This window comes from Colossoma macropomum, unplaced genomic scaffold (genome assembly GCF_904425465.1).
Source record: "Colossoma macropomum unplaced genomic scaffold, Colossoma_macropomum, whole genome shotgun sequence".
Classification (NCBI taxonomy): Eukaryota; Metazoa; Chordata; class Actinopteri; order Characiformes; family Serrasalmidae; genus Colossoma; species Colossoma macropomum.
In genome coordinates this window covers 5,524,814-5,585,761 of record NW_023494790.1, presented here as the reverse complement: position 1 = coordinate 5,585,761, position 60,948 = coordinate 5,524,814, and the positions used below count along the sequence as shown (strand labels likewise).

Sequence of the window (60,948 nt, the reverse complement as noted above, 5' to 3'; positions counted from 1 at the left end):
CCCAGGACCACTAGCTTAAAGTATAAACACTGACTTTTTTGACACCGTTTCAGTTAATGGAGATTAAAAATGCTTGTTTATGAAAATACAGTAATGAGCTGATTGGCATTAGTGCGTTAGCGGTTTACTACAGCTTGACGGTGATGTAATTTAGTCCACTGTAAATGTGAAGGGGCAGCTATGTGACTGACATCCTCCATATCCAATGGTGAGCTTGTGACCCAATGTAGCCAACCAATCAGAATCAGCGGGCGGGGCTTTGGCGCTGGAGCGAATGCAGGAGTTGTGAACTCATTCAGCATCAACGTTAACAGGTAATAAAGACTTAAAAGACATTAATATTGTTTTAAATAGTGTTCGCTTGTAGCACGTGGTCTGTTTGTTAATACACCGATTGTATGTTCAGTTTATTGAGTTTCTGCCATTTAAACAGCAGCGTTAGATGGAGTAATGCAGCCTGTCGGACTCAGCTGTAGTTACTGAACTGGCATCAGTGTTTGAAGTCCTCCATTTGGACTGTACTATTTAGGAGAAGCCAGCTAATAGAGGCTGGACATACTGCTGTGTGCAGAGGTTTTCTTGAGAACCAGTACGATTTGGGCTTCTGCACTTAGCAAAGTGTTGCGAAACAGCGTTTAATATTCACACTTCAGCAAGTTCTGCACAGCTGATGTAGATCTTCCGTCCAAAACTACAGCAGAGTCTTCAAAACAGTCTACATTGACTGCTGAAGTAGCCTGTACTGCACTCTGGTGGTTCTTTAAGGGCTCCCTAGTAAAGAAAATGGTTCTATATAGAACCATGAACACTTAAAGAACCCTTTGTATGATTTAAGGGTTCTTTGCATTGTGAAAGGGTTCTTCAGATTGATGGAGGATGTGCTGTAGATGGTTCTACCGAATAGGGTTTCACTATTGTTACAAGCCAAAAAAACTCCTTTTGTGGTGCTGTATAGAACCTTTTTTTTGTTACGAGTCTACAATTAAAAAGATGTTCTTCAAGGGTTCTTTGGTAAAAAGAATGGTTCTGTTTAGAACCATTATATGCTTAAATGGTTCTTTGCATAGTGAAATGGTTCTATATGGCACCAAAAGGGTTCTCCTACTGTTACAAGCTGTTAAATAGAACCATTTTCAAAACATTCCTATATAGACCCATTTATAGGAACCATTTCACCCTGCAGAGAACCATTTAAGCATGCAATGGTTCTTTGAGTGTTCTTGGTTCTATATAGAACCATTGTCTTTGCTAAAGAACCCTTGAAGAACCATCTTTTTTAAGATTGTACAGTTCTTCTGGAGTATTGCTTTTGTGTTCTCATTAAAGGGGAATTGCGTTTTTTATACAGAATTTCAGTGTAGTTCAGTTGAGATGTAAACAGAGTCATTCAGAGTGGTTTGATGTGAAATGGCTCATTGTAGAGAAACTTACAGACTCAGATTTCTTTACAGTGGTGGTGATGGGAACCAGGAGTCACAATGACTACAACACAAATATAGCCATTGTATTTACTATCCAAAACCACCAGTGAACCTACAAGTGTCCTCTGAGCTTTTATATGTAATGTTGATGATGGTAAAATAGTGGGAAACATTATTATTAAAAAATAGCCCAAAACTTAATCTCAAAACTGTTGTAAAACAGTGCCAGACATCGTATTTGCAACCATGTTGTATAATAACTTTCTGTGATATAGCTTTTAAACTCTTGAGACGTCTGGTTCCTATCACCACCACTGTAAACAGTTCTGATTCTGCAGGTTTTTCAGGAAAGAAGCATTTCACACCACACCACACTGAGGATTTTTCACATCCTAAAGATTTAAACATGCAGAAATTTAGAATTTGCCCTTTATTGAGGATACAGAAGGAAATGTCTGTTTAATAAAGAGTTTAATATAACCCTTAAAGGAACGCTTCAGGCTGCTGAATCTGCTGTATGGTCAATCACCACAGACAATACCAATTCCCTGTCCTCGCAAAGCAAAGCAAAACCTTACCGACTCACAACTAACGCATAATAAAGATCAGTGGGCAGTTGATTCAGCCCCTAAATGACTGTCTCTGATAATTGACTGTATCATACAAACACAGCAGGTTTTAAAAAAAGGCTGGAATGTTCTTTTAAATTTAGTGTTGAATAATGAAATGATGTCATCTAATGTTGACTTGTCCTGTAGATGTTCTGCTGAATGGTGAAATGCAAATGAAAATACCTATAAAGACTTTTATTTTGTTTTTTTCTTTGCATTTCTAGAGAGAACGCATTACCTTTTTTTCATAAGAGACCCTCTGAATGGACAGCTTGATGGTATGAGTGGACTGGTCAGTTCGTCAGAGAGATTGTGGGCTGTTTGGAGGAGACGAGGAGTGAAGATGTAAGTGGGTTTGACCCACTCACCCCCCCCCCCACAAACACACACATGTCATGGGGACCCCACAGCGACAGGGGTCACCAACAACCCCTCGACTAGGTCGCCATAGAAAGAGATCACTCTCTCCAGCTGACCGGTCAGTACGTCGAAACTCCGTAATAGTGGGTGAGTTAAATGTGTGCCTTTTTCATGGCCCTGTCAACAGGAGATTGTGAGTTTGATCCTCGGTGATGCCACAGCCATCAATGGCCGCGCTCAGGTGAATAGGATGGACCCATCCTATCCCCCATCAATGAGGTGATAGCCAGCACAGGTGTATGCTGGACTTAGGGAAGAGAATTGGTAGTTAGTGTTCTCCACCAAGCATGCCGAACTGTCCAATTGGAATGTATTAGCAGCAGATGCAGTGGTGCTTCATGTGTCTTGGAAGAAGTATGTGCTAGACTTCATCCTCTCAGCTGTTAGCATGGTGTGATAGAGGGAGACATAACTGATGGGTTGAAAGAGTGAATTGGGAGTAAATTGGGTAAAAATACTAAAAGAAACGAAAGCTGTAAGCAATAGAAAAGTATTGATCCCACAGGAAAACATTAAGGATCCCACTGTCACAGTAACAGTAGGTCAGAGCTGTGATTTGGTGTGTGTGTGTGTGTGTTGTAGGTGACGATATGGAAGGTGAAAGGTTAACAATAACAGTAGATCAGACACAGCACGGCCGTTTGGGCTTCAGTGTTCGAGGAGGGGCAGAACACGGCCTAAATGTCTTCATCAGCAAAGTGGAGTCCAACAGTGCTGCAGGTGAGTGTGTGTGTGTGTGTGTGTGTGTGTGTGTGTGTGTGTGTGTGTGTGTGTGTCTAGCAGGGTTGTAATGATACCCAAAATTCCAAATTTGATTCCATCCAATATGTCTTGATATGATTTATTTTCTGATACAGCAAAATAAGGAGTGGCTGATTTTGTGCCTTGTGTTCATATTTCAATGCTAATGTGTGAACATGCACACAGCATACATGCAGAAGAATCCCAAAATCCCAAAAATTACAAGCACCTACAATTTTTAGTTTATTAAATAAAATGTAGGGCTGGGCAGTGTGACAGTATTAACCATTATCATGAACAGCTTGGTCTCATTATGCTTTTCTTAGCATATCATGGACCCTGTCAGTACTTTAAAAAACCCTCCCCAACTGCAGGCTTGATTACAAACAGGGCATAATTAGTCCTGTTTAACTGATTTAGTGCAGCACAGAATGTGAAATACTGAACACGAATAACGGTATTCATAGTTTTTAATAGTATTTTTAAAATAGAACACTACTTTATCTGTTCCAAGGTGTCAGAAAAAGTGAATATTGTTATGTATCGTTTGTTGTGAAAACTTTTGTTACATTTTTGCTGTATCACTAAGCTATAAGAAAAAGTAATTTGAGGTGCATGCATCAGTAGCTGCATACAATGAACAAAAAATATAACTACATTGTAAATTACATTTAATTTTTATAACTAGCTGACCTTTCATGATCATGACAGGCCTAGTGGTTCAGGTTCAGATAGATGGAGCACATCAGCGTTTAAACACACTGTAAAAACTTCACTGGACTTCTAAGTTGACAGAACAATAACCTGTGTTTTACATTCTGTTAACTTATTATGTAAATGAACTTAACGTTTGAAGGCAGCCAGCTTACTATTTTTTTTTTTGATTAAAGGTGCAGTGTGTAAGATTTAGGGGGATCTATCTCTTAGCAGAAATGGAATATAGTATATTAAACCATGTTTTCATGTAGTGTATAATCACCTGTAACATTTACATGCACTCAACAATCCGATCATAATCGGATTTCCCGCAGTTATCCCGTTATTCAAATGGTCACGTAAACACCATACTCTGATCTAGAAATCCAGAAATCCAGATAAAAAAATCTGATAAAGAGAGCTAGATTTTAGCTCAGTAGTCAGATTTCTCAGTGCATGTAAACTCTTACTCTGATTTCTTTCGGATTCCTCAGTCCGCGCATGTGCAAAACAGACTGCGTTGCCGCGAGATGCAGCAAAACTCTTTTGGAGCGATGCTGAAACCAACTACATTCTCTAAGAAATTAAGCATTTAAATATTCTTCATCTTCTAGATGATGTATGTCCATATTTTCAGGTAAAGTGGCTCAATGTTTTTTTAAAAAAAAAGCTGTGGCAAGAAGTTTTAAGTTACATTTACGTACACGTCTTCCGCAAGTTTATTGGCTGGTTGCAAAGCAGAAATCCAATTACTGCCTGACTCATGTAGACACAGTTTTCATATTGTCTGATTACTCAAGTGCATGTAAAGACGTTGATCGGATTACTGACAAAATCTGATTTTCTGCAGTTATCGGATTATTAAGTGCATGTAAACGCACTCATTGTGTTTTCATTAGCTTAGAATGAGCCCTTCATATCTACATAGGGAGCAGGTTCTTTTCCAACAGACGCCTCCATATTTTGGCACCATATTTCTGCAGTAGCCCAGAACAGACAAACCAAACATGTTGCGTGTTTTTACATTAAAGTGGCAGCTTGAATTTGGAGGTGCTTGCACCGGTTGGGAGTCGTAGAAAGAAGAAGAGTCAGTGGTTGCTGCCATTGCTGGCCATTTTGTCTTGTGAGAAGTTTGAGAGCCCATATTTAGGCAAATGGAGACTCATACTGATTATTTAGTGCAAGAAAAAGTGAGGCACGGTGAATCCTTGTCATCAAAGAAGCGAAAACATTAAAACACCACCACGTCAGTGTTACTGCAATGCTGAGAATGATCCACCACCCAAATAGTACCTGCTCTGTGAGGGTCCATGGCGGTCCTGACCACTGAAGAACGAGGTAAAAGGGGGCTAACAAAGTATGCAGAGAAACAGATGGACTACAGTCTGTAACTGTAGAACTACAAAGTGCACCTATATAGTAAGTGGAGCTGATAAAATGGACAATGAGCGTAGAAACAAGGAGGTGGTCATAATGTTATGCCTGATAGGTGTTATTTTCCTCCTTTTCAGAATAAAAGAGTTTGATGTGTTTTTGGAAGGTTCAAAACCTACCCATCATGTAATAGATTACTGTAATTCTAACAGTCTAAAATAAATGCAGGTGAAACACTACCTTCAGATCGATGCACCATGATGTATTTTTACACCCCTAGTGAACATACGAACATACATAGGTGTATATTTGGTTCTTTCTGCTTGTGTTTATACTGTATTACCGTGTGTGTAGAGCAGGCCGGTCTGTGTGTGGGTGATAAGCTGCTGGAGGTGAACGGTATCAGTCTGGAGAACATCAGCATGAGCAGTGCAGTAAAGGTTCTAACGGGTCACCGCCGTCTCCGATTGGTTCTCCAGAGAGTGGGCTGGGTCCCAGGGCTCCGATACTCCAACGAGAAAACCACCTGGTGAGCAACACATACTTACTATCATGAATTATTCATGAGTCAGGATTTAAGAGGAAGAAAGGCTGCAATGGGTCTCTCTTTATGTAGTGCAGCCTTAAAGCGTCCGTATCCTGTATTTTTCTTGCATTTTATTTTCCCTTCTGAGGTCTGCTTATAATGTTTGTGTGGCTTTATGTACCAGAAACTTTCAATTAATTTTTGCATGACTAATTTTCCAATGCCTGTGTAACCCGCATAAACAGGCTGCTGTTGTTACTGCCCCTTTAAGACTAATATATAAAAACATAAAATGACCAGTGTTCTGATTGCCTGCCATCAGCATGTATTGAGCCCCATTCAAAAAGCAGTCCAGGCTGAAACACTCCTAATAACTTTAACGTGAATGGGTGAAACTAAACTGCTATAGGCTGAACAGGCAGATATGTCAGTGAGTTCTTATGACATCAGAAAAACAATGAATTTAAAAGCGATTTTGCAGCGTAGTTTCCATATGTGGACCATACTGACTGGGAATATGTTTGGAAAAGTGTTTACATAATACTTGAAACTATTTTCTTCCAAAAATGTGAGGAAAATTTAGTTTTCCATGATATGAGGCCTTTAAATCAGTCAACGGGTTTGTATTTAAGAGTCCTTAGTAGTTAGTAAGTAATTCAAAGCATTTACTGAATAATAGGCTTTATTAATGAGCTTTCTACCTTGTAGCTCTACTGTGTAGGTGTACAGTTACATACTGTAGTCCATCTGTTTCACCATTCATCATTGGTCAGTTTCTGACCACAGGACTGCTGTTGTCTAGATAAAACTTAGGTGGTCCATATATTATTTGGGTGGTGGGTGATTCTCAGCACAACAGTGACACTGACATGGTAGTGTGTCTGGTGTTGATACGAGTGTATCACCAGTGTGTCCCTGCTGTGTTGAGAGTGGACTGTATGCTTGCAAGGTGGAGCTGCAAGAAAGGGGTTTCTGATAAAGTGGCCGATGAACGTATATCTGTGTGTAGGGTAGATTTGATCCACAGGAGGATGGTGGTGGACGAAGGGGGAGCCACTCTCCCAGACAGTCGCTCAGATGCAGCTCTGTGTCGGACAGTTCACCTACAGACATCCCTCTCTCAGCCGTATCTGGGGCTCAACATCCGCGGGGGCACCGAGTACGGCCTCGGCATCTACGTGTCAAAGTGAGTGCACCTCTGCAGTGCAGATGTGAGGGGAAAGCTTATGGCTTTTACTTATTCATGGTTTTGGTATCATATACAGTGCCGTGTCTCAGGCTCGGACAGAATTCAGACGCTGTCAGACCATGCTTAGGTAAAAAGGGTTTATTAACAAAGGGAGTATCCGTAATCCAAGTCAGCCGGTCCAAGGTAAAAAACCCATAAACCAAAACAGGAACCATGAGGACAGTCGAAAAAAAGCAGTGTCCACAAAACGGGAACAGGCTCAAAGCAGAAAGCACAACAATACTGAGAGGGCAAGGTGAAAAGGCAAGGTCGAAGAAAAACAAAGCAAGGTTCATACATGAAATGACAAACAGACAAAACTAAAGGCTCAGTAAGGCTCTGAATACAAAGGCTGAACTAAGCTAAAACCCAGGCCTATATACTAAACCAACAGGTAACCATAACAAGGAACAGGTGAGAGTGATCAGTAGTCAGGTGAGGCAGAACACTGGAGAGTCATGTGAGGAGGGTTGGTGGTCATGTGATCGGGGGTGGGGTTCTGGGAAATGGAGTTCGGAGGCTGGGTGGCAGAGACAGCGGGAACAGAGGGAAGTGTGACACTGTGCATAAGTCTTTGGTACCTTAAAAATGTTATTTGAAAAGCTATTTATCTGGGCAGCAAGTATTTATTTGCTTAGAAAAAAAACACTAATATTACAATTAATACAAATAATGCTAACACAGTAAGTAGTGATTTTATGTTGGTCAATGTGTTGGTTTATCCCTTTCCAAATCTCTCCTCATGGCAGTCCAGTATTCCGAGCAGTTATCATCCAATACCTGGTTTGGCTAATCAGTGGTTCATTAAGTTAAATCAGGTGTGCTGCTGATTGAACTTCAAATCCATGTGATGTGTGCAGTCAATGAGGAGAACATAATCAAACATCTGTCATGACAGTTAACGGCAGTGGTAGCCCGACTCTGGATAAGAGCGTCTGCCAAATGCCATGAATGTAACCGCATATGACATCTTCAATGACATTTATGGCATGATTATATTAATGTTATGCAGCAGAGTTCAAAATAAGGTGTTTTGACTAGCTCGCAAGATATCAGCTACTTTTTGAAAAGGAAGAAATTGTTCATTTTTACTGCATTAACAATCGTTTGTGTTCCTTCTAATGTTATAGAGCGTTTTATAAGGAAAACCACATTTAGTGCATCATTCACAAATGATTTGAAACAATGGCCGGGTTTCCATTCCAAGAGTTCGCAAAAGTTAAGCGCATTTAAAAGTTTCAGCAGAAAAAAGCGCATTAAGTCGTGTTTCAATCCTCTACAGTTATGTGAAGAAACTTTAGATGATGAAAGGTACTGTGATTGGGGCTGCATCAAAACCAGCAAGATGAAGGGATTTAACTCAGTTTTTGCTTTAAGTAAAATCATCTTTACAGGAATTTGCCATCTTTTTATGATTGTTTGCAGCTCGGAGATGCCAGGCAGGATAAGCAGTGGCTCACCTAATGAGGACTGAAATCTCTGTGCCGCCCCGATGATGCCTACCTTGCATCCGGGAACGCAGATGCACCAGACAGTTCTGGTTACACAGAGCAACTTTTCAAACAAGCTTTGGATTAAGGGCGTTTCAGATTGTCGAAAGCAGCCTTCAAAAAGCTGTAGGGCCAGTCGTTTCTCACTTATGGCTTGATATGTCATAGTGTATGGAAAAAATCCTTTTCCTTCACCCTTTTAACTTTAGCAATATTCTAACTTTTCCACCTCGTCCTAGCGTAAAACTCTTTTTGCGATATTTGCACGTTTTTTTATTGAATTCAGGTTTTTCTTTGCACATTTTTAAAAGTCACAAAAAACTGGTGGATGGAAAACCTGCTAAATTGCTGAGGAGCCAAAGACTTTTGCTCAGTACTGTAGTTCTGGGTTGCCCAGTCCTGGTCCTGGAGGTCTGCCACCCTGGACAGCTCAGATCCAACACAGCTGGCTCTATCATTCAAAAGCCCCTGAAGGCCTTCATTACCTGGACCAGGTGTGGTAGATTGATCTGTTGGTGTCAGTCTTCACACGGCTGATTAAGTGAGCTCCTGTTTTGTTGGAATGAAAACCTGCAGCCGCCGCGGCTCTGTGCAGAGAAGACTGGAAACACCTGTTGTAAGAGTTCATTTATAACCAGGACTGTGGTCACAAACGGGATGACTTGTTTTTCCCATTTGTGTTTATTTGTTTGTTTCTCTCCAGGTTGGATCCCGGAGGGCTGGCAGAGCAGGGTGGGATTAAGATGGGGGATCAGATCCTGTCCGCTAATGGAGTGAGCTTTGAGGATGTCACTCACGGCAGAGCGGTGGAAGTCCTGAAGAGCCAATCACACGTCACACTGATTATAAAGGTGTGTACCTCACTCACACACACACACACACACACACACACACACACACACACAAACATGCTACAGTTTAAAGGTTTGAAATCACTTTGGTATGTTAGATGTTTTGTTCACTATTTGTTCACTACTATACAGTCATTTTTCATCAATTTACCAGCCTCAAGAACACCATTTTCACCACAAACACTGAGTATTCATTTTATTAGAGCCTCTTTCTGGATATTAATTTTATTAGTACTACTCTTTGGGTATTGAATCCGTGTTGCTTCATTCTGCATATTAAGTTATTTATAAACTCGTTTGCATATTAAAGTTATTAGAACTTCATTCAGAATATTCAATTTATTAGAACTTCTTTCTAGATAGCAGTTTATTAGAACTACATTTTGGATATTAATGTGAGCATAACTAAATTAAAATCATTAGAACTTCATCCATCCATCCATCATCTAAACCGCTTATCCTTCTGGGTCACGGTGGGGTGCTGGAGCCTATCCCAGCTGTCATTGGGCGGAAGGCAGGATACACCCTGGACAGGTCGTCAGTCCATCGCAGGGCAGACAGACAGACACACATTCACTCACACACTCACACCTAGAGGCAATTTAGCACGTCCAATTAGCCTGACTGCATGTTTTTGGACTGTGGGAGGAAACCGGAGTACCCAGAGGAAACCCACGCAGACACAGGGAGAACATGCAAACTCCACACAGAAACGACCCTGGTCGCCCGGCCGGGAATCGAACCCAGGCCATTCTCGCTGTGAGGCAACAGCGCTACCCACTGCGCCGTGCTGCCCCTTAGAACTTCATTTGGATATTAATTAGAACTTCATTCTGGATATTAATTTCTTTATAACTTCATTCTAGATATTAGTTTATTAGAGCTACATATTGGATTTTAATGTTATTAGAACATAATTCTGCATATTAAAATTATTAGAACTACGTTCTGGATGTTACATTTATTAGAATTTCATTCTGTATATTAATTTTATTAGAAGGTAATTCTTGAAGTTTTACAGCTTTTTCAGTCATGTTAGAATCTTCTATGGCTCTGATTATTATTCAGGACACATCTAACATTTCTTCGTTTTTATTTACTTCCAAGTGATTGTATGAAATGAATGATGTTGCACAAAACTGAAATATTAGAGACACTTTGTGTTTATAATTTGCTGTAATTTGCTGGACTGTAGTAAAAGCATGTCCTCCACAGCCGAACACCAACCACAACAAACACACACACACACACACACACACACACACAGTGGTGATGAGGTAAGGCAGCAGCTGCTGTATGAGTGTAATGTTGTACTCTGCGTGAGGGACGAAGCCACTGTGTGCATTATTTACAGCGCTGTAGGATCAGGTGTGATATGGCCAGACTGCTTTAGCTTTGAACTCTGAACTCACTCCGCTCTGTCTGCCTTATGTTAACACGCTATTAAACTTTAATACTGCAGTGATAGTCTTGGTGTACACTGGGTGCTGATATGCGACGGCTGGTGGCCAATCAGGAACCAGAAAGACAAAACAATATACAAATAAAGAAATCAAGATTTTAGAAATGAATTTTATAAAATTACACTAGACCTGGATGATAAGGCGATGTAACCAGATATCGTCAATCATTGACAAGTAAACCATACATGCTTAAAAGGCGATGATTGGCATGTTGGGAAAGTGAATTGACAGAGAGCGAGAGAGGTCTTATTCCCCTTAAACATGTAAATAATATTAAATAATATATACACAAGGTGTGCCCTGTGATGGACTGGCGACCTCTCCAGGGTGTATCCTGCCTTCTGCCCAATGACAGCTGGGATAGGCTCTAGCACACCACCACGACCCAGAAGGATAAGCGGTTTAGATGATGTATGTATGTATGTATGTATGTATGTATGTACACAAAGTGTTTGGTTCACTTTTACTGTTAAAACATTGGGTTGTCCTGGAGTCTTAGTGAGTCTTTATGCGAAGGTAGAGTGAATTCCCCGCTGTCTCACCCCGCTGCAGATTTTTTTACGCTTTTTCTTTTTCTGAATTCCAGAGTGACTCTGCTGTAATGACAGAAAACACCTGTTTTTAATCAAGCCTGTAATCATGGCTTGGAAATCACTCATTTAGTGCACGTGTTGCAGTCTGAAGTTTATCCAGCGGGGCAAAGCGTCACAAACCTACACCTTCAAAAAATGTTGGTTGGCTGGGTGGAGGGGGGCAGTGTAATTGATAATTACACTAGAAAATACCGTGAAATTTTTTTAGACATTGCCCAGGCCTACATTACTCTGTATTTGGTACTTCAATGCTTAAAATATCATTTTACAAAGAAAATAAGACATTTAAAACAAATATTAATTAAATAAGTGTTTTTAGTTATATGTTTGTCCTCTCATTGGGTGTCGGGGTGGAGTTAAGGCAACTTAACTGAGCCAAATCAAACATCCTCATGGGCTGACTTGGCCTGTGGGCCTCACTTTGGGCAGCACTGATATTGAAAGACAGAAAATATTATGAATGGATTATGATTATTTAAGAAGTTTATATTTTATTTTCTAGATGTTGTACAAATACACTGTAACAGGACATTACGCAGTTTTTTGTCTTTGTTGTGGCAATGTTGGTGGAAAGATTTATTGACATCAGATGCTGACCAGACTAATGCACAGAATGCTTTATTAGCATTTTTATTAGTGTTTTTTTAACACTTTATTAAAATCTTTGGCATCTGAGAAAATGATCTGTAAAGCTGTTTATCTGGGATGTCAGCATTTGTTTGCGAGTTTCAAAAAGCACTAAGATTAGAGTTAATACAAATAAACCATCCATTGTGGCTGTTTTGTGTGTGTGTGTGTGTGTGTGTGTGTGTGTGTGTGTATATATGTGCGCGTTAGTTTAACCATTTCCAAATCTCCCCTCAAGCAAATCCAGTATTTACAGTTCCATCCAACACTTACTTTATCTAATCAGTCATTCATTAAATCCATGCGATGGCTGGAACCAAACCTGCAGTGAAAAGAAGGATTGCTGAATTTACTTAATTCAAATGTGTACATCTGTTCCGCATGAATACAATATTACATCAACTGAGTTTTTCCCAAATATGTGTAAACTGAAAGAAAAAATTGTGTTGATGTATCATATTTTATTCATGTGGAACTGATGTACAAGTTAAAATCAAGTAAAGTCAATATAGTTTTTTTTTTACTTTAACCTGCTAATTAAAACTTTCTTAAAGACAAGACGTACTAGTTGTGTTTTGCTGTATATATTTTATTTGTGTTAATGTCATATGGTGTCTTTTCTGGCTTCTTGGCTGTGTAAGACTTTTGCATGGTACTGAAAATGTCAGTACTGTTGGGATAAGACCTTGTATCTATTTTTTTTTTGTCATTTTTATATTTTTAACATAATTGAACAATTAAATATAATATGATTTGTTGCATCCAAAGTCTGAGTGCAGGTTAAGCTGAACACCAGCGTCTCTGCCGTTTCCCTCTAGGATCCCAAAGTCTGAAGTAGGCCTAATCTTGCCTAATCTGAACATGTTTGAGCAGAAAAAGCATGTTGGATTCGACTGAAGTCATAGCATAACATTAACACCTTCCTCTGAGTGAGAGCATTTGTTTTATTTGACCTGCAGGAGGCGGGGAGATACCCTGCGTATCAGGAGATGGTGGCCGAATACACCTGGATGGACAAACGTAAGACAAAACCTTTTGTTTGAGTCTTTGACCTCGAGCATTATTCCTTTCATTTTGCAGAGTCATTTGTATGTAATTGCATAACTAACTACATTCACGTTAAATTTACACCGTTTAAAAGTTTACAATCAATGTTTTCAGTATAATGAGTCCCCTTTGGTTGTAGACAAATTAATAGTATCATTCTAATATGATCGCTCTTTAACAGGTTTGATAGTAGGGCAGTAGGAAGCTGCAAATAACAATGATGAAATGTTAAATGTAGAACGATGAACAGATGAGTGATGACGTCTAAAATGGCTGAGAAAGCTGTAGAACATTAAGAATGTAGTTGTAATAAAATGAATATCCAGAATGCATCGTATTTCTAAAGTGGAGATCAAAGCTCAAGACAGATAACAATTCTAAATAGATGATTACATTTCACAAAATACTTGGAATATTGAGTAAAACATCTAAACATAGACTTTGGTGCATTGTTTATAATATTTAAATCTACATTATGTTATTGAACACAAATTTAAAAATATTTATGACGTTCTGTATTTAGGTTTAAGTCTGCGCTTTTGACTTTTTTCAGTTTGTTTTGATGCCAAAAAATGTCATAAACATGGCAAAAATGTATAGAATGGCTTTTCTTTCTGCAAAGCAAGACTTTCCGACAGCTTTTTATCAAATTCATATAATAAAAAATATGTCTTCTCCTACATTCAAACACAAGCGCTTTAAAGAGTATTCCAAGAGAACTCAGTCTAAACTTGGTGAAGGAGGCGTCTTCTGGGGATGTGTGAATGATTTACTATTGTCATCATATCTTTGTCAGGATAATGTTGATTTAGAATTTGAGACCTAAATATTGAGCTGGACCTTCTTTTTGAGGCTGCGCGTGTGACGTTAATAAATAAAGACCCATGACATGGTCCAAAAACTCCTGCTCGCCTCTGGCGTCTAATTGATTATTTCAAGCTCTTTACTGGGCGACTCACAGCAGCGCACACTGTTACGACCCGGTCTAGCGTCAGGGCATTAAAAATTGGTGTGGTGCGAAATGTATGCTTTGTGAATGTGTTTGTAGTGTTTAATAATGAGACCAAACACAGCAAATAGTTCTTAATAGCAAATTCATAGTTCATTCCCCCACAATGGGGAAATTTCACTTCCGCATTTAACCCATCTGTGCAGTGAAACACCACACACACACTAGGGGGCAGTGAGCACACTTGCTCGAGCAGTGGGTAGCCCTGTCCACGGCACCCGGGGAGCAGTTGGGGGTTAGGTGCCTTGCTCAAGGGCACTTCAGTCATGTGCTGTCAGCTCAGGGAATCGAACCGGCAACCTTCCGGTCACAAAGCTGGTTTTTCTTCGGGTTTGGCCAAAACAACACACAGAACCCACACTAACTCCAAGACAGATACTAAATAGCCTTAACCAAAACAAAAGAATAAACAAAAGACAAACAGCTTACCTAACTCCCTGACTGACGCAAAACATAGACAAAGCCCAAAACCCAAACAAAATGCTAGCCAAACCCCACACCTGGTGAAACTACTTACAAAATCTACAAAAAGGGAATCTATATACAAAATATACAACAAGCTAACAGGTTTAAATAGGGCGGGGCTAAATCAAGGTCAACAAAGCAGTCAACAGGCCAAACAGGCAAACAAACAAGTAACAGCATTCAAGTGAGCAAAAAGCTGTTGGTGGAGCCGAGGAGGCCTCTTTTGTTCTTCCTGCCTGATGACATCGTAACTTGAACTTGACTGGAGTATGGACTGGAGTATGGACTGGAGTATGGACTGGAGTATGGAGTGGAGTATGGAGTGGAGTATGGACTGGAGCGAGTGGTGATTAGTTGAAAACACAGACTGGTTAATGGAATAAGGCTGCAACTGGGAGGACAGAACAGAGGCACAGACAAACAACAACACTCACCAGTATTTTAGCCTGTTGTTTTCTCCTGACTCAGTAACGCTGCTTCTTTCAATTTTAAGAAAAACAATTACGCATTGCTGCTTTAACGTTATTATGAAATTACACTGTGCTTTTGTTATTTCTGTAATATTGGGCATTGGAACTATGGAACATTCTATCGCCCACTATTCGCCCAGCACCTTCAATCGCTGTTTTTAAAACAAGGCTAAAAACATACTTATACAAACTGGCATTTGAATAGTGAGGGGCTGTGGTAATTATACAGGTTAAAGTCTGTGTTTTAAGTCTTTTTTTTCTTCCCTATTTTATGTAACTGTACTTATTATTTTTATATTTTAATTTCCTTGAGAGTGCTTAATAAATAAAACTTACTTACATTGAGATGGACTTGTATTATAAATTCTTTGATGATGCTGTTTATCCTTTTCTTTCAGGGAGCAGTAAAATGTTCCATTCCTCCTCTCAGGGCTCAGACTCACACTCCTCCGCCTCCTCTCTGTCCTCTGGAACACCCCTAAGCTCCATCACTGGACTCTCACAGGCCACGCTGCCTCTGTGCCAGCCCTTTGGAGCCCAAATGGCCGACATGTCCAGCTTTATTGAGGGCCAGTTTTCCCTAGACGGCTCTGATGATGCTTTCCACACAGAGCAAATGGAAACGAGCTTGAGCCGAGGCCCCACTGAGCTACTGCAGGACTCAGCCATTCGTAATGAGGGAGGAAAGGAGAACAGAAGAGGAGGAGAGGAGGAGAAGAAAGAGGGGAGAAAGACGTCTCTTCTGATGGCTCTAAGCAGGCCTAGTCCACCCATCCGCAGGACACAGAGCCACATGACTGTGTCAGGTCAGTGATGTTTCAGGAGCACTTCTTATACTAAAGCAAGACAGCCTTTCTAAGTGAATTCAGGAACTTTAATCTCCATAGAAAAGCACTGACCAATAGAGTGGGACGGGGAAGCAACACACGAGCCTAAGGTCGACATGCCCAGTGCCATGCATCAGCTAGATGTTTATAAAGCCCCCCCCCCTAGTGATGGAGCTCCATCTATTACCTTTGGGATGAGTTGGAGTGGCATTTCCATAACTGACCATCCAACATCAGTACCTGACCTCACAAATGCTTTTGTGGCTGAATGCCATCAAATCCTCACAGCAATCTTCCATCAGCTAGTGTAAAGCTTTCCCAGAATAGTAGAGGCTGTTACTATAGCAAAAGGGGACAAACTCTCTATTAATACCCTTCATTGCTGCCATCTCGCGACATCCACTGTCTGATTTCACGCATTTGCAGACTGAGATATCCAGTAGAAATTGGAGTAAGAGTTTACAGGCACTGAGAAATCTGATTACTGAGCTAAAATCCAGCTCTCTTTATCAAATTTCTTAATCAGATTTCTAGATCGGAGTATGGTGTTTACATGACCATTTGATTATGATCGGATTATTGAGTGCATGTATATGCACTCAATGATAAACAGTTCCTGTCCCATCACCTTTCCTTTTAACAGCACTTCCAGAGATTTAGATTGGGCATTGGTTTGCTCGTAATCCAATCACAATCTGATCTCAGTGTTTATACCTGGCTTTTCATTTGGTAAAGTTGTGGTAAAAATCCAAACATGATCAGATCACCGAAAGCACATGCTGTTGCCAGGCCTAAGCGGTCTCTTTGATACTTTCCTAAAGCCACTCTTGAATTCATCCTTCTCCCTTCCACAGAAGACGAACAGAGGAAAAAGAAGAGGAAGCAGAGGGAAAGCAGAGAGGAAGGCACGAGTCCACTGCAGCGCTCCAGAACTTTATTTGGCCTGCGCTGGAAGAGGAACTCCTCCAAATCCCCGTCCAGATCCGAGCCTGGCTGTGGTAATAGAGTCTACTTAAGCAATAGAACACGAGAGGGAGTGTGATTTGACTGTGATTTGGTTGCAGGCACGAGCCGAAGGTGAATAACATCACAGCCGTGATATTATTCGCAATAACACACGACCTCAAGTGTTCTGTTGCTTTTTTTGCACAACAGTTCAATGAATAAAGTAAGAAATTAATAAATTGGGCTGTGAACGTGGCGATTAATATGTTTTAATGTGTTTCCACCAAATTATAGTTCCTTAACAAGCAACTTGTTGCTACGTCAGAGTAACAAACCCCGCTCACTCGCTGCTCAGTCTGCTGTAAGCCTCGTCTTTCGAAGTACGGACTGAGCCATAAAACTGCCGCAATATCAAGTTTAGCTCAGTTTTGTCAGTTTTTGCCAGATCAGTATTAATGTTGTTTTGTTCCAGCCAGTCTGTAAAGCATCTTACAGCCCATTTAGTTTGGCGAATGGTGTTGGGTTCATTTCTGGCTGATTCCAGGTTGTTCAGCTGTTCTTCTGTCTCAGCTGCCGACTGAAAAGCTGCTCAGTGGTGATGACAGTTTGGGAATTTAGTGTCGTCTCATCTTCAGAGTCTGACCAAATCGGCTGTCGGTCAAATCTAATCTTAAAAGTGTCCATTTTCTGTTTGTGGCAAAGTAAGAAGTAAAAACGTTCAAATGGCTTGAGCGTCTCCTACAGCTGTCAAAGTCCTTGCTTAGCAACGGCGTCTTAGCAGAGTGAGGCAGTGTTTGTGAAAAAACCGTGATGTTATGGCGAAATGGCGTGATGTTATGGCGAAATGGCGTGATGTTATGAGTGGCCGGAACTAACTGTTGTGAACGATAATGAGGAAGTGTAGAGCAGAGTGTAAAACCACATGATCTCGAAATACAAGGTAGAACTGTCCAGTTAAGGACAACACATTTTCTATTACGTTTAACACAAACAGCATATTAACACAAGGAGTGCAGTTTTCAAAAGGGAATTTCTGCACAATTAAATTGTTAAAATAATAATTTAGAGTGATTTGTTGTGAAATGTGAACTTTTTCACTAAATTGTTCACAGTGGTGCTGATAGAAACCAGACGTTCAATGTGTTTAATGCCCCTGGAAGCTACATCACAAGAAAAGATTATGAATACACTGCCTGATGCCTGAGACTTTTTATGTCATCATATCATTTCTGATAGTTTTGGGAAGGTTTTGGCTTAAAACATATTTTTAAAAGCCATTCATGGTGGAGAGATACATGCAGGGTGTTGTCCTCGGTCCTCAGAGAAAATGTACCACTAGTTTACCATCATAAACACTGCATACAGAAAAGACGTGTAGGTTCACTTGGTGGTAAATAAAATGGCTATATTTGTGTTGTTGACATAATGACCCCTCTAGTTCTTGTCACCACCACTATAAACTCCGTAAAGAGTCTCTACAATGAACCGTTTTACATCAAACCACTCTGAATGGCTTATCATCTACTAAATTATACGAAATGTTGGAAAAAATCAGTGTAATTCTCCTTAACTCAAATATCTTGTGTTCTGATTACACATTGTGTGACACAGATATGCTGTGTTTTTGGATTGTTATTAATCACTCATTTTCAGAGTGTGGGACTGTATTTACAGGACTCGTTAGAAATACAAGAATACCCTGTGCATGCATTACGTTTGGGGAATTTTTTTGGACAGCTCAGTGGCCAATTCTCAGTGGGGCTACATCATTAAATATTTGTGTTTCTTGAAAATGCTAGGTGTCACTGTCATGGCCACATGCAACAAAGAGAGATACAGTAGCAGTGGGTCTTCTGTTGGAAGTTATATAGAGTTTGTTTTGGTAAAACCAGGAGTACTGCAGTATGTTCACTCCTGCTTAAGTCAGAGCAAGTTGGCTGGTCTCCAAAACTCCACAAGCACATCCTATTGAAAGTGTCTCTGGCTTTAATAGGCCTTTATGAACTCTCACTAGGCATGATGTGGATGAGACTATAAGAAACTATAAGAAAGAAATTACACTGCTCTTGTTTTAATGTAACATTATGGCTTTTCATCTGTTTTATTGACCTGTTGGGAAGTGAGTAGATTGGGTGCTCAGTCTTTCCTGTGCTTGTCTCTGACCACAGTTAGAAATTTGGCAGGAAGAGTCAGGAGACTGGAGTTTATTTACACATACAGAGTGTGGGTACAGCGTGGTCAGTCAACATTCATGTGCATGCAGACAGTCACACGCGGGCATAGCTTGGTCATCAGTGTGTCACCAGTCCAGTTCAGTCACCAGTCTAAAGAATACGTGGTCTGACATGGTTTAAGTAGAGATACTTGGGGTTGGCAGAGAAAGCAAAGAGGTAGGGGAAGTAGGTGACAATCAAAAAGTTGGGGAAAAAGGGGAAGGGGGTCTGGGGTCAGGGGAGACCCCAGGGGATAAGGTGAGGTTGTTGTTGGCACACAACTGTAAGACAAAAAGACTACCTATGGTAGAGCATAGAAGAAAGCAAATGTGAAAAGACCTGTACTTTCTCTCACCAGGGACTAAGAATCATGGATTGTCAGACTTGGACTTGCTTACTCAGGTAGAGGAGATGGCCACCAAACTGCTGGAAGAGGAAGATGTGGCTGTGGTCATGGAGATTTGCAGGCGGGTAATGGAAACAGTATAATATAGTGTTACTGCCTAAACAGCTGACTGACAGAACTACCCAATTAGTCTATATCCTTACATATTCACGATGTTATATGTTGTAAAAATGATGCTGCTGTTTTTTTGCAGTACACAAGGGAGCAGGAGCTGAAAACTCTAGTGCTCCCCTTGCTGGCCATCCTGGACAGGCCAGAGAAGCTCCTGCTATTGAGGGAGATCAGGTGGGAAAAACTGGAGAGGAAACAGAATTGAATTTAGTGAATAAGGTTCTCTTTAAATCTGGACAAAACTGGGACATCCCTCATAAGAAATCTAGTCTGCTTCTGTCCCTATTCTGTGACCAGAATAGCTGAACTGGGCTTGAATTTTCCTCTTTTTCCTTTTTCAGAATGCTTGTCATTAAGGATGACCTCCAACAGTTTAACAGTATGGTGGCTCCCTTTGAAGAAGAGGCCTATGACATACTGAAAAGACGTTCTCGTAAGTTTAACATACAGGATATATTTGTAAAGCATTAAAACGAAAGTTCTAATTTAAAGTATCTAATTATCTATTATCTAATTTAAACCGTTTTTCTCTCACTCCAAATGCAGTCTCTCAGCCCAGGCATGTTTGGTGTCTGAAAAGAGCAGTAAACTTCAAGATACTAAACATGTTTTGGCTGATTGACAATTTTTAAGGTTAGAATAAAAGTGTGTAAATTTGATTTTGAATATGCTACTTAAAGGAATGGTTTGGCTATAAAGCTAATTTTTACAGTTTTCCACTTAGCAGAGATAAAGTCCATCAGCCAGGACATGTTTGGTGTCCAGATTTTGCTTCTTTAGTTTAGCACTGGAGCTGCAAGGCTAATAAACACAAGAACTCAAGTCACCCAGATCTCATTTTTTAAAATATATTCCCAAAACTTCACTCAGACTGCATCAACAATACAGTACAATAAATATGAAAGACTTACAATAAATACAAAACAGAACCCAGGCAGTACACGGTACTGAGAGTATGTGGAGCTGTGCAAAGGAGGATGTAACATACTGTGACATATTAGCAGATAGTCTAGCATATATGAGCATAGCAGTCACTGAGAAACCAGAACAACAGCAACGAAATACAGTATATGGTTGATACAATATTCTAGCAGCTGACTGGGGGCAGTCGTGGGCTGGAGGTTAAGAAAACCAGCCTTGTGACCGGAAGGTTTGCTCCCCTGAGCCGACAGTACATGACTGAAGTGCCCTTGAGCAAGGCACCTAACCCGCAACTGCTCCCCGGGCACTGCTGATAGGGCTGCCCACTGCTCCGCGCAAGTGTGCTCACTGCCCCCTAGTGTGTGTGCTCACTAGTGTGTATGTGGTGTTTCACTGCATGGAGGGGTTAAATGTGCAGGTGAAATTTCCCCGTTGTGGGACTAATAAGGGTCACTTAATGTTGGTACCGTCAGTGTGATTTAGAAAATATGTGTATAAATAGAAACAACAGAAATTGCAAATGTGATCTAGCAGATGCCTGTGAGCTGTGTGTACAAAGAAGCGGTGTAATTCGGCACATGTTGTCTTAATCCTTGTGTGGTGTTTGTATGTGTGTGTGTGTGTGTATGTGTGTGTGTGTGAGGGTGGACAACATGGACAGGCTGCTGACTGGCTACAGCTGCTAAAGGAGAACCCTACACTGGCCACTTGTGATATTTTAAACATCTGGTATTTTAATATAAATTGTTGTGGCTGTATTGATTTAAAGAACAATAATGTGGTGGGTCCACCAGACCACTGAGTAACAAACACAGCAACAACACACAAGGGTTAAGTGGCTGACCACAGCGTTTAGTTATACAGTTTTGTCCATTTTATATCTTACAGTAAGTCATACTTTGTCCTAAACCACATTTGATAAGTCTGTGTGACCTTAATGAAGAGCTGGATGTGATTTAAAGGGGGTTGAGAGAAGTTTTGAGGGATGGATTTAAAGAACAGATTTGGGTGACTATAGACTTCTAGTGTTAGCGGTTAGCCTTGTTGCTCCAGTGCTAACCTACAGAAGCAGAATTTGAATACTGTGTCCTGGGTGATTCACTACGTCTGAGGTAAGTGGGAAATTTGTGTAAATTGGATTTTTCAAACCATTCCATTAAAGGGAAATTCCACCTATTTTTTTAAATTTAAGCACAGTTCAGTTGACCGAGTGTTTCAGAGTGGTCTGATGTGAAATGCTGTGTTCGAGAGAAACTTGCAGAGTCAGAGTTGTTCACAGTGGTGATAAGAACAAGACATTCGTAGAGTTCAATTCTTTTAAAAATGACATAATAGCTTTTACATGAAATGGTTATAAATACACTGCCTGATGCTTGAGACATTGTTTTACGACAGTTTTGAAAAGGTTTGGCCTAAATTTTTTCAATCCATTTGTGGCAGAGTGGTATATGCAGGGCGTTGTGAGGAAAACTAGTCCCCAAAGACAAACTTCATGATCCACAATGTTAAACTGGCCAGTCTATGATAAGACGGGATGTAATTTAAAGGAGGTGTCAACAAAATATCTTACATGTAACTATGGTATTACTCTGTTTGGTGCATGATAAGTTTTCAGAATTACCACTATTTTACCTCAACGTTACATATAACAGCTCAGAAGACTGATGTAGGTTCACCGGTGGTTTTGGATAGTAAATAAAGCGGCTACATTTGTGTTGTAGACATGGTGACCCCTGGTTCCTTTCACCACCACTGTAAAGAAATCTGAGTTAGTAAGTATCTCCATACTTAACCATTTCACACCAAACCACTGCGAATGTCTTTGTTTACATCTCAGCAACTGAACTAGGCAGAAACTTTGATTGGTGGAATTCCCTTTTAATGTGTAACTCTCTCTCTTTCTCTCTGTTGTAGGAAGGTCTTCCCCTCTCCGTTCCCCAAAGGCTGGCCACGCCCCCAAACGCCACCTTATTACACCTGTACCTGGTGAGGCAACGTCCAAATCAACCTTGGTCCTGGAGGTCCACTCCCCTGCATTGTTTAGTAGTTTTTAGTGATCCAACTAATCGGCTTGTTAACAGATCACTATCTAGTTAAAGTGGCTGTGTTAAAGCAGGAGAGGCTGTACAATGTGCAGGGCAGTGTGTCTCCAGGATCAGGGTTGAGAAACACTGGTCTATATTACATCACACATGGTTTAGGATTGAGGTTAAGGTTAGGATTATTACTTAAGTGATGGTTCAGGCTTAAGCCAAATGTACACAATTGTCCCTTCTGCCCAAATGAAGTCACTCAGCCAAGACAGGTTTGGTGTCTGCAAGCTTGTTTCATTTTAGCACTGAAGCTACAAAGCTATTTATTTTGTTGATTAATATGGTTCCAGTTTCGTTCCAGTAATATACTTGGCTTTCTATATTTAACCCATTTATGCCCAAAGACAAGCCTAATGTTTTATATCTCTAATATTAATCAATGTTAGGATTTTGGACAGCAAGAAAAAAAATGCAAAAATAACTATGGACAATAATTTCGCTCAGAATCTCACATATATTCATAATTTACCAATTCATTATTGTGATTTCACGTTATGAGAATCTTTTTAAATCAAACTCCTTGGTAGTTTTCATGTGTGAGCCATTTTTGTGTTGTACCTTCTTAGACTTTGCTCCAAAAAGGGTTATTTATTTATTTCTTTAAAAGGGTCAGTCTCCATTTGGATGGGAAACCTTGCCAGAAACTTTTCAGGGCTTAAAAATATGCTTATAAATGTCAGGCACAGCTCCAAAGGTCAGTATTTACACAGTGGAACTAAGATTAAATAACACTTTTCTCTTATGATTTCTCTCATTTTTATCCTGCTTCATAGCTGCTCTGCATCTGTAAAACAGCTTGTCACAAACAATTTTCAGCATTTGAGAAAACATTTTTAAGATAAAACAATATTTTTAAGAGGTTTAAGTCAGGAATTTGTATAAAACAGATTCATGTTTACTTTTTATATCATGAACTTTATACTACATTTAAAAATTATGTATTTTTTTACGAATTCATTTGTCAGAGATTTTGGTCACTGGAGTTATCAGGACTCTTATTTTACATTTTAACAGTATTTTCAGATCTATTAAACTGCTTCTTTGGGTCGAAGCTCATCAGAGAGGCATATGAGAAGGCGAGTCACACTCGCTCACTGTATTTCATTAATTTATTAATAATTTTGTTTATCAGGCAGTTCATAACTTCTATGTGTCACCGGTGTTATGTGCTTTAATGGCTGGGTAATTAAAATAATGCCATATATCATTTTATTACTGATTTTAAATAGTTGCACAAGGACGGCCAGTGAGTCAGCCAATTTACAAAATCCTCAGATTTAACCAGAATGTCACTGGGGTCACAGTCACTGGTGTTATATCATATTCATCCAACACCAGTGACTGTAAAATATCTTTGGAATTAAGCTCTCCTTTCTGCATATATGATAATAGGAGATGTTATTAGACATATTAAGATTATTCATTTTTGGGTTGAAAGAAATTGATTTTTTTAAAAATATATCCACCTGAATTCCCACTCCAGATGGAGAAAGACTCATTTATTTATTTAATAAAAGAGAATTCTGTTCATTTCAATGTGATCATTTCTCATGAGCTAATAAAATGAGCCAATATCTCAGTAAATCATTTTAATATTCACTTTATATGCACACTAAAACCCTGCAGAGTCAATGCTGTGCTCAATGCATTTCAATAGGAGCCTCTCTCCTTCATGTATACACAGTGCATTTATACACATGCTTCATGTACAAACCATATTACGGAGACTTATGATGTCTTGTGATGCCAGTGTGTGATAATTCTGCATTCTGTTTGCATGTTGCTAATTGCCGACCATAAGCTTCCATTAATTGTTAGCTACATTAGCTCCAGTGCAAAACTAAAGAGGCAAACTTCAGACACCAAAATGTCTTGGTTGATCGACTGGAAATTGGAATGTTTTTGGCCGAACCTTTTCTTTTAGTGGTTTCCTCACAGCCTGTTATGTGTGTGTATATGTTTCAGACCAGCAAGGTGGTTTTGAGCTTCAGGATGCTGAGGATGTGGACAGACAGAACCGGCTGCTGGAGGAATTAAAGCATCTTCATGTGACTCGGCAGCAGGGCGAGATGTCAGAGGCCTCCAGAGCTTTCTCCCCTCTGCTGGACATCCCTGTTGACAGCTATTCTCCCTCAGATGCCCTCAAACCCTCAAGAAAGTCTCCCGTGCTCCCCAACTGGCTGCTGACAGAGAACACGTCTCCTGCCACAGACGATGGCCTGGTCATCTCAGATGAAGATCAGTGTCATTTGGAAAATTCCAGCTCAAAAAAGTGGAGGTTCCCCTTTAGAAATGGACATTCAGAGAATAAAGCTAACAGGCGAGAAAATGAGGAACAGGATGTTTTTTTCACTGTAGTGGACACTCCTCGCCCCAAGAGGCCGCTGTTGTCCCAGGTCTTTGGTCCACTCAAGAGGTCACAGAGCTCCACAGTGCCCTCTACAGGACACGGTGGACAAAAGCAGAAGAGTAAACATGGTCTGGTGCGTTCTGGTTCCGAGGGCAGTCACCATGATGGCTATACTGACCAGGAGTATGAACTCAAAACTGTCAGCATCAGCAAGACCAAACAGTCACTTGGTGAGCATCACCATCACTCTGAACTTTCTTAACTTTATAATTATTTCTATCTTCAACAAAGGGCTTCACCAAACCCTTCCAAAGCATGTATTACTGTTAGTGCTAAAACGGTTTTCTCTGTTCTACTCTTGAATGTTCTGTTTTGCTAAAGTTAACCCCTTAATTCCTACCCAGTTAGCAAAATGTGTCTGGCCCACTGGTGGGCCACATCCTTTATTTGTTCTGGCCCAAAAAACGGCTGGGTCCTCGGTCCAGATCTGGCCCACACACTGTGAAGTGAATAAAACTAAAGGATATGGCCCAAATCTGGCCCAACTATATTATTGATCCACAACAATCATGCCAGAATTGTCCCACAAATGTAGACATAAGGCAGAACTGTATGAAGTTGTCCAGGATCTGGCCTTATTCTGGCCCACATGCCTAACGTCTACCCGGTAGCCAACCAACACTCATATAGGACAATCAGAATTGGCCCAAACCTGTCTGCTATCTGGGTATTTTTTAAACTTATTTTTCAGTAACTTAGCAATAAAGATGCCAAAAAGGAGTTCTTTGCATAATTCCATTGCAGAACCACTTGTGGTTCCCTAATAAACCTTTCAATGGACTGTTCTTTAGAGAAATGTGATGTGCAAAGTAATATAGAACCTTTACAATTTGTCAAGGTTCTTTAAACCTTTAAAGGTTTCTTCTCTCTTTCTTTAGAGAGAAAGTGGCTGTTCTATGGCATCGCTTAAATAAACTTCTGTGGCACCTTTTTTTAGGCGTGTACAGTGAAACTAATTATAATTGATGCAGTTCTGAAAGGGAGGAACTGGAGCGTCAGCCCCAGATCATTGGGGTTTAAGGGGTTAAATTATGAGTAAATGTAAAAGATGTGCTGTTTTTATTTTTGGGATGATGAAGGGATCAGCATTTCCGGCGGCGTGGAGTCCAGGGTGCAGCCTATGGTCAAAATAGAGAAGATTTTTCCAGGAGGAGCTGCATCTTCTAATGACATACTGAAGGTAACATCCATCCACTACTACAAACCTCAAACTCTGGCTCTCTATCCTGGTCACACCTGACTCAGCTCATGAAAAATCCAAAAACTACTACAACTGTGCAGTGCATGGATGAGTCTGAGAACTGTGTTTTGTCTTTGAGCTTTAATCGAGCCTGAAACTTCGGTCCAAACCTGAACACAGCCCAAAGACTTTCCGTCTGAGCTTGACCTGAAGCCCCCCAGAGCAACTGCAGGTTTTCAAAAGTTCCTTCCACTTTCTAGAAAGGGGCTTTCCTAATCTGACTGGAGTTTCCCTTATCATGGAATACCGAACTTTACTCACCATTTTAGAATAGAAGAGTTTGAAGTAGTATGTAAACATACAAACAGTCTATATATGGAAACCAAGATGCAAAAATAAATTCACTGTTTTCGTGATGTCACGAAATTAAACACATTTACATATATCTGACTATTCGGCCTACAGTTTAGCCAAGTTTAGCCCGCCCGTTCATTGCGACGTTATAAGGAGTGTCATAAGGACTGCTTTTGGAATGAAGTGCAGTACAGGACAGCCAATCGGAACAGAGCTCATTTGCATATATCTGATGTAAAGGCACAGTAACAGAACAGCCAGTTTAAGTCAGATGAATAAAGAGAGGTTGGAAAATGGTCATGCAATGGATTATGACTTTTTGGTGCATAAAGCCACACAAAAGAGAATATCATGGAAAACAAGATACAAAAAATGTAAACAAGATATGGGACTTTAAATTTCATCAGATACTGTGATATATGCTGGAAATACAAGGATCAGGCATAACATTATGACCACCTCCTTGTTTCTACACTCATTGTCCATTTTATCAGCTCCACTTACTGTATAGGTGCACTTTGTAGTTCTACAGTTACAGACTGTAGTCCATCTGTTTCTCTGCATACTTTGTTAGCCCCCTTTTACCCTGTTCTGTAGTGGTCTGGACCCCATGGACCCTCACAGTGCAGGTACTGTTTGGGTGGTGGATGATTCCCAGCACTGCAGTAACACTGCGTGGTGGTGGTGTGTTAGTGTGTGTTGTGCTGGTCTGAGTGGATCAGACACAGCAGTGCTGAGTCAAACTATTTCGAAATGTTTACAGATTTGCAAATGCCAGTACTCTTGTCTGATTGCAGGCTGCCACTCTTCTATCTAGTCATTTCCTTTGATTTCTGATTCCATTTCCTTTTTCTCATCTCATCTCATCTCATCTCATCTCAGGCTGGGTTTGAGCTGGTATCAGTAGATGGGGTTTCCCTGCAAGGCATCACTCATCAAGACGCTGTGGAAATCATCCGGCAAGCTTTCAGCAACAAACTTGTGGACCCCATGGAGCTGGTGGTGAAGGTCCCCAAACACTCCTTAGTCGACTGAGTGATGGACAACAATGTGCCTTAAACCAGAACACTGAGAGAAAAAGAGACCCAAGTGATGGTGTCTCCAAAGTCATCCTCCGTTCAGACTTTATTTGTAACATGCATTCTGTATCACTGTCTTTTATGGATCGTGGACACATCAATTCATTCTGTGCACTGCCACTACTATCATGAGCAAAATATGAATGTATGAGTCAATGACATATAAGGCTTTCAAAACGATATTAAAAAAAATTGTCTTAAAACTTTAAATATAATGCACATTTTTGCATCTGAAGAATCTGTTCAGTGTGTTGATATTTGTTTAATACCTTTTAAAATCGTACAAATTCAGGGGAGACTCAGTTTTACCACCTGGCAAATTTCAGGTGATGCAACCACACATTTAATAAAAAAAATATATATATATCTAAGATATTTACCAGTACTGAAAACATATATACTTGTATTTGTACTTGGACACCTGTGGTTTCAAACAAGGGTAAACAAGTGTTTCTTACCAATTTGCTAAGATGCTAAGATGGATTTGAGTTGTACTGAGATTGAATGTGTTTAATACTAAAATGGGATCTGGGTCTGGTACAGAGATTGGATTTTGGTCTGGTTCTGACATGGATATGGGACTGGTACTAAGACTGAATTTGGCTCTGGTTCTGTGAGGGTATTTGGGCCTAGGTCTTTCTTATACCAATGCTTGTAGACCCAGTTCTGAGATAAATTTGGGTCTGATACTCGCATTGAATGCGAGACGTTGAATTCCATTGTGGTATTAAAAAGGGATCTGGGCCTGGTACTAAGATTGGATTTGGGTTCTGAGATGAATATGAGTCTGGTGCTGAGAATGAATTTGGGTTTGGGACTAAAATGGGATTTGAGTCTGGTACTAAGATTTGATTTGGGTCTGGGACTAAAATGAGATTTGGGTCTGGTGTTGATATTTGATTTATATCTGGTACTAAAATGGGATTTAAGTCTGGTACTCAGATGGATTTTGAGTCTGGTACTGGGATTGGATTTGGGACTGGTATAGGGATTTTGCCACGAAGTACTAATGCTATTAGTTTGTGATGTCTGAATACTTTTGCCCCATCATTGCTTTTGTTTAAAAAATAAAAGTATACATTTGTTTATGCTTACAAATACATACATTTTTGTTCAAGTAAAAAATTTTTGTTCAAGCAAAAAATCATTCAATCAATCTACTTATCTATCCATCCACCCATTTTATAGTCCGCAGAATTGAACTGTCATTGAATGCGTACACATGCACTCAATAATCCGATCATAATCGGATTTCCGCAGTTATCCGATTATTCAAATAGACATGTAAACACCATACTCTGATCTAGAAATCCGATAAAGAGAGCTGGATTTTAGCTCAGTAATCAGATTTCTCAGTGCCTGTAAACTCTAACTCTGATTTCTTTTGGATTTCTCAGTCTGCGCATGCGCGAGAACAGACGTTGGATGTCAGCAGAACACTGTTGGAGCGGCGCTGAAACCAAACACGAAATAAAGGATTTGAATATTCTTCATCTTCTAGATGATATATGTTCATATTTTCAAGTGGTTTGAGTTTTAAATTACGTTTACGTCGCGTCTTCTTCTGTGAGTCTATCGGCTCACAGTGTTGATCAGATTACTGACAATATCTGATTTTCTGCAATTCTGCATTCTCAGCACTGCAATAACACTGATGTGGTGGTGGTGTGTTAGTGTGTGTTGTCAGTGTTACTACAGTGCTGAGAATCATCCACGACCCAAATAGTACCTGCTCTGTGAGGGTCCATGGTGGTCCTGACCACTGAAGAACAGGGTAAAAGGGGGCTAACAAAGTATGCAGAGAAACAGATGGACTACAGTCTGTAATTGTAGAACTACAAAGTGCACCTATATAGTAATCTATCTATATAGATAGATACCTATCTGCCAAGCACAGCACCAACACCATCATCAAGTTTGCTGACGACACTACAGTCATCGGCAACATCACCAACGATGATGAGGGAGCATACAGGGAAGAAGTGAAGCTCCTCGCTGAATGGTGCACTGCCAACAACCTCTCCCTCAACGTCAGCAAAACCAAGGAGCTGATTGTTGACTTCAGGCGGGGGAGCAGAGTGCATGCACCGCTGAGCATCGAGGGGACGACGGTGGAGAGAGTGAGCAGCTTCAAGTTCCTCGGGGTCCACATTTCTGAGGATCTCACCTGGTCACTGAACACATCCCACATCATCAGGAAAGCACAGCAACGGCTCCACTTCCTCCGACGGCTGAAGAGAGTCAACCTGCCATAACAGCTTCTCTGCAACTTCTACAGATCCACTGTGGAGAGCATTCTGAGCAGCTGCATCACAGTCTGCCACTGCTGCTGAACACAAGGCCCTGCAGAGAGTGGTGAAAACTGCCCAGCGCATCACCGCGGCTGCCCTCCCACCCATGCAGGACCTTTACAGCAAGAGATGTCTGAGGAAGGCCCTCTGCATCTCCTCCGACCCCACACACCCCAGCCATCCGCTGTTCCAGCCTCTGCCATCTGGAAGGAGGTACAGGAACATCAGAGCCAGAACCACCAGACTCAGAAACAGCTTTTTCCCCCGTGCTGTTAAACTGGTGTCACCAGCTACACTACCCTCAACCTGAACTCATACAGACTGACCTCTGTTCACACTACTTCACACCAACCTCAACCTGATTAACAGACTGACCTCTGTCCTCCCCCTACTATCCCTCAGATCGCCATCAGCTCAGAGACTGTATGCACCATGCACTTTAACCCATAGTTTGTTGCTCCCTGCCCTCTACATACCCTATTGCACCTACTGTTATATTAACAGTGTTAAAGTACCAGCACACCTACTGCAGTGTATATACTTGTATTTATTTTCTGTATTTATTGTTCTATGTCCCTGCACTATATCCTGTCTTGCACTATGTCCTGTCTTGCACTATGTCCTGTCTTGCACTATGTTGTCTGTAATTGCACTGGAGATCTAGCCTAAAAGTGTTTCGTTGTACTGTACAACCCTGTTTCAGTATAATGACAATAAAGTTGAATGAATTGAATTGAATTGAATTAAGTGGAGCTGATAAAATGGACAATGAGCGCAGAAACAAGGAGGTGGTCATAATGTTGCGCCTGATCGGTGCATACGCACTCGTTGAGTGCAGGGAAGAAAGATAAGGTGTAATATGATAATTTTTTCTAGTTATACTGAGCACTTCGGCTGCTGCATTCTGGACCAATTGAAGCTTGTTTAAAGATTTACAAGGGCCAGAAAGGCCTTACAATAGTCCATCCTCAAGGTAATAAAGAAAGTCACCAGCTTCTTGCTGTCTTTTAAAGAATATATTTCACAGAGTAAGAATATTATTTCGTAAACACGAAAATGAAATTCTGACAATATTGCATATATGCGCATCTAATGCCATTATTTATTTAGTGCACCCGCAGAATAAGTCTGTATTCACTCGTAATAGGCAGCGTTTTAATGTTGTGCACTGAGTGAAACTGCAGTGTAATCGTAATGTTGCTCAGTTTAACCACAGTCAGTTTTTTTCTTTGACTGCAGAAACCCTGAGGCACCAGTTTCTGCTGAAGCAGTTTTGAAAGTGTCACCACAGACTGAACATTTCCTAACATGCTTTTCTGATGCAAAGATGTAAGATCTGTGTGAAATTGTGAACGGGTCGTTGCAGTTATCAAATGGTCCGAGCTGGTTTAGGGGGGTGCAAGTTGCAGGTGTGATAACAGTGAAAATATGATGTTATCATATTATGGCGGTGATACATCAAAAGAAGATAAACCTTAAATGAGCTTTTTGACAGATCAGAGGATGTAGTTCACACGGTAGAACGGTGCATGCTAATTTTTAGAGATGTACATTTAAAAAGCCGGAAAGGACTGTGGTTGGTTTGAAATCATACATTAACGCAAGTGTTAAAATGATAAGTTCATCAGAGTGTTTAATACAATCGGAAAAAAAAAGAAAAAGTTTATTACTTGCAGCGTTCACCTTCCCACACATCCTGGAAAACCTGGGAATGTACAGATGAGTTTTCCAGTCATGGAAAATAAGAAACTTGATATAATGTCCTGGGAATATGAGTGAAGTTTGGAAAAGTGTACATTTGTGCTATAACGCCACACAGTTGGCATATTTAAACATATAAAGTAAAAAAAAAAAAATGGTATCTTGTCAAGTAAAATTATCTCAATTATAGTCAATAAATCTAATATTTGTCATGTTGATATTTTTGTAAGGATAATTTAAAATTATTACCTTATTTCAAGATATTTTTTTTACTTGTTTTAAGTCATTTTAAAGCAAAATTATCCCATTCTATTGGCAGACAATTTTGTTGAAGCCAGCAAAATTATCTGCCAGTATAATGAGATAATTTTACTTGATAAAATGACCTAAAACAAGTAAAAAAATGTCTAGATAAGTAATGTTATAATAAGTGCACAGTCGTCTTAAAATGGGAACAGTTAGACATATCAACTAGATTTAAGATCATTTCGCTTGACAAGATACCATTTTTTTTGGCATTGTAATGCCTAGTTTGAGTGTCCATTCATACTCATTTTAGTTTGGAAAGCCACAGTATCGTACATGGACAGATATGTGGACGCTGTATTGTAAAGCCTGGTATATTATCATAGCAGCTTCGTGCAGAGTGCAGTATTAGTTTCAAATATTTTAGTAGAACTTGTGATCAAATTATGACTGGTTTGTGTCAGTAGATGGGTCAGTCAGTAAGGGGTCATTAGGGGTTATATTGTTGACTTTAAAGGGCCCAAATACTAAATGTTTCTGTTCATTTTTCCTCTGAGGTCCAATTATAATATTCATGTTGTGTTATGTACCAAAAACAGCCATGAATAATTTTTACATGACCATGTTTCAACCTCTCTTTATCACTGAGAATAGACAGTTACAGCTTAAAGTCCTTCTGCACAAATCTCTACCAGTGTTGCCCAATGACTTCCTAATATTACAAGAAAATCGGTTTAGTCTGCTGAAGAACTAAAACCAGGTGGGTGTTTGTGCCCAGCAGTGACCTGAAGCAAAATGCAAAAGGTAGCCTGCAGTGACTTCAGTGAATATTTTTGTGTGAGCCAGTCAAAGCCCTGATCTAAATCCCACACTTATATATCCAGTTGTTGGCCAAAGAACTTGATCCATGCCTGAATTTCACAAACCTGAGCATCGTTGGCAGTGTCTAAACACATTTGCAGATCATTAAAACATTAGGACATTAAGTTAGTTGAACCTCAGATTGAGGAGGAACAATGCGGATTCCGTCCTGGCCGTGGGACAATGGACCAGCTTTTCACCCTTCTCACGGATTGTTGAGGGGGCATGGGAGTTTGCCAACCCAGTCTACATGTGTTTTGTGGATTTTGAGACGGCTTACGACCGTGTTGCCCCGAGATATCTTGTGGGAGGTCCTCCGGGAGTATGGGGTGCCAGGGTTACTATTCCGGGCCATTCAATCTCTGTACGCCCGGAGTGAGAGATGTGTTCGTATACTCGGCATTAAGTTGGACTCTTTCAGTGTTAGCGTTGGACTCCGCCAGGGTTGTGCCCTGTCTCCACTCCTGTTCGTGATATTCATGGTCAGGGTGTCAAGGCGTAGCCGGGGTCAGGAGGGCATTATGTGTGGAGGCCGGAGGGTGGCGTCTCTGCTATTTGCAGATGATGTTGTTCTTTTGGCTGGATCACATGGATGCCTCCAGCGCGCACTGGAGCGGTTTGCAGCTGAGTGTGAAGTGGTTGGTATGCGGATCAGCACCTCCAAGTCTGAGTCCATGGTCTTAGCCCGGAAATGGATGGCATGCCCACACCAGGGGAAAGGACTTGCCCCAGGTGGAGGAGTTTAAGTATCTCGGGGTCTTGTTCACGAGTGATGGGAAGAAGGATCGTGAGATCGACCGCAGGCTGGGACAAGCGGCAGCAGTAATGCAGTCGCTGTACCGGACTGTAGTGGTGAAGAGGGAGCTGAGCCGTAAGGCCGATCGGTCTACATCCCGACCCTCACCTATGGTCATGAGCTGTGGGTAATGACTGAAAGAATGAGATCACGAATACAAGCGGCGGAAATGAGCTTTCTTCGCAGGGTGGCGGGCTATACTCTATTTGATAGGGTGAGGAGCTCGGCCATCCGGGAGGAGCTCGGAGTAGAGCCGCAACTCCTCCGCATTGAGAGGAGCCAGCTGAGGTGGTTCGGGCATCTGATCCGGATGCCCCTGGACGCCTCCCGGTGGGGGTGTACCAGGCACGGCCTACCGGAATAAGACCCCGGGGTCGTCCTAGGACCCACTGGAGGGATTATATCTCCAAACTGGCCTGGGAGCGGCTTGGGGTCCCCGGGAATGAGCTGGAGGAAGTTGCGGGGGACAGGGTCATCTGGGATTCTCTGCTCTCCCAACTGCTACCGCGACCCTATCTGGACTAAGCGGTTAACGATGATGATGATGATGATGATGATATTAAGTTAATGTACAAACAGTGCAAAAAAATTGTGATGTAAATTCTAGCTGGGTCTAAAAGGGCATTTATGATACATAACAAGTGCTATTTTGGGATCACACATTGTGCTTATCTCACTCAGAGTAATTAATCTTGTACCCTGTACAAGTCAAGACCGTTGAAATGTGAGTTCTGTTTCATATTTTGCATATACAAATATATTTGTAGTTTTATTTCTTTTTGCCGGAGGGCAGGGATGTGTTCAAACACGGCTTTCAGTCTGACGCTCCTCTAAAAACCTGTGAAGCAAACAGTTGATGTTATGTAATATCAGACAGACCGGTTATCCATAAACTCATGGGTAGAGCAAAACATCACTCCAGCGATTCGCACCTGGATACAATGAAGAAAGGTAACCAGCACCTTTAATCTGATTATATTCATTCCTTAAACTGGTTATTTTCTGTAAACAGCAAAATTCTCAGTGTTGAATGACCTCTTAGAATGTTCATTTGGGTCCAGCTGGTCTTGAATGAACACTACAGGTGTTAAATTAGCACTTGAGTACGGCAGGTGTTAATTCAGTACTGAAGGTGTTATTTTAGTACTGAAGGTGTTATTTTAGTACTGAAGGTGTTACAGTAGCATTTGAGTACTGTGTTATTTCAGCACTGAGGGTGTTAAATTAGCACTTGAGTACTGAAGGTGGTTAATTCAGTACTGAAGGTGTTACATTAGCATTTGAGTACTGAAGGTGTTATTTCAGTACTGAAGGTGTTATTTCAGTACTGAAGGTGTTACAGTAGCATTTGAGTACTGTGTTAATTCAGTACTGAAGGTGTTAAATTAGCACTTGAGTACTGTAGGTGTTATTAGCATTTGGGTACTGTAGGTGTTAATTCAGTACTAAAGGTGTTACATTAGCATTTGAGTACTGTAGGTGTTATTTCAGTACTGAACGTATTATTTCAGTAGTGAAGGTGTTAAATTAGCACTTGAGTACTGTAGGTGTTAATTCAGTACTGAAGGTGTTAAGTCAGTACTGAAGGTGTTAAATTAGCACTTGAGCATTGCAGGTTTTAATTCAGAACTGAAGGTGTTAAATTAGCACTTGAGTACTGAAGGTGTTACATTAGCATTTAAGTACTGTAGGTGTCATTTCAGTACTGAAGGTGTTACATTAGCATTTAAGTACTGTAGGTGTTATTTCAGTACTAAAGGTGTTATTTCAGTACTGAAGGTGTTAAATTAGCATTTGAGTACTGTAGGTGTTAATTCAACATTGAAGGTGTTAAATTAGCTCTTGTGTTCTGTAGGTGTTAATTCAGTAGTGAAGGTGTTGAATTAGCATTTGAGTACTGCAGGTGTTAATTCAGTACTGCAGGTATTAAATTAGCATTTGAGTACTGCAGGAGTTAATTCATTACTGAAGGTGTTAAATTAGGACTTGAGTAATGAAGGTGTTAATTCAGTACTTTAGGTGTTAATTCAGTACTGAAGGTGTTAAATTAGCACTTGAGTACTGCAGGTGTTAATTAATTACTGAAGGTGTTAAATTAGCACTTGAGTAATGCAGGTGTTAATTCAGTACTGAAGGTGTTAATTCAGTACTGAAGGTGTTAAATTAGCATATGAGTACTGCAGGTGTTAATTCAGTACTGCAGGTGTTTATTCAGTACTGAAGGTGTTAAATTAGCACTTGGGTACTGCATGTGTTCACTGAGTATTGAAGGTGTTAATTAAACACTGTTAATTCAGTACTGTATGTGTTAATTCAGCACTGTAGGTGTTAATTCAATACAATAGATGGTAATTCAATACTGTATATTGTTACTGTCACGCAAAATCATTGTATCTCCATTTTCCGTCTTTTTTTTTTTTACTTTTTTGCAAAATTTGAAAAGTCCAGTTACCCTTTGCGTTGGGTTAAAACATCTGTTTACTTTAACTTCCATTACAAGTAAAGAATGTTTGTCTTCTCTTTTTTTTCTGTAAAGTTAGTATTTAAGATACGAAGTTTTGTTCTAACAGTGACAATGTGTTGGTTCAGTACTGTAGGTGTTAATTCAACAGTGTTGCTGTTAATTCAGTCCTGTAGGTGTTATTTAATGATTGTATGAGTTAATTAAACACTGCAGGAGTAAAACACTGTGGGTGTTAATATCGCAGGTCTCAGTTAAACACTGTAGGTGTAAATTCAACTCTGGAGTCTTTGCTCTGTAGCCAAACCCTAAGCTGTAACGGAGAACAGTCTGCTAGACAGAAATGTCTAGAGAGGAAGTTGCTTGGTGTTTTATAAATGTGTTCATGTGGGTGTTGCAATCCAGTTCTCAAATACAGCAGCATCGCACACACACAGCACACATGTACATGTGTTGTCGTTCAGGTTGGTACCACAATGTTTGCTTTTTTAGAGACAGTTCAATTAGATTATGCATTTCAAGTGACAGATCTAACTGATAAAGAATGCATTTAGGTTTGGCATGATAGTTTTGTGGCTCCTTTGGTGTCACATTTTGATATAATAAGTTATGTAACCTCCGTAGGATGTCTGCCGTGTTGTTTGGAAAACTGAGGGACCTGCTGTATCCGCTCCTGTCCGGATGCTCCGTCTTCCATGTGCTCGGACTGTCTGCGCTCACACTCTCTCTGCTTTTCGCTGGCCGTCTGGCATGGCTGCTGTGGAAGCGCAGAGAGTTCCGCTGCTTTCCCTGCCCGCCCCAGCGCAACTGGCTCCTCGGACATATGGGAATGGTGAGTCCATAAAATGGGGCTGTTTGGTTGACGATCACAATCTATTAACCTTCACAATCCTCGGGAATGTCTTCTTTTCTTTATTGAATGGGCGCCAACCTCAAAATCTAGAGGGCTTTTGTCCAGCATAGTTTTTCCTGCTCAACTAATTGGTTCGCTAACAGGTTCAGAAGACATTCTTTATCAGTGCTGCCCAAAGTGTAGCCTGCAGGCCAAAAGTGACCTGTGAGGACATTGAATTTATCATATATCATATACTATATGTATTATATATATACTATATATAACTTACTGCATTCACATTGTCCATTTAAATTTCTATTTTTTTTGCCTTGAGGTTGAGATAAGAGTTAGGTTTAGGGTTAGGAACAGATTTAATAAACTCTTTCACACTAAACTTGAAGTTCAGTTGCATTTAATGGAGATTTAGTTGAATGTTACTTCTAGACAGACTGAGCATTTATAAAGCATCTACAGTGGACCCTCCAAATAAAGTGTTACTGAACCATTTCAGTAAATGAGATGTGAAAGTGTAAAGAACCTCCGCATAATATAAAGGTTCTATGTCAATTAAGTTTTTTTTTTTCTTTTTTCCAAAAACAATACATACAAGTTAAGAACCATTTAGGGACCTTTATTTCCAAAACTGTGGACTGTCGTGGTTGACCAGATAAAATATATGATCAATGCGTTGGTGCGGTGTTGTACGTCTTGCCTGTTCGCGGTAGTGTTGGTCTTGTTCTCATCATTATACCAGCACAATGAAAAAAGAGACATCTTCAGTTTACCTGTATAATTCACGTGTTTTAAATTTGTGCTGAAAATTGCTATATTTTGGCAAAATTCTAAAAAAAAATGTTACACAGAATCGAGTGGCACAGTGGTAGACCCTATCAGCCACATGGTTGGGGAAAATAAAGCTTACGCAAGCTTTAAACGCAACGTTTAGCACCACCTGGTTTACACCAAAAGAGGAATAATTTGGTGATATAAATTGTGGTTTATATCCATTGACCATTGGAATATTGTTCATAGAACATAATTTATGCATGTATGTTGTGTGCCCACGATAGCAACATTAACCTGTGTTTAAGGAAAACACAGAATTATGCTCCCTGTGGCTTTAATGGATTGTGATGACTAGCTAATCTAATAAAGCCTCTGGACATTTATCTGCTGCACCTTTTCAAGAAGAAATCTTTTCAGACATTTTTGATTAGCTAATTGGGGTATGATATATTTGGGTTGAATAATGGTAGAGTAGATCTCCAGGAGGGGGTTGGTAAGCAGATGACTAAACAAAGCATACAGACTGTGATGAATCATTTGGTGTAGCTCTGCATGTTTTGCAGAGTCTTATCTGGAGATAATGGAAAAGGCCCTGCAACCTGCTGATGCTTATCTGATCTGGCTTATCTGATCTTTTTTGCATCAAATTTTGTGTCATTGCTGCTTGCACCAAATCATAAGCAAAACACTGAGCCTAATAGCTGCTTGAGTCATTCAGCCTATTTGCATGAACAGCGCAGTGGCTGTTTATCTCACTAGTATTGGTAAACAGTATTTTGTAAGTTATGTATGCATGTATGTATGTTACTTTCTCAACAGAAAAAAAAAACGTGCTATTCACAGGAACTCTTATGTTGACATAACACATTGCAGTCCAAAAGTGTTATCATTCAAGTGGAGCCAGAGCAAAGTGGTTTCACAAAAATATCTCGAAAGCATTTGCACCAGACCCAAAGAGGAAACATAGAGTTGACGTCTCAGAGTTGATGTCTCAACTCTTTGCCAGCCAGAGCATCGCCAAGGTTCAATGACTCATAACCATTTTTTAACATTTGTGGATAAGCAGCACTAATAGAGGTTGAAGCATTTTGGCCAGTATATCCATCTTATTTTTCACATGACCAGCTTTATATTCAGATTATGGCTGAAATGTCAAGAAAGGACGTGTCATTTATTACTTTTTTTCCCCAAATTGAAAATGTTCTTGCTTGGGTGGTGCAGTGGGTAGTGGGTAGTGCTGTCACCTCATGCCAAGAAGGGCCTGGGTTTGATTCCCTGGCCAGGTAACCAGGGTCTTTTCTGTGTGGAGTTTCCTCCCACAGTCCAAAGACATGCAGTCAGCTGAATTGGAGATGCTAACTCCCTAGGCGTGAATATACAGGGAGATTCACTTGAAAGAGGCCCCGAATATTCTGTTGTAACTCCCGTTAGGATGAAGCAATCTGAACCAAAAAAATACGCTACATACCTTGATGTATGTGTGATCGATTGCATTACATGTGATGCTGGAAGTGATCTCCGTTTTCTGCCAGGCACATGAAGGGGTACGGGGGTATTCATCTGGGAGGAGCAAACGGAGGTTAAACATCCTCTGACGCAGGGGCATCCCAGCTTGTTCGAAGCTCCATATACTGAGGAGCACATTGCACTTTGTTTCATTTAGATTGCTTCGTCCTAGAGAGAGTTATTACAGAAGATTCTGGGCCTCTTTCGAGTGAATCTCCCTGTATATTTCTATGTGTCTGCCATGCGATTGACTGATGATGTTTCCTGCCTTCTCCCCAATGACTGCTGGGGTAGGCTGCAACACCGCCATGGCCCAGAAGGATAAGTGGCTTAGAATGTGTTCGTGCTCTTACTCCTTAAGTTGTCTTGGTTATCATTTTAGGTTCAATTAAATGAGACATCTTTTAGACATCCTGGGACAACATGCAGTTTGGGGGCAGCACTGCAACAGGCATAAGATGAAAGAACAGGCAAGAACAGGAGTCTGACGGGCACAACACTTCCCAAAAAAGCGCAGCACTTCAGAAGACAATGTGGCGTCATACTAACTCTTTGAAAAGCGTAGTTGTTGAAATCTGTGATGAAAGATTGCCAGTTGAACGTCACAGCAGCTGCCTGCGAGGTCAGAGAGAGGAAGCTACAGCTCTCTTTCTCTCCTTTGAATTCATGGCAGTTTAACATAATAATGAAAAGATCTGGTTTTGTACAGAACTGTTGACCGTGAAGATTTGAAGGGAGGACGCTGGACTGGATAAAGTTTGTATCGTTCGAGCGGGATGACAAATTTTAAATTATAAGGAGCCCTAAGGTCACTTGCAAAGGTAGCTAGCTTGCTAGTGAGATCAAATGAGCTGACTTTTTAATTTGTGTGTATTTATTATGTCTGTGTTTTGTTGTTGGTGTTGTTCTGGTTAATAACTTTTTATTGATTTTTCATAGTTAACATACAGACCATATTCTCTGCGGACCAATAACAGAAAAGGACTGTATTTCAACACAAGCAGGATGTCAACGATTACAGTGTCTTAAAGAGGAACTCCACCGATTATGTGAAATTACTTAAACATGCAATGGTTTAGGTGTGAACAAAATCATTCAGAGTGGTTCGGTGTGAAATGCACTTTTCCAGAGAAATTTACAGAGTCAGAATTGTTCACCATTATAGTCCTAGGAACCAGACATCCGACGTGTTTAATGGCTCTAAAAGCTACATCCTGTTAGGTTATTACACGAAATGGTTATGAATGCATGGCCTGATACCTGAGACATTGTTCTGTGACAGTTTTGTTCTAAAGTTTTGGCCTAAAACATATTTTAGTATAAAGTTTTACTCCAAGGTTAGTTCCGTTGTTCCTCTCAAAACCGCATCTCAACTGAGATCAATGCACGTAACTTAACGTGCTTCTGTTGTTACTAGCAGCAGCTTTTGTTTACAGTTTATTTTTACTGTTTTCTTACCTATTTTGGAAGATGGCAGAGTATGCGGAGGACTTCGAGGAGGTCTATTTCCAAAATGTTGTAGATCCATATCAGTTCAAACCGGAAAACACAAAGGCGCTGCAGAGCTTTCTTAAACAGATTCCAGTCTCTGCTGTAGTGAAACTGCAGGTGTGTAAATTTGTGGCTTTGCAGTCAGACAGTTCCCCAAAAGGCGTTCAGGGTGGAGAGGTACATGCAGGGCGTTGAAAGGAAAAAAAAAATAGTACCCAAAGAAAACGTATTTTTTCAATTTAGCTGTATTTTACCATTACCAGCATGTCTTATAAAACCTTGTAAGACACGTTAGTTAACAGGTCATTTTGGACAGCAGATTAATTGGTGATATATGTAGTGTAGACATACGAACGTCTGGTTCCTGGTACTACAATGGTGAACAATTTTGATTGCATATTTCTCTAGAAAGGCGCATTTCACACCAAACTACTCTGAATGATTTTGTTTACATCTAAACCATTAAATGATTCATTAATTTTGCAAAATCGATGGGGTTCCCCTTTAACATAGTTAATGGCATCAGTCTAAACACAAATCGTCCAGAAAATATCCACTCTGAGATAAAGAAAGGTTAGGTTCAAACCAGCCTTTCAGGATTGATTTCTTGGCCACAGTTAAGGCTGCCAACATAACCTGCCTTTGTTGTACACTAAGCATTAAATTAGAGTCATTAAGAAGCAATAGCAAAGTTGGGGACAAAGGAATTTTGAGGAATTAATAGCCATTAACAGCCATAATTTGTGTGACATGCAGCCATAAAGCCTTCACAATTGAAAATGACCAAAACATATGAACGTAATGTCCAACTGAACCCAGCAGACATCTGTTAGAAATTTAGTCATTTGAAAGCTTCATCAAAAAAGCATGGCAAGAAGTGATGTAAATCCTGTGAGCTAATTTAAAGTGAACTAACTGATGACATAAATATTGGCCTTGTTGAATATTGTTGAAATATTGAATGTGTGCAAGTCTCTGTTGTGAGACTGAGCCTCAGGAAGATTCATGATTACACAAATGATTCAGTAAGGTATAGTTCCTCAACTGAGCATTCCAGGGAACGCCGTACGCACATAGCGCAGAGTGTAGCCTCAGATATAGAAAATAGGAGGCACCAAGAACAGAGGAGAGGTTACATAACTCTCAAAAGAAGAAAAGCCCATGGGTGCCAAAGACATCATCCAAAATAAAGATATTGTTACCCGACCAGGTGGAAAAAACAAATGGCTTGGAAAGGAAAACTGTTAAACCATATGGGAGATGATTTGTGCAGTTTCATATTACACTGAAGAAACTTAGGCTACGTTCACATTACCAGGTTGAAGTGGCACAAATCTGATTTTTTGCCCTAATGTGACTCAGATCTGATGTTTTCTGAGCTGTGTGGACACACAAATCTGATCTTTTCAAATCTGTCCGGAGCCACTTTCATATGTGGTCCTAGATCGGATACGCATCCAATTTGTGGCCAGGCGACCTTAATGTGATGCTCAGATCGGAATTCATGTGCTTGTTTTCCACTGCGCGTGCGCCATCATTCAGCGTTACCATGGCAGCAGCGCCAAACAGAAGTTAAAGCCTGTAAACGGTGGAAAAGAAACACATCTCACCTTTTTCTCCTTTGTCTCGCTCTAATAATGAAGCTGAGAGCTGATCAGAGTTAATTATCTTTTCAGCGAAGCTCGTTCTGCTCGTTAGTTTGTGCTGATGATGCACGCGATTCATTCACGTGATGTTACTGAGTAGGATGAGCCCATGCGGGTCATTTCAGGACGCCGGTTCGTTCACATTAATGACAGATTTAAGTCACTTACCTAAACAAGTGCGAACCATAGATTTGAGAAATGAGGCTTGTAATGTGAACAGAGCTTTAGTTCCATATCTTAAGGAAGTGAGTGATAATAGTACCATATCTTAGGAGAGAAATCCAATGTTGTTGTGTCTGTATTTTAATCTCATTGCAAGCTTTTGTGTTATTGATGGAGAATGTGCTATGTACAGTTCTTTAGAGAACCTTTTTGAAGCACAAATGTCGATGTCAAGCTTGTAACAATTGAACAACCCTTTCCAGTGCTATATAGAACCATATAGAACACATTCTCCATCAATTTGGAGAACCATTTTATCATACAAAGACCCTTTATGCATGCACGTGTTCTTTGAGTGTTCATGGCTCTATATAAAACCGTTGTCTTTACTAAAGAACCCTTAAAGAACCATCTTTTTTGAGAGTGTAGGAGCAGTGCGATGGCATACAGTGAAAGCAGGCTGCTTGAATAGTTTAAGGTTTCCTAACACAAGATAACATGTAAGGTGAGATATAATGGCTTAATTAAGATCTGCTGTAATATGAATTACTGAACTAGTCAGGAATAAAGATGGTGTGGTTATTAGTAATGCTTTTGACCTAGGTTTTCACTTTAATTTCATAAGTCCCCAGGTGTAAACATGTACTGTAAAGCCATATATCTACAGCTGGTGACCAGTGATGATGATTTCCACACTAACATTGGAGTCAGCAGGGCCAGAATATTGCGAGCATGATTTTTTCCAAATACACAGAAGCCATGTTCCTGAAGATTGTGCACAAATTCTGTCTTTAAGAGGAATAATTAAATTGTTAATATGTAAAGTCACTGGTTTGTGATGGTTTGGTGTGAAAAGTGGGAACCAAACTTCTAAAGATTTTAATGCATCAATGCCTTAAATGCAGGGGAAAATAGCACCTGAAGAAATCATCTGAATAACCATCATAAATATTACATATAAAAATGTGTAGGTTCACTGGTGGTTTAGGATGACTAACGTGGGGTTGTACTCATCATGACCCCATCATGACCCCTGGCATGACCACCACTGTAAAGAAATCCAAGTCAATAAATTTCTTTACAGTGAACCATTTCACATCAAACCACTCTGAATGACTTTGTTTATATCTCTTATATCTTATATTCAAGGAGTATTTAATTTAAATTCAATAAGGTCCAGTTAGAGAAAATTTCCTCAAGCAAAGGTCCGAAACATCATAATGTCTAACTTGTATCATGATTCAGTGCCATATACTGTAAACTGAAGTAGCCTAGTAGGTATATCAACATCTTATACAGTCAACAACTGAATGTCAAATCAACTAAAGTGCAATTCAGTCATATTTCAACAATATTTATTGTCAGTTTTCTCTTTTTAGAGTGCGCCATGTGAAATAACTTCCCTCTGACTCACTTTCTTCTCTGACTGCTGTTTCTCGCCTCGTCCCTCCCCTGTGTGTGCGTCACTCACTCGAGTCTCAGTGCTCGTTGTAATGCACAGATCTGATTGGCTGATGTGTGATATTTACATGATATGTGATTGGTCTGTGACTCTCTCGGGCTGCTAAAGCTACCGTAAAGGCTAGAAAAGTTATGCCAATTAAAATAGGACCACCCGGTCGAAATAAAAAATTCTCGATAGGACAGCGTCTGGGTCTGGACTCGGACCGCGGTTCGCCTATTAGTGACCTCTGTTTTATACGTTTGAATTATGTGAAAACTTTGAAAAATCATTAGAATTCTCTGTTAATAAACAGAAGCCCTGTATAATAAGGGCTCAGGTTTTAACGAGCCACTGCTTTCAGTCCAAACTTGTTGTATGACCTCGTATCTCTGTCTCTTGGTCAGATACGCACTGATGAAGTCGGTATGCAGGAGGTGGATGAGCTTATAAGGACATATCGTCACTGCTGTGCCTGGTTCCTGGGTCCCTTTTACAACATTGTCCGCTTATTTCATCCAGACTACCTCAAACCCCTGCTTCTGGCCTCAGGTAAACAATTTCTGAAACTACACTGAACTTCTCATTGGGGGGGGTGAGAATTTATGATAATTTATCATTATTATCCTTTCATAAGATGGATATGGCCAGCATTTCTAGTACACTGAACAACTACAGGTATCATAAAAAAAGCTTATAAACAACAACCAGGGTATAGTAACTCCACTGCTGTTCTGCTGAAGCCTTTACTGTTCCAATTTGTTTGGAAACATGAGAAAAACAAAATATTGTGATTTGCCTACATTTACTTCTCAGCATTGTGGTAAGTTTTGCCAATAAGGCTGACCAAATTATTTTAGGCATGCGATTCGACTCTAAGATTGATCAAATGCTTTAATTTAACACTTTAGTTAGCCTGTAGTTATTAGTTATTTACTAAGTTGTATAAGGGGTGTAGCACTAGGGGAAACTGTGTTGTCCAATATTAGTTATGCCAGAATATATCAAAAGTGGGAGATTTAGTTTTACAACATTGGGCTCTTTTTGGTCTCTTGTAGTTTTTTTTATTACAATCCCATTTCCAAAAAAGTTGGGACACTGTGCAAAATGTAAATAAAAACAAAATGCAATGATATGCAAATCATTTAAACCTTATATTTCATTGAAAATAGTACAAAGACAACATAGCAAATGTGGAAACTGAGAAATTGTATTGTTTTTTGAAAAACTTATGCTCATTTTGAATTTGATGCCAACAACACGATACAAAAAAGTTAGGATGGGGGGCAACAAAAGGCTGGTAAAGTTGTGTAATGCTAAAAAAACACCTGGTGGTTAATTGGCAACAGGTCAGTAACATGATTGAGTATAAAAAGAGCTTCTCAGAGAGTTTTTCAGAAGTGAAGATGAGGAGGGGTTCACCACTCTGTGAAAGACTGCACGATCAAATTCAAGAATAACATTTCTCAACATAAAATAGCAAAGAACTTTTGCTTCTCATCATCTGTGGTACATAATAACATTAGAAGACTCAGAGAATCTGGAGAAATCACTGTATGTAAGGGACAAGGCCAAAAACCAGTATTTGCTGGCCGTGATCTTTGGGCCCTCAGGCGGCACTGCATTAAAAAACAGATGGCATGGGTGATGTGCACATCTGTGAAGGCACCATTAATGCTGAATGATATATACATGTTTTGGCAACATATGCTGCCATCCAGACAACGTCTTTTTCAGGCAAGGCCTTGATTATTTCAGCAAGACAATGCCAAACCGCATTCTGCATGTATTACAGCAGCATTGCTCCGTATTAAAAGAGTCCTGGTGCTAAACTGACCTGCCTGCAGTCCAGACCTGTCACCACTGATAACATTTGGTGCATTATGAAATGAAAAATACAACAAAGGAGACCCTGAACTGTTGAGCAGCTGAAATCATATAGCAAACAGGAACAGGAAAACATTTCACTTTCTAAACTACAGCAGTGTCTCTTCAGTTCCCAAAAACTTACAGTGTTGTTAAAAGAAGAGGTGATGAAACACAGTGGTAAACAGGCCCCCGTCCCAACTTTTTTGGCATCAAATTCAAAATGGGCAAATATTTTTCATAAAACAATCAAATTTCTCAATTTCAACATTTGATATGTTGTCTTTGTAGTATTTTCCTTTAAAAATATGGTTTACATGATTTGCATATCATTGCATTCTATTTTTATTTACATTCTGCACAGCATCCCAACTTTTTTGGAAATGGGGTTGTAAATGTCATTTGTCGATCTACAAACTGTTCCAAATCCTGACTGCTAGTCAGCTCACTGGTTAATAAGGCAGTATGTGACAGTACATTAACATTATCTTAGCCGTCTGTAGCCTTATTGTTCAAGTAGATAGAATGAACTGGTAACTGACCCCTTCTGCACTGTGGCCGTACAGCTCCTCGCTCTGATATCCAAACAAATCATGCACTTTCATTTCCTCATTTCTTTGCATCTTGTTTAAGGAACTTACTGCTTTTTGCATCATACACCCCATTATGCTTTACATTATGCTTTGCTCTGCGGGCGGCAGTATTTGCGTCATCGAGATCGCAGTGGACCACTAATGTGTCTAGTTATGTGCACTCCAGTATTCGCCTGACACATGGCGTTTGTCCTGGTCGCACTACATTCATTTTTATATAGGGCTACATTAGAAACGACCATGCATTCCTCTTTTCCCTACTCGCTCAGCAGCCCCCACATATAGCGGCCCGCCAGGCCTTGTCCTGGTCCTCCCAATGGCCAGTTCATCCCTGCTGCAATCCTGTTATACTATCCTTCTCTATGTAGCAGCTGGACTGTTCTTGCGAACAAAGTCTGATCACATCCTGCACTGTCATTCTCAGTCAACTGGGGAAGAGCTGCTCCTCTGTTTTCCTTTCAGATCACACTAAACCATGCGTATCACACTCACTGAATGTGCAAATTTCCACTGTATTTACTGATTTATATCCCATAGACTAAAAGCAGATGTCACTTTAGTCACTGTTGCTATTGAAACGCTAGTCAGTTGAGCACTTTGTGACTGAAGCTCCAGCAATAATGAATTCTCTTATTGAAAAAATAATACTGCTTGTGATATAAATGCAATGATTTGCAGTGTAAGTTCACATAGCTTCCGGCTGCCTGAAGGGAACTGATGGTGAGATTAACACTGATAAAAAACTTGTTGAATTGAATGTGCTATTATTGTAGATTGGCTGCGGAAGTCACAATTGAGAAAACCACAGAGTGTGTCATTCTGACGAAGCATTCTTATTTGTTGTTGATGTTTTTATTAACAGCTTCCATCACATTTAAAGATGAGCTGTTTTATGGGTTCATGAGACCTTGGCTTGGTAAGTAATCTCTCACTCATTCTCTCAATTCTGCTCCAGACGCCTTACTAATATGGCATGCCAGAGCACTGAAATGTGTTTATTATACATCATTCTATTTAACAGTCAATGCACACAGACTTACTTACACACACACACACACACACATATACTGGTTTCAGTTTTCATCATCACCTGCTGGGACCACTCTTTCTAAAGGTTCTAGAGGTATGAAAAACGTCAGGAACACTAACCATCCCTTTTTTAGGTTATACGCAAGTTCAAACATCAGAATCGATGAAGTAATGGTTTTACCATGCTAAATGGGGAAAGTGAGCATGGCTGATGGGGACCTAATTTACATATTATTTGCATAATTCACACAAATTTCCATTTGATTAGTGGGGACTTTGAAAAAAAAACAAATATTTTACTAATGACAAATAACTGCATTTGTTAAAAAAATGTTTGATCTACCACTAAGTAGAAAAGATACAGTAGATGCATAAGTTATTATTTCAACTATATATTTGAACAAACATTACACTGGGAGCTCGTGCCACTGCTCACACCTTACAATATATATCCAAATATCTGAGCCTATGGTGAAAATCTGGGATTTTTTCTTTCATTTAATCTTTTTTAAACAAAGAGAAGATATAGATTATAGAGAATATGTAACAAGTATGAAATGAAGAAGAAGTTCAGAATTCTGTACTATTTCTAGGTCACAATTCAAATGTACGTAAAATTGTGATGTTTGTGACCATATTAAGGCCTTTTTACAAAACAGTCAGACCACTATCAGGTCAATTTAATTGTCTCATCAGAGGCTTTTGGAAAAACTTGGGGAGTCGAGTGCTCGCTGTCATTGAAGAGCTCATATCATGAAACAAAAAAACAACTGTTCCAAGTATTTTTAAAGAAGTATGTTTAATTTTGTTGACATACATCAAAATTCATAGAGTCTATACAGTTCATATATGGAAACAAAACTCCAAAAACAACCTTTTTTGAGTTCACTGCTTTTATGATGTCACAAAAACCAACACAATTACATATATCTGCTTATCCATCCAACAGCACATTCATGATAAAGTTTTAAGACGTATGCAAACCCACACAAATGTGGATGAAGGAATTTCAGGTGAAAATTTTGAGTACAAGGAAAATATGTACTCTTTAAAGTGAAAGGGAGATTACACCAAATAATAAGAAATTCTGAAATTCGTGTAAATATTTCAAAGACTCTCTTTTCCCTCATAGTTATGCTGATAATACTGTTTGTAATGAACCTTTTTTTTATAAAATGCAAGGAATGCAAAAGAGAAGCATGATCCTCTCTCTCTCTCTCTCTCTCTCTCTCTCTTTCTCTCTCTCTCTCTCTCTCTCTCTTTCTCTCTCTCACACACACACACACACACACCAGTTTCTCTCATTTTCACTCACAATTACAAATAATCACGAAACTTTGGCTCATGCTTCAGTCCCTAATCGTGTAATTAAGTCAGAGCTCCAGCGCTCACAGAGTGTGATCTTGCACTGCCAGATGTAATGTAGATGTATATGTGTGTGTAACAGGGCAGGGTCTTATTGTGAGTAATGGAAAAGAGTGGTCTCGTCAGCGCCGTCTCCTCACACCAGCCTTCCACTTCGACATCCTCAAAAACTACGTTCATATATTCAACCAATCCTCCAACATAATGCACGTAAGTCTGCGAGCGTCATGCACACACACACACACACACACACACACACACACACACACACACACAGCAGCGTAATTGATATTATGAGCCCACACACAAAAAATGCATTACCAAAGTGTTGATACAAACCGCACATAGTAATGCATCAATTACCTTTAATGACTTAAAGAAACGACAGTGTTTGTCTTGTCTGCTCTCAATGTTTTGAAGAAATAAGCGCAGATTTGTTCGCCCTGTACGATATACAAACTGTTCCATGTCCAATTCAGAAGGTGGTGGTAAGACAACGAAACAAGCGATAATTGAGCCCAACTGATGAATTAACATGTACTGCATGGAAACAAGCATCAGCTCACAGGAACCTAATTTACGCATCATTTGCAATGGCCAAATTCGCCCTTGTATACATATCATTAAGGCACTGCTACTAAACATGAAGCATGACCTAATTTATGCAGATGTTTTGACAGTGAGTCTGTAAAACAAAGGAAAAAAGTATTCAGCAGGCTCATGTGCCTGTGGTTGTCCTCATAGGCAGAATTTGGGGTTAAGCGAGAGGTGCACTGCACAGGCCCCTACTGACCAGAGCTTAAATGTCTTTATAGAATTAAAATTACAATGACTGGGGAGAATAAAATTAACAAACTGTAGCCTGTTTTAGATAGTCGAGTGGTGTGATTGTGATTATTTTCATAAAACACCAGCTGTATAAGCGATAATATTGCAGTGTATGAGCTTCTACTGTAGTAGAGAATGTGCTATGTACTGTGCTATGGTTTGTATTTTAGGGAGGTAGTTATTTACTACATCAGTAAAGTAAAGCAAAAGTCTTTAAGTGGAATGTAAAGACCAGAGGTGTCAAGTCAATCATTAAAAAGGCCATATTAAAAAATCCACAGGTCAGATAATATATGTATATATATATATATATACATATATGTGTGTGTGTGTGTGTGTGTGTGTGTGTGTGTATATACACTCAGAGAAAGAAGGTTGTTTCCCTTGCTTGTGCGGCACATTCACAATTAAAGTCACGCAGTCAGCTTTCATGGTGCACACAAATAGCCAAAAGTATGTGGACACCTGACCATTACACCTGTATGATGTTGGACTGCTCATACCAAAACCATGGGCACTAATATGGACACTAATATTCCCACAGACACACTCCAAAATCTTGTAGAAAGCTTCCCGGAAGAGTGGAAGCTGTTATAGCACCAACAGTGGAATCAACCAATCACATTTTGACTTACAATGGGTCACTGTAGGCCTTCTGAAAGTTCTAGATATGACACCATGCTCAAAAAACCAAAATCATGTCAACTGCCGTTAGCTCAGCATTAACCATTACTGTAGAAATTTTTTTTTTTCCTTTTTTTCCATATGGTCCAAACTGAAGGCCTTGCTCTGATAGTCATGGTTCCCCACTAGGAAGCAGTTTGTGTTTGACAGTAAAAGGAAGCTAACAAATGCCGGCTGTGTGCTTGGGCAGTGTGTGTGGGTGTTCATTCATGTATGCGGATATTCAAATGTACTATTGCAAATTAGTTCAGTGGCAAATAACTATTGGCATTACAATCTGGCTCTGTAAGTGCTGGTACAAATAGTAAGCTGGGAACTTGCTGTATATAACTACTTGTAGTATGGGACACCAAATGTAAACAGCTTATTACTTATTTCAAGCTCATTTTTAAACATTTAGCATTAAAAGAAAAAAACCCAAAGAAGCATCTTGACTTTGCTACTTTTTTATCTGTATCAACGTTATTTTTTTTCCTGTGTCAGCATTGTATTATTAGCTAATTACTCTACAAGACGTGTACAAGCCAGCTGAAATCAAATCAAAGCCAAAATAAATGCCGAGGCATGCTGCGGTTAAAAAGCCAAAACAATTACATTTATATTTACAGCATTTAGCACACGCTTTTATCCAGAGCGACTTACAAAAGTGCTGTTGTCCACTCAGAGAAAGTATCTTAGCTAGTAGCTAGTACAAATAGGTTAGAGTAAAGCTACTCCTGAGCTCAGATACTGCTAGAAACAAAAGCCTGTGGTGATACCTAGAGGAAGGAAACAGTAATTAGACATAGTGCAATACAATACATATCAACAAATGCAGTCTAAAACATTTCAACAAGTACTTATTAGTGCTCACTTAAGTGCTGTATAAAGAGATGTGTCTTCAAACAAAACAGTTTTCTTGGAAAAACACTAGTTGGATTTTTTGTGCAAGTTATTTCCTGAATAGTATGTAGCTTTACGTGTTTTGCAGCTTGTGATAATTAGAAAAACATGTTTTTCTCTGCAGTGCACATGTTGCGTATTTGTTGCTTGCTTCTACAAGCAGCCAATGATTGTCCAAGTCTGCCCCACCCGCCGCAACCCAGCAACTGTTTACCCACAATGACAGCAGTGCCTCAAAATGAATCGGCCATGTGCAGACCTCTGTCCCAGGAACCTGCAATGAGTGATTGTAATGAGTTTTGAGATTTTAATACCCCTTTAACCCTATCAGACCTAATGTCTCATAGGTGACCCATTCAGAGTGTCTGTCTTTGGCTGCTTTACAGCTTCTGCACAGACTCAAACTATTTAATTATAACCATTGCTTCACCTGTTTTTCCCCTTTTCTGTATTTCAATATTTTATACTAACACTGTTTGCTATCCGGTGTCGACCAGAGGAGGATGGGTTCCCCTTTTGAGTCTTGGTTCCTCTCAAGGTTTCTTCCTCTTGCTTTTAGGGAGTTTTTCCTTGCCACTGTCGCCACTGGTGACGGGGCCTCGGACCCTGGATGTTTCCGTAAAGCTGCTTTGTGACAACAGCTGTTGTGAAAAGCGCTATATAAATAAACTTTGACTTGACTTTTTTTTACTTTACCTGATTAAAATGCGTGTTCACATTAGTCATAGTAAAATGGATCAGCATATCTGAGCTGAAGCTTTTTTTTTTTGCCACCGTGATTTCTATCACTGTATAAAAGTGTTGTTGGACGCACTGTCAGAGTTTCTAAGATTCTAATCAATATGGAAATGCTTATTATTGATTTGTCATCAGAGTAACAATAAAAGGCCACTCAAATCTGAAGTTCATTACTATTGAGACGTTTTCTGGTTCAGAAAAGTACTTTGTAACATAGCATAATAACAGTCTAAGACTTTTTCAGCTTTGGATCTCATCTTTTACGTATCAGTTTAATGAACACTATTAATGGAAAAGAGAAGGCAAACTGACAGAAATAGCTGGTTTTTGCATTTGACCTCAAAGTGTACTGTGCTGTATGGTTTAGGAGAAGTGGCGCCGCCTGCTGGCAGAAGGAAAAGATGAGGTGGACATGTTTGAACATGTGACTTTGATGACTCTGGACAGCCTGCTGAAGTGTACCTTCAGCTATGACAGCCGGTGCCAAGAGTGAGTGTATCTAACACACGCATGCATACCCACACACACATTCACATTTGGTTTTATACCTTGTGAGGACTTGGGGGTCATATACACATATATATCGCTGCTTTCAGAACAAAACCTCATATCTCCAAAATGATGACTTTACAGGAGAAGGAAAAAACATACTTCACTTTTAATGTAAGTCAATGGAACCAGGCATTTTTCCAAGTCATTTTCAGTTGTTTCTTTTGGTCCATTCATCATAAATTTACACACAACGTAAAGAGCGAACGGTTATTTTCAAATTATGTCAAAAACTGAAAAACAACAAAAATAGAGATACAAGGTTTTGTTCTGATACATATATTGTACAGTACACTATGTTTAAAACCAGTACCATAGACGCTACCACGTCAGTGTTAATGCTGTGTCATGAATGGTCCACCACTCAAATAATAAATATATGTTCACCTATATGGTAGGTGTATCTGGTAAAATGACCAATGATTATAAGTGGGGCTGGGCAGTCTGACAATATTTATTGTTATTTTGATAAATGATGTCACAATATATCACAATAAGCTTTTTACATATCTTGGATATCGGCTGTACTACACTGAGCAGCTTTATGTTTCATTTTAAAGGGAGCATTATTAGTCCTGTTTAACTGGATTTAGTGCAGTGAAGTGTTACATTTGTAAAATGTTACATTAAAATCAGTTGTACTCAGAGTTTGATATATAGCACTACTCTCTTTTTTTTTCTGCCTGTTCCAACATATCAGTTGCATCATGAAAATTTCTTTATATATCGTCATTGTAATGCCGGGGTGACTAACTAGACACAAATATAACATAAACTGTAAGGTTTATTAAAAGGAAGATTAACGAAAGGATCAGGGTTTACACCAGATCAGGTCAAAAACCAGAGCAGCAACACACGATACATGGGATAAGGCAAAAATTGAAGTAGATAAACAAGCGAGGGTCAAAACCAAAGAGCCAAAAAACAGGTAAACAGAGCCAAAGGAGTAAATCTGAAAAATGACAACGAGAAACAAAACAAAGTCATAACAGTAAAGCAGCAAAATAAGAGAAAGGCCTGGTACAGACTGACGAAACAGAGGCAATACTCGTAAAAAGGGAATGAAACAGACAAGCTTATATACAAGCGGGTAAACAGGTGAAAGCAATCAGTATTCAGGTGACTTGGATCTACTGGTTGATGGTTGGCTGGGGGAGTCACATGACAAACTGGGGAATCATGGGAATTGGAGTTTGTAAAGTGATTGGAGTCTGACTGAGAGCCAGGAAGCATGACAGTCATATTATATTTTTGCCATATTATATATTGCCCATTACTAATTGTATGTATAAGACAGGTGTACCTACTAAACTGGCAACTCAGTGTATAAAAGTGCCTATACGTAGTATTAATAATATGACTCATTTGTATTATATACATATAATTGAATGGCTTGTATGAATTATGTATATGTATCTACAGTGCATGTACTGCACATTTATTGCACAATTACTGTTTATTTGCTGATTTTAACATATTGGAAATAAGTGTAACATAAAATGTGGCCTGTGAAAAAGTTAGGGTACATTTAATATTGTATGTTTATTTTCTCTTATATTAAACTCAGCAAATAAGTAGAAATTGTGCACTGAACTTTGTAAAAAAGTGTGCTCTCTGTAGAGGACGTGTTAACTTACATTCAACAAAGTTGATCGGGAGTGTTCAAACATTTGCTAACGACTGTGAGTATCTTTATTTAATAAGAATTTTTAAGCCAAACTCTAAATGTAACACTAATCTTAACCTGGGTTTTCTCCATAGGATATTTCTTTTTGCCTTGAAATTGTACAAAAACAAACACACTTATTCTCCCTTTGGCTTCGCTTCCTCTTACAGAAAGTCCAGTGAGTACATCTCAGCCATTTTTGAGCTGAGTGAGCTGGTGGTGGCAAGGCAGCGCTACGTCCCTTATCACTGGGAGTGGCTGTATAAGCGCTCTGTGGATGGACAGCGCTTCCGCAGGGCCTGCGACCTCGTCCACAACTTCACCGCTGCTATCGTACAAGAGCGCCGCTCCAAACTCCTCAAACATGGGCCTCCAGACAGCTGCACCCAAAACAACACGACGGGGAGCAAGAAGAAAACAGTCGACTTTATAGACGTGCTGCTTCTGTCAAAGGTGAGTGGACAAATAAACTCTGGAACTCTAAGGGTCTGTATGTGAGCCCACACATCTGTTTATCACACTCATAACTACATCAATTACACATTAGTTTCACGGTAGATACTGATTAATTTGTAATAGTTACTGAAGAATTTGTAGTAGGTACTGAATAACTCACAGTAGTTACTGAAACATTCATTGTGGTTCATGAAGAATTCATAGTAGTTGCTGAAAAGGAAGCCAAAATGTAATTAATAACTGAATAATAAGCCTAGAGTTTAAGTGGTTAAAGTTGCTGTAGATAACATTGTCTGCCAAACAAATAAATATCATTATCATCATCAACTTATTAAATTGATATTTGTGTAGGATGAAAATGGAGAAGGTCTGTCCAATGAGGAGATTAAAGCACAAGCAGATACGTTCATGTTTGCAGGTAAGAGGATTACTTTACATATTTACCTGTTTTTATGTTTAGAAGCATGAACTGTTTCTTAAAGTGATATTCTGGTGAAAATTCTCGATTACAAAACTTCCCCTCATCCCAAATGGAGTCGATAAGCCAAGACAGGTTTGGTGATCGAAGTTTAGCACAGGAGTTATGAGATGTAAGAAGAGCTACAAATGTTTAAGAACAGCTACAGATGGACAAAAGTATGGACATAATTCAGGTTCTGGACACCAAAGATGATTGACTACATAGAAGGCGAAAGTCTGTGAAGGAACTTGAAGTTGGCTTGATAAAGCCGTTGCTGTGAAATCCCATAGCTAAGGTGTTGCTATATTATCCTAGGTGGCTGCTAAGATGTTGCTATGCTATTGCTGTGGAATTCGAGGTGGTTGCTTAGGTGTTGCTAGGCTGTTGGTATGGTATTACAGGTGGTCACTAAGGTCTTGCTAGACCATTGCTATAGTAACCTAGGTGTTTGCTAAGGTGTTGGCAAACCATTGCTGTGGTATCCCAGGTTGTCATTATAGTCTTGCTAGACCATTGCTATGGTAACCTAGGTAGTTGCTTAGGTGTTTGGCAGGCCATAGCTATGGTATCCCTGGTGGTCATTAAGGTCTTGCCAGGTCATTTCTGTGGTAACCTAGGTGGTGCTAAGGTGTAGCTAGGCCATTGCTATGGTGTCCAAGGTAGTCATTAAGGTCTTGCTAGACCCTTGCTACGGTAACCTAGATGGTTGCTAAGGTGTTGGTAGGCCATTGCTATGGTATCCCAGGTAGTTGCTAATGTTTTGCTGGGCCATTGCTATGGTAACCCAGGTGGTTGCTAAGGTATTGCAAGACTGTTGCTATGGTATCCTGCGTGGTTGCTAAGATGCTGCCAGGCCATTGCTATGTTATCTCAGGTGGTTGCTAAGGTGTTGCTAAGCCATTACTAAGATATCCAAGGTGGTTGCTAAGGTGTTCCTGGGTTATTTGAATGGTATCCCAGGTGGTTGCTAATTTATGGATGTATATGTATCAGAATATGACTAAGTCTGTAGTGGAAATGTCCTTTGTGACACAATTTGTGGCATTTAGATTTAAATTCTCTTAATATTTCATCACTTGTTTACTATGGCAGACGCTGTACAATCAGCCCTCCAAAAAACATCAATTTAAACCTGCTTTCACTGCTGTTCTCTTTCAGGTCATGACACAACAGCAAGTGCAATTTCCTGGGTTCTGTACAATCTGGCCACACATCAGGAGTATCAGGAACGCTGCCGTTCAGAGATTAATGCTGTGCTTAGTGACCGAGAGACTGAGGATATTACCTGGTCAGGAACCTCTACTCTAGAATAATTTCTCTGTGATCTTTACTAGTGTTATCAGTTCTGCCACCCACAAATCTATCCATTTATGTAGTCCTCTTTTAATATTAGGGCTGGATATTGAAATTCAGTACTTTTATGGTAGTGACCAAACTGTTAAGTACAACCAAGTATCCAAAAATACCGTCATTCAGTACTAAATTTCCTCAGTATTGGTATTAGTACTAATTTTTTTAATGATCCCCAACCTTAACAAATATATCCACCAACTCCTTATGACTGATTGCGACTGACACCGCATTTTGCTTGATTTTCATTGGCTGTAGGGATGACCTCAGCAATCTGCCCTTCACTACCATGTGCATTAAGGAAAGTCTACGGCTCCACCCCCCTGCGTCCACCGTAACACGATACTACTCTCAAGATATGAGCGTTCCTGGGGGGCGCATTATACCACAGGGTAATTAATCACTTTTTCAACCCTTTATAACATTAATTAATGTGTAATTATGATAAGATGCGCGGAGGCAAAAGCATTTAGTGCCACATTTGATTTCTGGGTATTCATGTAGGTATATGATGTTAGATTTAAGTATAATTTCACATTCTGTGCTACAGACTCCATCTTTAGGTGAGAGTAAGTATTGGACAATTAAATATGTTTTGCTATGCTTGTAAATCTGTGAATGGGTAGTGCTGGATTTAGCCTTTAGCCTTCCCTATGTCTTGATATGAGTACTCTTAAGATATCAAAACCCCACAGAATTGGCTGTAAATGAAACCCAAGCAATTCAGTTATAGCATAAATCACCAACACTTTCCACAGTGCATAGGTGACAATATCGCCATCTGCTGTTAAACAGTATACATCTACAGCATCTTAAAAACCTGAAAAAAGAGGTTAAAATTTGGCATGTAGTTCAGAGAAGAACCAACAGATTTTTGAAAAACTATGTCAATAATCAATGTATCAATAGACAGATGTTGGTGGCACACATTACCAGGCTGAAGTGGCCCAAATCCTTTTCCTGTAATGTGACACAGTTCTGATTTTTTTCAGAGATGTGTGAGTTTCAGACAGTAACAGCCACTAACCTAAAGTTAATGCTTATGTAAGTCAGCAGTGGAGGTTTCGGTTTCATCTGCGCCAGCATCACAGGAGCTTCCAGAAGTTCCAATGGCTGACAGCTGGGCTCATGACCCAGAATGCCCTCGAGCTCACTGTAAAAAGGGCATGTCATTCAGCCACAGACACTTTTTTGGTTCGAGTGCTTGGTTTCTTTCAGACTTCTTTGACACTGCAGCCATGTTCTCTTAAGGCCGCGTTCTGCTATTTCTTTCTAAATCTTTTCAAACACGGAGCGGAAACATCACCCCAAATGTTTATGAGGTCTGTTACCTCACTATCCCGCCACTGAAATCCTCCCTCACTGTTGTCGTCCATCTTTCCTTCTCAGCAGCTCAAAATTACGGCAAACGTCGAGCTGGATTGATGTAAAAGTCACGTGAATTCCAATCTGACTGTTCAGAGTCCCACCGCCACCACATATACTCAGTGTCCCAAATCGGAACTGAAAATGTCCGATTCAGTATGTTTTTGCTGTTCACACTGACACACAGGTGTAACATCCTGTCACTCTCTGTCTCTGTCTTTCTCTGTTTTTGCATCTTGTTTTCTTGGTTTCTCCAGTGCCATGTGTTTTTGTTTGTCTACCATGTGCCTTTGTTGTTGTTTTGGTCTATCTCCTCCCTGGTCCTGCCCCCTTGTCACCTGCCGTTAGTCTGTAGCCCTGACCTCTTAATAGTCTCGGGTGTTTCTTGTTTCCCCTCAGTGTATCTATACCCCTGTGTTTGCTCAGCCCCTTTGTCTTGTATGGTCTGTGTGCCCTTCTGCTGTTGCCTGTTTTCACTAGGTTTTGTTTCTGTTTTAGTTCTGGTTTCTTTTGTTTTGTCTCATCATGGATTTGTCTTTTCTACGTACTTCTGCTACTGAGTTTCTGGACTCTGTTAAGTCTGATTTAAATAAAAGCAACTCGCACTTGCATCCAGCCTCTTCACCTCCTTCGTTACAACAGGTAACACATTCGTGCCACATGTGAAGAAATAGATCAGATTTGGGACACTTTTACCTGCTGTGTGAACAAAGCCTTTTTCATATGAGGTCCTAGATTGGACGTATGTCCAATTTGTCACCATATGGCCTTAATGAGAACAGTCAAGAGAATCCAAGTGTTTTTTTTTCTACTGCGCATGCGCCTTCATTCAGTGTTAACAAGACTGCAGCGCCAGACCTGAAATCAGTGCTAGTAAACACTACAAAAGCATCTGACCTTCATCATCCTCATTTCACTCTAATAATAAACTACTGAGAGCTGCTCAGAGTAAATTATCTTCATGACGAAGGTTTGTTGTGCTGGTTAGTTTGTTGTTCATGACGCATGTGGTTCTTTCACTGGAAATCATTGCTGGGGCACCACTACAGGTTTATGGATTCAGGGGCTAAGCCTGTACTGGGTGGAGAGAAGGGGTCTGAGGGTTTTTTAATGGCCCCAAAATGTCTGTTGAAGTTCAAGTTCTTTTTTAAAAAGTTATTATTTCATGTTTTTCATAACTTAAGCAATATTGAATAAAGATGCATTGAATAAAGAGGGAAAAGACTTGGGAAAAGAACGTCTGACCATTTAAAAGAATAAAACAATTCTGTGTTTGTAGGAAATATCTGTCTCGTCAGTATCTACGGCACCCACCACAATCCTGACGTCTGGCCTAATCCAGAGGTGAGCAAATAACAGAGAAGCTGCTATTTTTAGTCTCTTCTCTTCTCTTCTCTTCTCTTTTCTCTTCTCATTTCCTCTTTACCTTTCTTCTCTTCTCATTTGTTCTTTTCTCTTCACATTTCTTCTTTTCTCCTCTCTTCTATTTCTCCTCTCTTCTTTCTCTCTCTTATCTTCATTTCCCTTTACTTTCTCTTCTCATTTCTTTCTCTTCACATTTTTCTTTCTCCTCTCTCTATTCTCTCTCTTTCTTCTCCTCTTTACCTTTCTTCTCTTCTCATTTGTTCTTTTCTCTTCACATTTCTTCTTTTCTCCTCTCTTCTATTCTCTCTTCTCTTCTCATTTCCTCTTTACCTTTCTTCTCTTCTCATTTGTTCTTTTCTCTTCACATTTCTTCTTTTCTCCTCTCTTCTATTCTCTCTCTCTTCTCATCTTTACCTTTCTTCTCTTCTCATTTGTTCTTTTCTCTTCACATTTCTTCTTTTCTCCTCTTCTATTCTCTCTTCTCTTCTCTTCTCTTCTCTTCTTATTTCCTCTTTACCTTTCTTCTCTTCTCATTTGTTCTTTTCTCTTCTCTTCTCTTCTCTTCTCTTCTCTTGCAGTCTTTTCAGTCTTTAAAGCTCATTGTAAAATGTTGTCTGCAGGTATATGACCCCATGCGTTTTGACCCTGAGAACACAAAACAGCGCTCCTCATATGCTTTTATTCCGTTTTCTGCAGGTCCCAGGTGAGCTTTCCTCAGTGACACACATAAACACAATAACACAGACTCTAACAGATCCACACACATTGTCACTACACATACATACTATCACAGACCTGATTTACAGCGTCCTTATAGTCTGTTCTTTGTTATAGGAACTGTATTGGTCAGAGCTTTGCCTTGGCGGAGATACGGGTGGTTCTGGCGCTGACTCTGAGAAGATTTCGAATTCTTCCGGGTTCCAGACCCCCGAAGCGTCTTATTAAACTCATAATGAGAACAGAGGACGGGATGCCTTTAAAACTAGAGCCCCTGACACCCTCCCAGGAGTGACACACCTCCCCTGCATGGTCAGCAGCCTTGTTTATCAAGATGACCTGTAGTTCAGTCTGTGTACCATTTCCCCCTATGACGGATGATCAGTTCTGTTTATTACTACAAATTCCACAAATTCAGAAGATTTTGAAACCAACTTATGAATGACTTTAAAGTACTTCTTGACTTCTCCGCTGCATCTGTGTGGAGAAATGTACATTAGTTAAATGTGTAATTGTTAAAGGGCCCATATAATGAAAAACATCTTTTTTTTTGTTGTTAAAAAATTGATGTAGTATTATGTAGTACAAAGAATCAAAATATGGAAACTAAGCTGTCAACAGCCTATTCACTGATTTCGCGGTCAAAAAAAAAAACAATACATTTACATATATCTGCCTGTTCAGCCCTGCTCATTTATGCTGACTGTATATAGAGCCCTGACCCTGTTTCAGCCCTGCTCCGTGTTCATTTTTTGTCCATTTTACATAAATCAGATATTTTTAAAATTATTAAAACATTGGCTTATTTTTAGGTTTGCTCATTTTTTTTCAGTGTACTTTCTTATCTCTTTTTTTTCTAGTCTGATGGGCTACTACGTGTTTAGCCTCTGAATTCCTCACTATGAACAAAATGTTGAAAATAATAAAGAACAAATGACAAAACTGTGATGATGTTTTTTTAATCTGTCTAGGTCTCCATGTTAGACACAGTGTTGACACATTTTTAAATGTCCACAATGTTTTCAACCAGGAAAAGCTATTAAGCAAACTTTTAAAAATCTTTTTAAAACTATTTTTAAACAACACTGGGCCTTAAAAATATATATAATTATAGGATGGTGAAGGAGAAGGAAGCATATTTGGAATGGTGAAGGAGAAGGAAGCATGTCTGCAATAGTGAAGGAGAAAGGAGTATGTCTGGGATGGTGAAGGAGAAAGGAGGATGTCTGCAATAGTGAAGG

At 39.8% G+C, this 60,948-nt stretch overlaps 2 protein-coding genes across 3 annotated transcripts; both read left to right on the top strand.

The window, feature by feature from the left end:
- Positions 1 to 253: 253 nt before the first annotated feature.
- Positions 254 to 29,826, top strand: pdzd7b (PDZ domain containing 7b). Its single transcript, XM_036571815.1, has 17 exons — positions 254 to 314; positions 2,257 to 2,377; positions 3,035 to 3,172; positions 5,618 to 5,792; positions 6,799 to 6,975; positions 9,211 to 9,358; positions 13,001 to 13,061; positions 15,431 to 15,838; positions 16,714 to 16,857; positions 19,376 to 19,488; positions 19,617 to 19,708; positions 19,876 to 19,967; positions 22,370 to 22,441; positions 24,514 to 25,128; positions 26,038 to 26,138; positions 27,375 to 27,500; positions 29,464 to 29,826. Exons 3-17 carry the CDS (start codon positions 3,043 to 3,045, stop codon positions 29,824 to 29,826), a joined length of 2,817 nt encoding a protein of 938 aa, XP_036427708.1. The 5' UTR covers positions 254 to 314; positions 2,257 to 2,377; positions 3,035 to 3,042.
- Positions 29,827 to 34,328: 4,502 nt separating this feature from the next.
- On the top strand, positions 34,329 to 60,592 carry LOC118809046 (cytochrome P450 4F3). Of its 2 annotated transcripts, none has more exons than XM_036571979.1 (13): positions 34,329 to 34,417; positions 36,552 to 36,759; positions 44,202 to 44,346; positions 47,116 to 47,169; positions 48,730 to 48,857; positions 52,147 to 52,268; positions 54,165 to 54,447; positions 54,802 to 54,868; positions 56,069 to 56,198; positions 56,519 to 56,652; positions 58,905 to 58,969; positions 59,611 to 59,693; positions 59,825 to 60,591. In XM_036571979.1, exons 2-13 carry the CDS (start codon positions 36,553 to 36,555, stop codon positions 60,000 to 60,002), a joined length of 1,596 nt encoding a protein of 531 aa, XP_036427872.1. In that variant the 5' UTR covers positions 34,329 to 34,417; position 36,552; the 3' UTR covers positions 60,003 to 60,591. The 2 variants fall into 2 exon arrangements, with proteins under 2 accessions (XP_036427872.1, XP_036427873.1); XM_036571980.1 differs by lacking the exon at positions 34,329 to 34,417 and adding an exon at positions 36,352 to 36,391 and having other exon boundaries at positions 59,825 to 60,592.
- The last annotated feature ends 356 nt before the right edge of the window (positions 60,593 to 60,948 follow it).

Excerpts from the sequence above, each read along its gene's own strand:
- LOC118809046 (XM_036571980.1), top strand. The coding sequence starts at position 36,553 with ATGTCTGCCGTGTTGTTTGGAAAACTGAGGGACCTGCTGTATCCGCTC. Across the intron at positions 54,869-56,068 it reads AGATACGTTCATGTTTGCAG|GTCATGACACAACAGCAAGT; the intron begins GTAAGAGGATTA and ends GTTCTCTTTCAG. Across the intron at positions 56,199-56,518 it reads GAGACTGAGGATATTACCTG|GGATGACCTCAGCAATCTGC; the intron begins GTCAGGAACCTC and ends CATTGGCTGTAG.
- pdzd7b (XM_036571815.1), top strand. The coding sequence starts at position 3,043 with ATGGAAGGTGAAAGGTTAACAATAACAGTAGATCAGACACAGCACGGC. Across the intron at positions 19,968-22,369 it reads CATACTGAAAAGACGTTCTC|GAAGGTCTTCCCCTCTCCGT; the intron begins GTAAGTTTAACA and ends TCTCTGTTGTAG. Across the intron at positions 27,501-29,463 it reads CCATGGAGCTGGTGGTGAAG|CACAGCACCAACACCATCAT; the intron begins GTCCCCAAACAC and ends CTATCTGCCAAG.